Source organism: Salmo salar, chromosome 24 (genome assembly GCF_965601325.2).
Source record: "Salmo salar chromosome 24, fSalSal1, whole genome shotgun sequence".
NCBI lineage: Eukaryota > Metazoa > Chordata > Actinopteri > Salmoniformes > Salmonidae > Salmo > Salmo salar.
In genome coordinates this window covers 34,382,862-34,454,950 of record NC_138314.1, presented here as the reverse complement: position 1 = coordinate 34,454,950, position 72,089 = coordinate 34,382,862, and positions in this window count along the sequence as shown.

The window sequence follows — 72,089 nt, the reverse complement described above, 5'->3', positions numbered from 1 at the left end:
CCAACGTTTGGACCCCCTCCATAAGACCACAAAGCAATTCCTCGTGCCTACCAATGGAGGCTCCTTAGGAGGAGATGGCATTGCACAGCTGGCCAGGGTCTGCTGAGTCATGGCCAGTTCGTACTATCAGTATGAAGGTAAGACCCAGATGCAGACATCAAATTAACAATGGTTTAATAATCCAATAGGGGCAGGCAAAAGACAAGTCAAGGCAGGCAGAGGTCAGTAAACCAGAGGTGGGGCAAAAGTACAGGTCGGCAGGCAGGCTCAGGCTCAGGGGAAGGCAGAGTGGTCAGGCAGGCGGGCTCAGTGTCAGGATAGGCAAGGGTCAAAACCAGGAGGGCAAGAAAAGAGAGACTGTTAAAAGCAGGAGATGAGAACAAAAACGCTTGTTAATAACTTGACGAACTGGCAACAGACAAACAGAGAACACAGACATAAATACCCAGGGGATAATGGGGAAGATGGGCTACACCTGGAGGGAGGTGGAGACAATCACAAAGAGAGGTGAAACAGATCAGGGTGTGACAATGCATGCTTTTAAAGGCTGCATGCATATTTATAAAGTCTGTATGCATGCTAATAACAGGTCTATGTGCATGCTATAAGTACTATCTAAGCTAAGATGTATTAGATCTCTTTCATTTCAGTGGATTATATGATTAGGTTACCTTTTTTAAATAATAAATTCAATAAAATACACTTTCCCCTGTACTGCTCATCAACCTGAAGGCAAGGGATAAAAAGCATTTGTTTCTGTGTTGCTACCTCCCAGTGATCGGCACTGCACTGATTAGATGGGAACGTGTCTTGTGTGTCCCTTGCGTGGGCGATAACGGAGATTGACGGGGTTAGTTGGCCATTCGGGGGCCTGATCTATAGCACCGAGTCCCAGGGGATGAAGCCATCCCGGCTCCACTTGGCCGCCCAGGGCGGACGGACACAGTAATTGAGAGGAGATGTATTTATAAAGTGCCCTGCTCAGCAGCAACCACTGATTCCAGTAAATCTGAGGGGAGCTAAAAGGGAGAGTGTCACAACCCCAAGGACGCAGCGAAGAGCTGCCCCTATAGCCTCCAGAAGGTAATTGGGGTGTCACTTTCTCCCACAATGCATTTCCTAGCTACCCCTGAATGCTTCTGGGAAATACTAACATTCTCGACAGAGCTCTGGTATAGAGAATAAATAGTTTTAAATACAAACCTGACTATATATGTATTTTCATCCTACCGCACAATGTATAGTAGTATTCAGGTGATAGAAATTATGTGATTTACTGTCACAGGACTTAGTCCCATGGAAATGGGTAGGCAAACAGAACAAAAAGATACACATCTTTACATTAAATTCACATGCTTTATTGAGCATTGTTTCCCCCTTACAGAAAAAACACATACCTTCACATGTGGAAAATCACATGGTTTCACATAAAATTTCACTTGAAAACATGTTTTTGAAACACTTCACGTTTTCACATGTGTAGTTTTATGTTCAAATAAGATGACGTGATCGCATGGAAACATGTTTTTGGAACACTTCAAACGTATTCACATGTGAAATGAATGAGTTTTTCCCCCGTAAGGGCCTCTAGGGGCTAACATACTGGCTAACGGCCATCAGATATACAGTACCAGTCATAAGTTTGGACACACCTACTCATTCAAGGGTTTTTCTTTATGTTTACTCTTTTCTACATTGTAGAATAATAATGAATAAATCAAGACCATGAAATAACACATATGGAATCATGTAGTAACCAAACAAGTGTTAAACAAATCAAAATATATGTTATATTTGAGATTCTTTAAGTAGCCACCCTTTGCCTTGATGACAGCTTTGCACACTCTTGGCATTCTCTCAACCAGCTGTATGAGCTAGTCACCTGGAATGCATTTCAATTAACAGGTGTGCCTTGATAAAAGTTAATTTGTGGAATTTATTTACGTCTTAATGTGTTTGAGCCAATCAGTTGTGTTGTGACAAGGCAGGGGGGTATACAGAATATAGCCCTATATGGTAAAAGACCAAGTCCATATTATGAAACATTTCAAGAACTTTGAAAGTTCCTTCAAGTGCAGTCGCAAAAAGCATCAAGCACTATGATGAAACGGGCTCTCATGAGGACCGCCACAGGAAAGGAAGACCCAGAGATACCTCAGCTGCAGAGGATAAGTTCATTAGAGTTACCAGCCTCAGAAATTGTAGCCCAAATAAATGCTTCACAGAGTTCAAGTAACAGACACATCTCAACATCAACTGTTCAGAGGAGACTGTGTGAATCAGGCCTTCATGGTCGAATTGCTGAAAAGAAACCAATACTAAAGGACACCAATAAGAAGAAGAGACTTTCTTGGTCCAATGAACACGAGCAATGGTGGAAATTAAACAGGTGGAAATCGGTCATTTGGTCTGATGAGACCAAATTTTAGATTTTTGGTTCCAACCGCCATGTCTTTGTAAGACACTGAGTAGGTGAACGGATGATCTCCGCATGTGTGACTCCCACTGTGAAGCATGGAGGAGGAGGTGTGATGGTGTGGGGGTGCTTTGCTGGTGACACTGTTAGTGGTTTATTTAGAATTCCAGGCACACTTAACCAGCATGGCAACCACAGCATTCTTCAGCGATTCGCCATCCCATCGGGTTTGGGCTTAGTGGAAAAATATAGTTTTTTTCAACAGGACCCAGCACACATCCAGGCTGTGTAAGGGCTACTTGACCAAGAAGAATAGTGATGGAAAGGGGGATACTTAGTCAGCTGTACAACTGAATGCCTTCAACTGAAATGTGTCTTCCGCAATTAACCCAAACTCTGAATCAGAGAGACGCGGGGGGTGTCTTCGGCGCCCGGGGAACAGTGGGTTAACTGCCTTGCTCAGGGGCAGAACGACAGATTTTTATCTTGTCAGCTCTGGGATTCGATACAGCAACCTTTCAGTTACTGGCCCAACGCTCTAACACCTAGGCTACCTGCAATAAAGTGCTGCAGCACCTGTCCTCCACAATCACCCGACCTCAACCTAATTGAGATGGTTTGGGATGAGTTGGACCGCAGAGTGAAGGAAAAGCAGCCAACAAGTGCTCAGCATATGTGGGAACTCCTTCAAGACTGTTAGAAAAGCATTCCAGGTTAAGCTGGTTGAGAGAATGCCAAGGGTGTGCAAAGCTGTCATCAAGGCAAAGGTTGGCTACTTTGAAGAATTTCAAATATAAAATACATTTTGATTTGTTTAACACTTTTTTGTTCCTGCATGATTCCAAATGTGTTATTTCAAAAGTTTTGATGTCTTCACTATTATTCTAGAATGTTGAAAATATTTAAAATAAAGAAAACCCCTTGAATGAGTAGATGTGTCCAAACTTTTGACTGGTACTGTACATATGTATGCTTAATAACTAACTAAGTATTAGTAATTTATCACGTATCCCTGCAGCCCTACTGCATGTTCTTACTGTCAGCTGGGCCTGTTGCTCGACTTAAACAGTAGCCACAAATCACTGGAGGGTTATTGATTGGAGCTTATGACAAAATCCATATGAAATACTTTGAGGTATTAAAATGCGAACAGGAGCAGGAGGAGTGAAATGATTCACTGTGGGCAGGAAAAGTAAAAGCCACTATTAGATATTGGTTGTGGTATACACTACCTGTCTGGACTGTTTAAGTGTACACAAGCCTGGTGAATTCTCAATGTCAAGACACTGTAGCAACATTTATTTCTGTTCACCAGAGATGAGGATAACTCCCTGACAGTTTGTCGTTAAAGATTGGGTGAGCACGGCTGACGAATCACACACAGAATGAAAAGAGAGGTATGGCAAAACAGTATTCCTTCTAATTGCTCAAACGAGGCTGGAAGCAATTGACATGGCACTAGCAACACACAGAATCCAACTGGGAACACAAATGTGTTCTAGATGTTTCACACATGTCTTTCCAGTTAACTAACTAGATGGAATGAAAAGGGTAATGATGAATAGTCTTATGTGCTTAGAAATATTGCCTAGTTCTGTGGCCCCAAAAGCACTTTTAAGTTGCATGCATGATGATGATCAAACAGATATTGATGTGTAAATGAGGCAAGATAAGAACTCCTGTGCAGTTGCAATGGGAAAGCACAGTGTATGATATTGATATACATTACATTTGAGTCATTTGCAGGTGCTCTTATCCAGAGCGACTTATAGGAGCAGATATGGTTAAATGCCTTGCTCAAGGCCACATCGGACAATACATTTTTTTTTTACCTGTTGAGGACAGACGGAATGCCTAGCCAATATCCAATGCAACAGCGTGGCGCGAAATACAAATACCTCAAAAATCCAATAATTTCAATTTCTCAAACATACGACTATTTTGCATCATTTTCAAGATACACTTCTCCTTAATCCAGCCACATTGTCCGATTTCAAAAAGGCTTTACAGCGAAAGCAAAACATTAGATTATGTTAGGAGAGTACATAGACCAAAATAACCACACAGCCATTTTCAAAGGAAGCATATATGTCAATAAAACCCAAATCACAGCTAAATGAAGCACTAACCTTTGATGATCTTCATCAGATGACACTCCTACGACATTATGTTACACAATACAGGTATGTTTTGTTCAATCAAGTTCATATTTGTTTCCAAAAACAGCATTTTACATTGCCGCGTGATGTTCAGAAAATGTATTCCCACCGCAAACCTCCGGTGAATTTACAAAAATACTCATCATAAACGTTGATGAAATACATAACAATTATTTTAAGAATTATAGATACAGAACTCCTTTATGCAATCGCTGTGTCAGATTTTAAAATAGCTTTACGGAGAAAGCACATTTTTCAATATTCTGAGTACATAGCTCGGCTATCACGGCGAGCTACTCAGACACCCGCCAAGTACGGGGCAACCTAAACTCAGAATTAGTATTAGAAATATGCTCTTACCTTTGCTGATCTTTGTCAGAATGCACTCCCAGGACTGCTACTTCCACAAGAAATGTTGTTTTTGTTCGAAATAATCCAAAGTTATGTCCAAATACCTCTGTTTTGTTCGTGAGTTCAGGTCACTATCCAAAGGATAATGCGCGAGTGCAATTCGAGACACAAAAAGTCAAAATGTTCCATTACTGTACTTAGAAGCATGTCAAACGCTGTTTAAAATAAATTTTTATGGTGTTTTTAACGTAAAATTGCGATAATATTCCAACATGACAATAGGAGAAAAATAAAAAACAGCGTGCTCGCAGGAACGCGCATATCCAATCCCTTTGTTGCCAGGCAGACCACTCAGTAACTGAGCTCCTATTATCTGCCCAGTGACAGGAAAATGCTCAAACCACTTTCTGAAGGCTTTAGACAGCCAATGGAAGCCTTAGAATGTGCAACGTAACAGCACAGATACTGTAGTTTCGAAAGGGACTAGAAAGAAGAACTACAATTCTCAGATCCTCCAATTCCTGGTTGACTTTTTCTCAGGTTTTTGCCTGCCATATGAGTTCTGTTATACTCACAGACACCATTCAAACAGTTTTAGAAATTTCAGAGTGGTTTCTATCCAAATCTACTAATAATATGCATATTCTCGTTTCTGGGCAAGAGTAGTAACCAGTTTAAATCGGGTACGTTTTTTCATCCGGCCGTGAAAATACTGCCTCCTATCCATATCAGGTTTAAATCAGTTAGTCGGCTCAGGGAATCAAATCAGCAACCTTCGGTTAACTGGCCCAATGCTCTTAACCACTAGGCTACCTGCCGCCCATTTATAGACCATGCAACACAAATCATCGGGGGAGCTTTCAGGATCCTCCCTCGCCTTGGATCACACAACTGTTCCTGTAGGATTCTCGTCAACTAAAAAAGGTTATTTCTTCTTTATGTCTCCACATTAAGCTTAGTGTCACTCTGTCCTGCTAGTAAAAGCTTTCTGTTGCATACTTCCCTTCCTGTATTAACGTTTGCTTTGAAAATGCAGCGTGTTTCAAAGACGTGGTATATTTAAAGCCAGCATTTGATTCATTAGTTCAATTGAGACGCTAAATTACCCTTCAGTATATTGAAGCAGCGTGGCTTGAGACACTTGAGATGTCTTTTGTTCAGTAATTCAAAAGCCGTTGTGTTCCCCATGTTATTACAAAATAGTTGGACCAAAGCAGCTAAATACCACAAGGGTAATGAGACTGACCGCCCTTGGCTTTTGATAAGAGCCCAACTAAGGGAAAGATATATAATTGTGAAAATTATGTTAACTTCTTGTATAAGAACAGCATTGAATTCCGCCTTGGTTTCTGGATATTTTCCAATCTACCATTGCCACCAAGTCCGTGATGAATTCTTCACCTGTTTATTTGAAAACTATCAGCTTACACCTCTCATTTCTGTTTGACAATTTTCTGCACTTGAAGATACTCATTTCTGGCCTGATTTAACTGTGCAATTAGTCTGGTGCTATATTGACACACTTTCAGTTGTCTAGTCCTTCAGCAAAATACAGCATGTAGCTACAGTGATGATGAGAAGTCCCACTGGACACAGGCATCAGTTCAACATCTATTTTTGATTTACATTTGGTTGAGTTTGATTGAATTTCACCATGTCCTGGGATTTAGGTTAAAAGTTGGTTGAAAAAAATTATAATTCCTTTATGTTAATGACTTTTTGCAAATCCAATGAATTTTCCGTGTTGATTCAGTGTCATCACACAGATTTTTGGGGGTTGAAATGACATGGAAACAATGTTGATTTAACCAGTTTTTGCACAATGAGGCGGTTCTATTCCAGGAAGGGGGAAGATGTGCCTGTCAGCTTGACATACAGTGTTGATTGTTAGCTGACAATTGTTAGCTGACATGACTAATTGAGTGACTGTCAGTGACTGACATAACAACAGAAAAAATGCTAATACACAACCAAATTTCTAAATTGCACCTGGTGTATTCTATTATTTAGCGGCCGGGAGCCCTAAGCAACCACTTATGTCTGAAACCTACCCTGTACCATAAGAACCTGCCCTGTACCATATCATACTAAATAGTGTCTAGAATTTACATACATAATAATACAAAATGCTCTGAGACCATGTTGCTCACTAAGACGAAATCTTGGAATATTTTGGTTTGAGTGACCCACAGTGCCTCCTGTATCTCCTGTGCTGTGGTGATCTGTGCCTAACACTACCCTGTCACCTCTCAGTCCCTGGATTTGAGAGGAAAACAAACAAATAATGTTATTTCCCAGAGGGCTCTAGAACATTCTCACAACACAGTATGCACCTGCATAAAACAAATACAGTTAAAGAGACAGTGGTGATTGTTTGAACATAGGCCTACATTCAGAGGAAGACTATAGGAATCCATGAGTCATAGACCACTGAGAAAAGTGTCACTGGGCTTCACAGAAGATCATGTAGGCCTACAATACATGTACATAAATGATGATGACGTCGTTGAATCTATGGTTGTCTATCCAGGGAACGGCCTTCATGAATCACCTGGTTGATGAAAATTACATATAATAACCACTGAGGCAGCAATGGAGAAAAGTGAGCAGTCCAAAGTTCCACTTCCTTGCCATATACACTGTCTGTGGTTGTTTAAAAACTATCAAATGACTTTAAGGAACATGTCTCATTTGTAGACGTCTGTCATGTTTCCAGTTCAGGAGACACCCTATCCACCGTTCGCCCTCCACCCTCCCACAGGTCGTTAAATTCTCCATATCAGTCACTGTGAGAGGGCCTTATCCACTTTGAAAAGAAGGCTGACGACATCCGCTCCTCATTCACTCAGCCTATTGAGTCCACTGGTCCCACTCACACAGAACTACCTTACGTTGTGATCTCTTTCTCCCCTTTTCTCCAGCCGCCCATAACCTGCCCACTCGATCCTATCACCTCTTCCCTTCACCAGACCATCTCTGGAGACCTTCTCCCATTCTTCACTTCCTGAGTCGCTCCCCTCCACAAGAAACCAACAGTCGACTCAAAAACTACAGACTGGTATCCCTTCTTTCTTTTCTTTACAAAACAACTCTCTCGCTATGTCTCTCAGAACAATCTTCTTCACCCTAACCAGTCAGGCTTCAAGACGGGACACTCAACTGAGACTGTACTTCTCTGTGTCACGGAGGCTCGCCGCACTGCCAAAGCTGACTTTCTCTCCTCTGTTCTCATCCTCCTAGATCCATCCGCTGCCTTCGACACCATTAACCATCAGATCCTTCTCTCCCCCTCTCGTGGCTGAGCGTCTCACGCTCTGCACAGTCTTGGATTGCATCCTACCTGGCAGACTGCTCCTTCCAGGTGGCTTGGAGTGGATCTGTGTCTGCCCACGTACTTTCTCTACTGGTGCCTCCAGGGCCCAGTCCTAGACCCTCTTCTCTCTATACACCAAATCACTCGTCACAGTCATATCGTCACATGGTCTCTACTATCATTGCTATGCAGATGACACTCAACTACTTTTTTCCTTCCCCTCTTCTGACACCCAGGTGATATACCAAAGCTTTAAAGGTAGACTCAGCGATGTGAAGTAGATGCAGACAGTGAACAGCATAGTTGGTCAATTTCCACAACAACTAAGAGCGTTTCTGCTGTTTTGGTGCCCTGGCTACCAAGCTGTAAACAGCGTGAAGCGAACCCGTGTGCATGCGCAGATACTGTGTGTGCCTTTGTGAGAGCGAAGTGTTACATCTTGCTTATCTTAATATCTCCGGTGCTGCTCGGGGAAACACATTTCGCTGAGTCTACATGTATAGTCAGTTTCCCAAAAAAGAGGAACTTAAAAAGAATCAATTAGATCTGTACTTATAGACATCAACAAGAAAATGTCATAGCTTTTCTTAATTTATTGTGGTCATTACTACTAAACATGTGAACATGTGCTTTTCTGTGAGGCAAAGTTTTGGGTGAATGAAATTAGATTAAACCCATGACGCAAGAATAGTATCAATGATAGCCAGTGGTCAGATGCAGCAGGTGCAAAGCTACCAGACTGTTTTGCTAGCACAGACTGGAATATATTCCGGGATTCCTCCAATGGCATTGAGGAGTACAACACATCTGTCATTGGCTTCATCAATAAGTGCATTGATGACGTCGTCCCCACAGTGACCATACGTATATACCCCAACCAGAAGCCATGGATTACAGGCAGCATCCGCACTGAGCTAGAGCTGCCCAGTGACAGCCGAGAGCTGCCCAGTGACACGAGCCTACTGGACGAGCTAAATTACTTCTATGCTCGCTTCGAGGCAAATAACATTGAAAAATGCATGAGAGCACCAGCTGTTCCGGAAGACTGTGTGATCACGCTCTCCGCAGCCGATGTGAGTAAGTGTCACATCCTGACCATATACGTAGGTATTTTTGTATTATATTTGGTCAGGACGTGGCAGAGTTATGTTTGGTTATGGTATAGTGGGGTTGTGAGTGTTGGTTTAGGTTCTAGGTTAGGTTTTCTATGTGTAGGTTGGGTGCTGGACTCTCAATTGAAGGCAGGTGTGTTGCCTTTGATTGGGAGTCCTATATTAGTAGGGTGTGTTTGTCTGTGTGTTTGTGGGTAATTGTATTTTGCACTGTGTTTCGTTTCACCTGTGAAACTGTCACCGTTCTCCTTTGCGTGTTTATTTTGTTTTGTCGTTTCCATCTGTAATAAATATGATGTGGAACAGTCAACCCGCTGTGTATTGGTCATCGAGTGATTTCGACATATCTTCCGATGAGGGAGAATACGAAGAACGTGACAGAATTACCCACCAAACCAAGACCAAGCAGCGGGGGAAGGAGCTGCACACTGAGTATATGGATTATGGTGAGAGATGGACTTGGGAGGAGATTCTGGACAGGGCCGGACCCTGGCATCAGGCTGGGGAATACCGTCTCCCTCCCGCGGAGATTGAGGCAGCCAAGGCAGAGAGGAGGCGTTTTGAGGCCATGAACGCTCTGGTGGAGGAGCATGAGAGGCACCCCCAATAATTTTTTTGGGGGGGGCACACGAGTAGATTGGCTAGGGCAAGGAAAAGCCAGAAGCCAACTACCCGTGCTTACATGGAGAGAAGTATGGAGTTGAGGGCGCCGAAGTTTGCAGAAGGGCGCACGATCTCGCCCATACGCTTGCACAGTCCCGTGCGAGCTATTCCAGTCCCGTGCGAGCTATTCCAGCCCCGCGCAGATGCCGTGCTAGAGTGGGCATCCAGCCTGGTAGGAGGATGCCTGCGCAGCGCGTCTGGCCGCCGGTACGCCTCCTTGGACCAGGCTACCCTACGCCCGCTCTACGCACGGTAACTGTCGAGCCCCTGCACAGCCCAGTTCGCCCTGTACCAGCACCCCGCTCGTACAGGGCTACTAGTTCCATCCAGCCAGGACGGGTTGTGCAGGCGGTGCGATCAAGACCACCTGTGCGTCTCCATGGCCCAGTCTTGCCAGTTCCCGCCTCTCGTGCTGACCCGGAAGTGCGTGCCTCCAGTCTGGCACGACCTGTACCAGCTCCACGCACCAAGCTTCCAGCGTGTCAGTCCAGCCTCGAGAGTACGGAGACTGGGCCCCGTCCAGAGGATCCCACACCAGTGTGCAGCCCAGAGGATCCGACGCCTGAGTGGCCCGCCTCAGGGGGTTAATTGTGTGTTGTTTTTTTTCTGTTGGTTTGGTGCATTCAGTGTATGCACCTTTAGGGGGGGTAATGTCACGTCCTGACCATATACTTAGGTATTTTTGTATTATATTTGGTCAGGACGTGGCAGAGTTATGTTTGGTTATGGTATAGTGGGGTTGTGAGTGTTGGTTTAGGTTCTAGGTTAGGTTTTCTATGTGTAGGTTGGGTGCTGGACTCTCAATTGAAGGCAGGTGTGTTGAGTTGCCTTTGATTGGGAGTCCTATATTAGTAGGGTGTGTTTGTCTGAGTGTTTGTGGGTAATTGTATTTTGCACTGTGTTTCGTTTCACCTGTGAAACTGTCACCGTTCTCCTTTGTGTGTTTATTTTGTTTTGTCGTTTCCATCTATAATAAATATGATGTGGAACAGTCAACTCGCTGCGTATTGGTCATCGAGTGATTTCGACATATCTTCCGATGAGGGAGAATACGAGGAACGTGACAGTAAGACCTTTAGACAGGTCAACATTCCACAAGGCCGCAGGGCCGCAGACGGATTACCAGGACGTGTACTGCGAGCGTGCGCTGACCAACTAGCAAGTGTCTTCACTGACATTTTCAACCTCTCCCTGTCTGAGTCTGTAATACCAACATGTTTTAAGCAGACCACCATAGAGCCTGTGCCCAAGAACACTAAGGTAACCTGCCTAATTGACTACCGGCCCATAGCACTTTGAAAGGCTGGTCCTGGCTCACATCAACACCATCATCCCAGAAACCCTAGACCCACTCCAATTTGCATACCGCTCCACATCATCCACAGATGATGCAGTCTCTACTGCACTCCACACTGCACTTTCCCACCTAGACAAAAGGAACACCTATGTGAGAATGCTATTCATTGACTACAGCTCAGCGTTCAACACCACAGTGCCCTCAAAGCTCATCAATAAGCTAAGGACCCTGAGACTAAACACCTCCCTCTGCAACTGGATCCGGGACTTCCTGAAGGACCGCCCCCAGGTGGTAAGGGTAGGTAACAACACATCTGTCACGCTGATCCTCAGCACAGGGGCACCTCAGGGGTGCGGGCTCAGCCCCCTCACGTACTCCCTGTTCACTCATGACTGCACGGCCAGGCATGACTCCAACACCATCATTACATTTGCCGATGACACAACAGTGGTAGGCCTGATCACCGACAACAAGACAGCCTATAGGGAGAAGGTCAGAGACCGGGCCGTGTGGTGCCAGGACAACAACCTCTCCCTCAATGTGATCAAGACAAAAGAGATGATTGTGGACTAAAGGAAAAAGAGGACCGAGCACACCTCCATTCTCATTGACGGTGCTGCAGTGGAGCAGGTTGAGAGCCTCAAGTTCCTTGGTGTCCACATCACCAACAAACTAACATGGTCCAAGCACACCATGACAGTCGTGAAGCGGGCACGACAAAACCTATTCCCCCTCAGGAGACTGAAAAGATTTGGCATGGGTCCTCAGATCCTCAACAGGTTCTACAGCTGCACCATCGAGAGCATCCTGACTGGTTACATCCCTGCCTGGTATGGCAACTGCTCAGCCTCCAACCGCAAGGCACTACAGAGGGTAGTGCGAATGGCCCAGGGCAAAACTTCCTGCCATCCAGGACCTGTATACCAGGTGGTGTCAGAGGAAAGCCCTAAACAATTTTCAAAGACTCCAGCCACCATGGTCATAGACTGTTGTCTCTGCCACCACATGGCAAGCGGTACCGGAGTGCCAAGTCTAGGTCCAAGAGGCTTTTAAACAGCTTCTACCCCCAAGCCATAAGACTCCTGAACATCTAGTCTATTCACATTGCCCCCCCTTTCCACACCACTGCCACTCTCTTTTGTCATCTATGCATAGTCCCTTTAATAACTCTACCTATATGTACATACTACCTCAACTAACCGGCACCCCTGCACATTGACTCTGTACCGGCACCCCCCTGTATATATTGTTATTTTTTACTGCTGCTGTTTAATTTCTTGTTACTTTCATCTCTTATACTTATCTGCATTTTTTTAAACTGCACTGTCGGTTAGGGGATCGTAAGTAAACATTTCAATGTAAGGTATACCTGTTGTATTCGGCGCATGTGACTAATAAAATTTGATTTGAATGATGACTTATATGTAGATTCTCTCTTACTTTGAGCTAAACATGGAAAAATAACATATCCTTTTAAATTAGGCAGGAGTACACCTGTAAGATACCACTTGGCAAATTGACCAGGACCCAGGTGAGACCTGAATTTACTGAAGCCTGTGCCTTGTGTATATGTAATGTGTGTTAGCAAACTCAGACCTCAGACAAACTCAGACTGAATCAGCAAGCAAAGTGGATGTGTAATGTAGGCTATTGATTTATTTAAGGATGGTTGTCAATTAGTCACCTGTAGTGTCTATATGATTTGTTTTCTAAACAGTAAAAACAGTAAAAAAAAAACAGTAGAAACAGTCAACTTGCATTTATAATTCCAATTATTTATTTCCCTTCTCTGTGATATGATCCACCACACCATTAGACTAAACCAGGTATTATTGTCTGATGTATGCCCTCACCAGAAGCAAAGCATGCTGACTGGGTACAGTTACGATGTGTAACTCCTAATGGTTAACATTCGAATCAGGTAGGGTACGTTCATCTCAAATCTTTTTTTAGCTGTAACTGCTACTTACAGGAGGACAGCTCCCGCATTTGAACAAAGAGATATCAATTGGTACAGTATACCGGTGTGGCAAGCAGCTCTCTGTGGATTCCTTTCAGAGCCCAACAGAGAATCATATACAAGGTGTTCCTCACTTCGAATCTTTAATGAGCCTTTCCTCTACTCTGGCAGAGACAAAGTGGGCACAAAGAGACCTTTTCCTCTGATGAATTCATGCAGTGTGGAGTGAAGTGTATTGCAGTCGTTTGTTAGTGTCTGACTGCTTTAATAAAGGATCCTTACACTCTCCCCCAGAGATGACTGTGTAGGGCAGCAACCTTGAAGGGCTGCAATCTTTACAAGTCCAGGGAAAATTAAAGGTTGCATTTTATCTAATGGCAGTGTCAGCACAGGGCTTTATTCCTACCTTTTCTTGTCCTCTCCTCCCTCAATGAAAAGCAAATGGAGGAGCAATGTGTCCTGCCACATTTGCATTTATATAGCACCTATCCAGGAGCCTCCCCTGGGTGTCCCTTGAGGTTGTGTGTGTGTGTGTGAGTGTGAGTGAGTGAGTGAGTGAGTGAGTGTGTGTTCAGAGGAACTAAGGGCAGCACTTCATTAGTGTTTGAGAGCCCACCAGACAGCAGTGGATAATCCCTGCTCCTTGCGGACAAGCAACCTGTGTCCTGGGCCTGAGAGTTTAGGGGCTGATAGTTTAGGGTCTGAGAGCTGAGGGTCCTGAGTCTGAGAGCTGAGGGTCCTGAGTCTGAGAGGCTGTGTCCTGAGTCTGAGAGCCCGTGTAACTGGGTCTGAGAGCCTGTGTCTTGGACCTGAGCGCTGAGGATCGTGTTGGCGTGATGCAGGTCCCAGCAGTGCAGGGTCAAACACAGGTCAGGGTGTTCTTGAAGTCGTGCCATCTTCAACATCATGTTGGATTTAACTCTTAAACATGTTGTGCACCACTGCCCTTTTCAAATCCTGGTATTTGTCTTACGCATAACAGATAATCTTTCTGGGTATGCTATGAGGAGATTTGGTCGAGACTTCTCTATTTTTCTTTGATTCAAATTGAGGTAGAGCTCTATGATGCTACACACCGTCATATCGACTGAGCGCACAGTACTGTTCTTCTGGCAATAGCATCTTCATGCAGAGTACTGGAGAGAGAATGTAGCCTGCAGTCCGGCTGTCCATAGTATCAGCTGTCACTGAGTCAGACTCCTTCTATGTACGTAGCTGAGCACCATGTGAGGGTCTGACTAAGGCCTGGATGGTTTTTGCTCTATTTGCGGCAGGTTGTCACACATGACAAAGCAAGCTGTTGGTCGATAGTATCACATGATCTGTATGGTTGTGTTGAAGTGTTGAGGCAACCTCCCGTGTGTGCGTTGCTTAGGTGCATGTGTGGTCAACCCTCCCTCAGATCAGACAAATCACTGCTTAACCAGACTCATCCAGCCTACCATAGGTCAATGAGTCAGAGAGCAGAAGGAGAAGAGACTGCATGTTTGGTAACTCATGGCAACACGTTAATCTGATCTAGTTGTTATAATAATTAAATACACATTTTTGTACACCCTCATAGACATGTAGAGAGAACCTGCTTCTCCCATCTCACTCCACTGGGATGTGGCACAATGAGCTTTTGGGTTATCAAGGTAGTAAAGTCACAGTACATAATGGTCAGTGCCTAGCTATTCAGAGCTGAGTCCCTCTCTGTTCTTTCTCTCTCTCCCCTATATTTATCTCTTTCCTCCCATTCTCTCTCTCTCATTCTTTCCTCCCTCAAGGGGTCTCTGTCAGGCAGAGATGGATACGTGAACAGCATGCATTATGTCTGGCTGCAGGTGCTGAATTGAGGTATTAGTTTCTTAACCAGGGCTGAAATGCTTAAAATCCACATAGCTCTTCCCTGCACCTCTCCTTATGCACCCATCTCCCATACCCTATGTCTAGGGTGAATCACTCCCTCACCCGATGTGTTCTTTGCTCTCTATTTCTGTCTCTCTATCATTATCGCTGTCTCTCTTTCTCGACCTCTCTTTCTCTCACTTTCTCTCTTTCTTTCTCTCTCTATATATCTCTGTTTGCCATTGAGAGCTATGAGTGGAGCCATCCATCTTATCGCTCTCCTAATCAGGATGCCCCTTATCTTAACTCACCCTTTACTTTCTGCTGAAACACATGCTTTATCGACTTCTCATCCTCTTCCACTCGTTGCAAGATATTTATTTGTATTTTAAATTTGACACTCTCATTTTTAAAAGTGAAAGCATTCTTAAACAACTTGACTTGAATATTCAATTTCACATATGAATATGCATATACTAAACTGATTTTACATACAAAATGTACATAAATACGTATTAGTCTTTATAAATAATGTCCTTCAAGAGTGTAATAAAAGGGCACTCATCAGTGCAGTTGCAAACTCTTTAAACAGCCAAAGCCTTATCAGTTTCAAACCCAGTTTTAAATGGGATCAGAAGGCTTAGGGTGTGGGGGGGGGGGGCTATTTCACAAAAACAGTTGGTTGTGTTCTAACTACAAATGTTGAAACTCTCTATGTATGGAGGGATAATACTTTTCTTTTATCGCAGTGAGGACGTATTTGCACCAAAATGCTAAGTGGAAAAATGATAAAGAGTAATTATCTTAGATACCTAAAATGAATGGTTTGAGATAGACCTTCCCATTATATAAGCATACCCTTGTGGCTCAATGTTTCCTGATAAAACAGTCAAACTAAAGTTTCCCTTCAACACATCTTTTTGTGATAAGTGAAAGTTATGCTGGTACAGTACTCTCTTCTCTTGGCATGAAAACAGAGAGAAGATAATGCAAGTAAGAGGTTACAGAGCAATAACATTTTCACACCAACATTGTCAGTACTCAAGTTGAATACTGACTGGTGAATATCTGAAATAATCAAAAAACTTCTAACATCATCAGTCTATTCAAATTGAATACTGACGGTTGAAAATCTAAAATAATCCTGAAAATGCTTTACTTTGATCAGGTGACTTTTTTTCACTCGTCCCCTTTGTTACATTGATATTTTAGCAATTTAGCAGACACTCTTATCCAGAGCGACTTACAGTTAGTGCATTAATCTTAAAATAGATAGAGGAAAATACTTCTCAGTCGTAGTGAGTAAATGTTTTCCTAAAAAAATAAGTTATCAGCAAAATTAGTGCTAGTAGGAAAAAGCAAGTGCAGTTATAATATTTGGTTTATAACTTAAAAATATATATTTGGGGGGGGGGGGGGGGGGCATAAGACTACAATACATTGTTTCAATACATTGTTTCAGTCTCTTTTTAACATAATGTTGTTCCTCTCTGTATGTATAATTTACTATAGCTCAATCGACATACACACTGCAGCTAAGAGTCAGATGGCCTTATCTTGGCACATGATGGATGTGTCCTGCAGACACACAGCTATGCTATCGAAAGCTGCAAGTATCTGCTTCAGACAAGCTGTGAACACAGCATTTTCTCAGCGAGAAAAGATTACTGGAACTGAAATCAAAAGCTTGCCTTGGTTTTCAATTATACATTTCATGATATTATGAAGAATCACTGCATCTTTCGATACTGTTTATGAAGACAAATTGCAATGTATTATCTAACACTATAAAAAATGATGATACAGTAGTCTTTACAATATACAATACCAGTCAAAAGTTTGCACACACCTACTCATTCAAGGGTTTTTCTTTATTTTAATATTTTCTACATTATCTAATAATAGTGAAGACATCAAAACTAAGAAATAACACATATGGAATCATGTAGTAACCAAAAAAAGTGTTAAACAAATCAAAATCTATTTTATATTTGAGATTCTTCTAAGTAGCCACCCTTTGTCTTGATGACAGCTTTGCACACTCTTGGCATTCTCACAACCAGCTTCATGAAGTAGTCACCTGGAATGCATTTCAATGAACAGGTGTGTCTTGTTCAAAGTTAATTTGTGGAATTTCTTTCCGTCTTAATGCGTTTGAGCCGATCAGTTGTGTTGTGACAAGGTAGGGGAGGGTATACAGAATATAGCCCTATTTGGTAAAATACGAAGGCCATATTATGGCAAGAACAGCTCAAATAAGCAAAGGGAATTGACAGTCCAGCATTACTTTAAGACATGAAAGTCAGTCAATGCAGAACATTTCCAGAACTGAAAACGTTTCTTCAAGTGCAGTTGCAAAAACCAGGAAAGGAATGGAAGACCCAGAGATACCTCTGTAGCAGACGATAAGTTCATTAGAGTTAACTGCAACTAAGATTGCAGCCCAAATAAGTGCTTCACAGAGTTCAAGTAACAGACACATCTCAACATCAACAGTTCAGAGGAGCCTGCATAAATCAGGCCTTCATGGTCAAATTGCTGAAAAGAAACAACTACTAAAGGACACCAATAAGAAGAAGAGACTTGCTTGGGCCAAGAAACACGGGCAATGGACACTAGACCGGTCGAAATGTATCCTTTGGTCTGATGAGTCCAAATTTGAGATTTTTTGTTCCAACTGCCATGTCTTTGTAAGATGCGAAGTAGGTGAATGGATGATCTCCGCAAGTATGGTTCCCACCGTGAAGCATGGAGGAGGAGGTGTGATGGTGTGGAGGTGCTTTGCTGGTGACAGTGTCTGTGATTTATTTAGAATTCCAGGCACACTTACCCAGCATTGATACCACAAAATTCTGCAGCAATACCATCTGGTTTGCACTTAGTGGGACTATCATTTGTTTTTCATCAAGAAAATGACCCAAAACACGCCTCCAGACTGTGTAAGGGCTATTTGACCAAGGAGAGTGATGTAGTGCTGCCTCAGATAACCTTGCCTCCATAATCACCCGACCTCAACCCAATTAAGATAGTAAGGGATGGGTTGGACCGCAGAGTGAAGCAAAAGCAGCCAACAAGTGCTAAGCATATGTGGGAACTCCTTCAAGACTGTTGGAAAAGCATTCCTCATGAAGATGGTTGAGATAATGCCAAGAGTGTGCAAAGCTGTCATCAAGGCAAAGGTTGGAAACTTTGAAGAATCTCAAATATAAAATATATTTTGATTTGTTTAAAAAAAATTGGTCACTACATGATTCCATATGTGTTATTTCATAGTTTATGTCTTCACTATTAATCTACAATGTGGAAAATAGAAAACATAAAGAAAAACCCTTGAATGAGTAGGTGTGTCCAAACTTTTGACTGGTACTGTATTTCATGGAATTCTAGCTGGTAAACATTTGATATACTGTGTCGTGAAAAAGTATTTGGCCCCTTTCTGTTTTCTTTATATTTGATAGTGAATGTTATCAGATCTTCAACCAAAACCTACTATTAGATCAGTGGCGATTTTAGCATGTGAATCTTGGTGGGGCAAAAAATTATAATTGTGGGATGCATGCCAGTGAAGCTACTACACAACACATAACTAAACAATACATTAATTGCACTTTAACGGTGACAAACAGTGCCCACAAACTGTTAGGACCTACATAAAGCTGTCCCAACAGCAGTCCCAACATCTTACCACTGCTACACCTGGCTATCAGCGGAGCCTTATCTGGCAGCGAAACAGTTCATTCAGCCTCATTTACTGCCTTTTATAAAAACATAGCTGATATGGTTGACTTGCTTAAACAAATGTGGTTTCTCCTGACAATTGAGATGTATAAACTATGGCATAAGGGGACAACAATCAGATAAGAGGCAATCCTTCATTTTGATTAAGACATTAATGAGAAAGCTAGGACGTCCGTAGTCAATATAACTTTTTGTTAAACAACACCTGGTTTTCGCCAGGCACAATGGGACCCATGTTGTCCAAAGGTTGACTCAAGTTTGCCAAGAAGCAACTGGAAGCACCTTTATGATCATCAAGATTCTTGGAAGTATGTTTTTAATATTAGGTTTTGGTTGAAGATCTGATAACATTCAGTGTTATTTCATTGTTTTGATGTCTTCACTATTATTCTACAATGTGGAACATTTTTAAATAAAGAAAAACCCTTGAATGAGTAGGTGTGTCCCAACTTTTGACTGGTACTGTATGTCATGGAATACCAGCTGGTAAACATTTGATATACTGTGTCGTGAAAAAGTATTTGCCCCCTTTATGTTTTTCCCTATTTTTGATAGTGAATGTTATCAGATCTTCATCCAAAACCTAATATTGGCATATGGGGACGACATACCATAAGGGGACGACAAGTGGATAAGAGACAATCCTTAATTTCAATTAAGACTTTAATGAGCGAGCTAGGATGTCCGTAGTTAGTATAACTATTTGTTCTGCACTTTTGAAATGTACAGCTACAGAATTCAGAACATGGGCTGTTCTGAATTCTGTGTGTTCTCCCTGTACACCAAGTCAGAACTGTAGGATAAATAAAGGGGGCATATAAGCAGACAATGAAAGCTCTTACAATATTTGATGATTACGTATCTCAAAAACAGTTTAAAGGCTGTGCACCACCAAGTCAGAACAGTAGGCAAATTTAAGAGGTGTAAATAGACCAAATTATTACGGTGAGGCACATGGGCTAGTAACAGCATACTACACAACATACACTTAGTATTACTTTCTTAGCTACAGTATACATATCTCCCTGGCATATTACATAATTTATTCAGCAGCATAGAATTTATTTTTGGACTCCCCTTGTTGTGCTGTGGTCACTTGAACAGGAAGGTGGCACAGCGGTCCTTCGTGGGAAAATTTGTCATCAAACTTTGTCATCAAAGTCTGGCATTCTCTGGATTTATGGTGCTTTCAAGCAAACTTGGATCTCTGAGAAGAAAAAAAAGTTGAATCATGATGACGTCATTGATCTACAGGTCGTAGCTCTAGAAAGAGGCCCGAGTTCCGGATTTACAATTCCAAGTAGCATGCAAGTTCATAACTTATTTTCCCAGTTGTAGCTCATTTTTCCCAAGTTCCCAGTTGTTTTTAAATCACTAAAGTCAGATTTTGCAGTTCCGAGTTAACAATTGTTTTGAGCACGCTTCATTAACAGCTTGGCCAATGTTGAATGTTTATCATTTTAAAATAGAAAAAGAGACCCTTAATCTTGGACTTGGGACCACATAGCCACTCCACTGAATAGCTGTAACGGCTGTCTGAAGAAGTAGACCAAGGCGCAGCGTGTTGAGCGTCATATTTAATTTTAATCGAGACACTTTGAACAAAACAAGAAAATGACAGCCAAGCAGTTCTGTCAGGTATAACAAAACACTAAACAGAAATTAACTACCCACAAACCCCAAAGGAAAACAGGCTGCCTAAGTATGACTCCCAATCAGCGACAACGATGTACAGCTGTCCCAGATCACTGCACCTGTACATAGCCCATCTATAATTTAGCCCAAACTACTACCTCTTCCCCCTACTGTATTTATTTATTTTATTTATTATTTTGCTCCTTTGCACCATATTATTTATATTTTAACTTTGAACTTTCTTCAAATTATAATTCTACCATTCCAGTGTTTTACTTGCTATACTTTATTCACTTTGCCACCATGGCCTTTTTTTGCCTTTACCTCCCTTATCTCACATCATTTGCTCACATTGTATATAGTCTTATTTTTGTCTACTGTATCATTGATTGTATGTTGTTTTACTCCATGTGAACTCTGTGTTTTTGTATGTTGTCGAACTGCTTTGCTTTATCTTGGCCAGGTCGCAATTGTAAATGAGAACTTGTTCTCAACTTGCCTACCTGGTTAAATAAAGGTGAAATAAAAATGGAGAGCCATACCAGGCCAAAACAAAGAAATACAAAGCATAGAAAAAAGGACATAGAATGCTCACCCAAATCACACCCTGACCAACCTAAATAGAGACATAGAAAAGGCTCTCTCAGGTCAGGGCGTGACAGTACCCCCCCCAAAGGTGCGGACTCCGGCCGCAAAACCTGAACCTATAGGGGAGGGTCTGGGTGGGCATTTCTCCGCGGTGGCGGCTCTGGAGCAGGACGCAGACCCCGCTCCACCACTGGCTCACCCCACTTTGGTGGCGCCTCTAGAGCGGGGTTCCTTGCCCCGGGCCACGGACTGGAGGGCGACTCTGGCTGCGCCGGAGGACAGGCGGGTGACTCTGGCTGCGCCGGAGGACAGGCGGGCGACTCTGGCTGCGCCGGAGGACAGGCGGGCGACTCTGGCTGCGCCGGATTCCCCAGGCTGGGGAGACCCAATGGAGGCCTGGTCCGTGGAGGAAGCACAGGATAGACAAGGCTGGGGAGACTTGCAGGAGGCCTGGCTCTGGGTGCAGGCACAGGCCTCACCAGGCTGGGGAGACATGCAGGAGGCCTGGCTCTGCGAGCAGGCACAGGACTGACCAGGCTGGGGAGACATGCAGGAGGCCTGGCTCTGGGAGCAGGCACAGGACTGACCAGGCTGGGGAGACTTGCAGGAGGCCTGGCTCTGGGCGCAGGCAAAGGACTCACCAGGCTGGGGAGACTTGCAGGAGGCCTGGCTCTGGGCGCAGGCACAAGATTCACCAGGCTGGGGAGACATGCAGGAGGCCTGGCTCTGGGCGCCGGCACAGGATTCACCAGGCTGGGGAGACATGCAGGAGGCCTGGCTCTGGGAGCAGGCACAAGACGTGCAAGGCTGGGGAGGTGCACAGGAGGCCTGGTGCGTGGGGCTGGCACAGTCTTCACCAGACGGCTAGCACGCACCTCAGGACGAGTATGGAGAGCTGACTCAGGTGACATCAATTTGACGACATGCTCCGTAGGGCGAATGTCGTGCCTCATGCAACAACATAGCAGCTCTCTCATAGCTCTCTCCTCCAATTTCCCCATTAATTCCTTCACTGTCTCTGCTTCGCTCCTTTCGCTCACCTCCAACTTCACCCTGAATGGCTCTGGTTCCATCCTAGGCACCGCCGACCTTCCCGTGTGCCCCCCCCCCCCCCCCCCATCTTGGGGCTGCCTCTCCTCTTGCCGTGCCAGCTGATCCTCCCAGAAACGCCGTTCTGCCTTCGCTGCCTCTATCCCCTCCGGCGGGCGGCGGTATTCTCCAGGGTCCCTTTCCTTCCAGTATCTCTTCCCAAGTCCAGGAGTCCTGAACCCTTTGCTCCTCCTTACCACGCTGCTTGGTCTGTTGTAGGTGGGTAGTTCTGTAACGGCTGTCTGAAGAAGTAGACCAAGGTGCAGCGTGTTGAGTGTTCATATTTAATTTTAATCGAGACACTTTGAACAGAACAAGAAAATGACAGCCAAACAGTTCTGTCAGGTATAACAAAACCCAAATCACACGCTGACCAACCTAAACAATAGCAGACTTAAGATTGCTTTGCAAATTTTCAATGCTTGCAGTTAGACACTAATTCCTTCCAAACCACTCATTGTTGAAATTGCGATTTCCAACTTGTTGTTTAATGTTTATGTCCAATGGCCCATGAGCACCGATACTTTTGATCTATAATTTTTCTTAATTATTTATCTTCATATGACAAGGAAAAAACATTTGCCAGTAGATTGTTGACTTGATTCATGATGATGACTGCTAGCTAAGATTTTGAAAGTATGATGTTTACACGATCAGTCCAATCAAAGCTACAGAACATATAACGTGATTTGACGTAATTTTATCTTTGGCCAATGACCTTGAGCCTTCTTGAATGGGCATTTCTAATGTAAGTCTATGGCAGCACCCAAGGGGCTGGAATTGTATAGCTCTAACCTTAGACTTGGCGGTGACATAGTGACAGAGTGACAGAGTGACTCTGCCAATCACGGCGCAAAGTTTTGTATTTTCTGCTGGCTTGCTCAACCACCACAGAAAGCACTGAGCTAGGCTGAAACACCTGCATTTTGGAGCTGCCTTACTCAAGAAAACAAAAAAGAGACAGTGTATGTATGCTTTATTAACTCAATGGTGTATATATATTTTTTTTTTACATTTATTGCAGACTGATGTGACACATATTAATGCCAAAATAACATGCAAAACAGACAATCCCAAAAATGTATATATAAAAATGTATTTATTTTGCTAAAAATGTGGGGCTCTGTCTTCCCTGAATGACGGGTCGTACATTGTATTAGATAAAGGGAACCTGAGATTACAAATAACAATACAAATTGATACTTATTTTATTTATTTAATAAACAAAGTTATGCAAGACCTTGTTTTCACCAGGCATAATTGGACCCATGTCATCCAAAAAGTTGACTCAAGTTTCCAAAAGGCAAGACTCTTGGAAGAATGTTTTAGGGACAGATAATTCAAAAGTATAACTTTTTGGAAGACATGGGTCCCATTATGCCTGGGAAAAACCTTGCATTCCACAGTAAGAACCGCATACCAATGGTCAAGCATGGTGGTCGTAGTGTAATGGTTTGGGGATGCTTTGCTGTCTCAGGACCTGGACAACTTGCCTTAATAGAAGCAACCATGAATAATTCTGCACAGTATCAGAGAATTCTACAGGAGAATGTCATGCCATCCGTCTGTGAGCTGAAGCTGAAGCGCAGCTGGGTCACGCAGCAAGAGAATGATCCCCTTACAATTTTTTGTTCATGAAATAAATATGTAATTGTTGTGTTATTTGTTAACTCGGTTTCCCTTTATCTAATATTAGGTTTTGCTTGAAGATCTGACAACATTCAGTGTAAAAAAACATGCAAAGTAGAGAAAATTAGAAAGGGGGCAAATACTTTTTCACGGCACTGTAGTTATAGCAATCCTTGTCTCCCAGCTGGTTTATTGCTGGTCTGGTCTGGACAAAGAGCCAGAGCCTGCTCACACTCACTGTACCCACAGTAGACACAACAAGCCAAATAATGGAGAAGATGGGAAGTACTCACTTGAGGGAATAGAGAGAAAGGCAGAAAAGGTTTAGGGCATAGCATCTTTTAGAAGAGTGTGTTGACTATAGTCAAAGTTGACAATAATAAGCAATAGGAAAATACAAAACATCTCTTTAAAGTGATGAAATAAACTATTTGCGACATTCATCAGTTCCTATCTGAGTATACAGTACAATGCCAGCGTGTTTGGGGACTGATACCAGTCTGGGGTTGTTCACTAATTGGCTCATTATGTTTCGTACTTTGCTGTGCGCCATGTTGTGTTTTTACCCTCTGACACTTGCCTTCATATTCCCAGTTTTGCGTTCCTATCTACAAAAAAACCTACCCTAGGGTCCTTGTTCTTTTGTGAGCAATTTTAGCTTGAATAACGCTGACATAAATACGATAAATGTTTCATTTTGCCATTTCATACTAAAATATAAAAGACCTAACACTGTTGAACACTTTACAAAGACGTGTATTTCATCTTGAGGCTGTATGTCTACCCTTTTTTAATTCTTCTTATTTTGAGCATCAGCGGCAGTATTTCCAAGTTGGCTTTCATTTTGTATTTTGCCTTTGGACTTTTCAATCAAGGCACGCCAGCCACACTTTCCTAAGGAAGCATTCCATAATTAATTGGTGCTTGGCTTTCGGCCATGGGTGATGTCACAAAAAGCAATCAAGAGGGAGCAGATTATGGAGTAGAGGTTTACTACGATTAGCTGCCCCTTTCAGGTCTCTGTCTGCAGCATTGTCTCAATGAATTCCACTTGGTTAGGAGAGAATTTCATTCTTAAACTCTGACAGAGGTCAGGGGTTGCTCTATGGATTGGATGCTGTTATCTGTATTGTCATTGATGGAGGAGTATGCTTTAGAAATACCTAATGACTGAATACATTCTGGAAGTCAGCTCCAAGGGTTGGTTCGTATAATCTACCTCCTCTCCGCAATAACATTAATATATGCATTTAGTTAACTGTTATAAAGAGTCATGATCTATTATGAATGTCTATAGGTCTACCTTAAATGTATATATCATACTATATAAAGTCCATTATACGGAACCATGGGCTGTTAGGAATGTTCTATAATGCACTTCGGGGGATAGAATGCAAGGCACTATCTGCATTCGGCAGGTAACCTAGTGGTTAGAGCGTTGGGCCAGTAACTGAAAGGTTGTTAGATTGAACCCCTGAGCTGCCAAGGAAAACATCTGTTGTTCTGCCCCTCTTAACTGGCTTGCCTAGTTAAATAAAAAATTAATTCATAATATATTTCAAACAGGTGGCTAAAGTGTAACTCTTTTTTATCTGGAAGTTTGACTTAATATATGTACGTGATTTTTCTGTAAGTAATCTAAATGTATTCATTTTATCTACTTCCCCAGATTCAGATGAAATCATGAATACCATTTTTATGTCTCTGCATCCAGTATGAAGGAATTTAGAAATAGTTTAGCTTGCCAATGCTAAGTAGCATTAGCACAATGACTGGCAGTCTATTGTAAACAATTGCTCTAACACTAGTTAGCAACTTCCTTCAAACTGCACGCAGAGAACTAAAAATGGTATCCACGAGCTAATCTGACTTTGGGGAAGTAGATAAAGGGCTTGATTTCCAAAATCCTGAACAATCCCTTTATATAAGAAATTGTTAATCTTATCTAAATTAGGGATTTAAACCTTCCAACATCCCATGAATGATGCTGTTGAGTTGACAATGTGAGGAGTTAATTTGGTGATGTGATGAGCAATGTTCCCTCTAACATTTTTTGGCACTGAGCAAATTTCAGGTCTGCCGAGTGCAAACTTGAACCTTGTGAAATTTCTGTGCAACTTCCGGGGCACTGAACAATGAATTTAGTGTTTTAACAGTGGCCAGGTAGGCTACTGTGGCTATTTTATCATAATGTAGGCCTACCAGAGTGGCCTACCATTTAAAACAATGGATAAATGCATCACATAACATTTTAACAGCCTACAGTAGCAGCCAATGTGTGGTATTCAATGTAGGACTACATTCCATGAGACTTTTAAAAAAACATGCAGGGCCTGTTTTTCCATTTTGTGGTGTAGTTTGATGCAACAAACCACTTTATAAAATAAAATAAATTATTATCCCCATGCCATTATTACAGAGAATCAGACAAATGATGCTACCCTCTGCCTATTGGCTACTTAGCTTATTCAAGCCTGTCTCAAATTACAACACTGCCCCTTTAACCCTCCTGCTGGGTTCCGGTCGAATTGGACGGATTTACAAGTTTTCTCTCTGAAAAATGTAGTTCATTTAATCTGATTGTCATAACTTTGACTTTGTCCACACAGGGCATCTGAACACACAAAATACATTTTTATGATTTTTATTCAATTTTCGGTGTTTTATTTAACTTTTGTATATCTGTGGTGTCCTCGATCAAAAATGACCGGTCATTAGAAATTAATGGGTGAGACTACAATTAGTGTATAAAATTGAGTTCAGGCACATGCCCATTCATCAGATGGACACACTTCCTCTCCCAGACCCATACATGCATGTGTGTTTGAACACACACACACACACACACACACACACACACACACACACACACACACACACACACACACACACACACACACACACACACACCCTCACTCCCCTTCTTGGCTTCCATGGCAAATAAAGCTTTTTTAAGACCTTGCTCACAATTCATTCTGTGGCAGCACAATGACCAAATGATATACTGTATGTGAGGCTCTTGATCATATCTTTGATCATGATACTGGTGAGAAGGAGAGAGGCCAGGAAACTGACAGTGAAGAGGATGCATTAGAGGAGAAAGTAGTCTGTGATAAATAGCACAATATGTTTCATCTGAGTATTTGTTATAGTCAAAATAATCCATACACTATGCTTTTTTTACTCAAAAACAAGTTGTATGAGCTCAGGTCAATGAGGCCTACAGACCATAAATAGCAAATAGAAGTTCAAAACTTGCAATGTTCACAAGAACTTAAGTTGATAAAAAGTTCTAACATAACATTAGGTGATAATATATGTATTATTATGTATTTATAATCTGCTATAACGGGGAGGTCCTTTTGGACCGGAAACACAGAATTAATTAGCATGAAACAAATACAACAGGAGGCCCTCCAACACCACTTCCAGCAGTAGCTGGTCTCCCATCCAGGGACTGACCAGGACCAACCCTGCTTAGCTTCAGAAGCAAGCCAGCAGTGGGATGCAGGGTGATATGCTGCTGGCAATGTGCTTTGCCTACAACAAAATCTCTTGCATAGTTAGTGTTGCATACTAATTATTGCATAGTTCATTTTCATTCAGTATGTTGCATTGAAAGTGTCTAATAGTGTGTTGATTCGATCACAATACCAACAGTAAAGGGAAGTTCAATCTTGGGTTTCTCTGCGCGCGGGCTGATTTTTCTTCTGAGAGGCAGTCCCTGGGCAGCTGCGTGTCCCTGCACGGGAAAATTGATGAGTTAATGTTATGTGATGAGTACCCACCAACATTTAATTAAGTGTCATCCACAATCTACTGAAACAATCTACTGAAATATTTTGTCTTTTTACACAGTATTCGACATGACTGGTGTTGATATTTATATAATTTAAATAAAGTAAACATAGTGCAGAGCACAATCATGCCATCACCAGCCAGCTATCACCCAGGTACTCAACCCTGCATCGTAGAGGCTTCTGCTCTTTATACATGACATAGACATGGAATCACTGGTCACTTTAATAATGGAACACTAATTACTTTAAAAACTTCTTAGGGCTAGGCTTCTCGCTAGCGGGCCAACTTCCGGTGAAACTGGAGGGCGCGCAAATCAAATAAATAATCATAAAAATGATGGATATTAAACATTTAGGTACATACAAGTGTCTTATATCGTTTGAAGGCTTCAATTCTTGTTAATCTAAGTGCACTGTCTGATTTACAGTAGCCATTACAGTGAAAGCATGCCATGCGATTGTTTGAGGAAGGCGCCCCACATCAAAATAGAAAACAAGGATGATACATCACATGCATGTGTAAGTACAAAGTGATTTCAACTCAAAGTTTTCCCAGTTTTTCCCCCTCTAAAAGAAAACAGCTGACTAGGCCTACATCTGATGTGTGATATGGATTTGCAAGAAGCCTGATTCTCCAGCAAATGTGCATGGTTAGCTTGATTGAAGTGAAGTAGTGGCATGCCTACACACACACACACACACACACACACACACACACACACACACACACACACACACCACACACACACACACACACACACACACACACACACACACACTTTTTGTTGTAGTGCTTTTTGGGTAGTTTTGCCAGAGGCCTAACCTGCAGGCTGTGTTTTGAGAAGTTGTCTTATGAGAAAAGCCAAATAATCACATCTATGAAGGCAGCTGTAGCAATGCCTGTGTGTGAACTGCGTAGTTTGGATAACTAGATCTGATTTAAAAAATTGTTCATACTTTATTTGGTTCGTCTGGATTTTACATCTGTTAATAAGCGACTGCTTGCTAAGGTTACAATAGGGTTAGGGTCCGGTTTAGAATAAGGGTTAGGGTAAGGGTTAAGGTTAGGGTAAAGTTGAAGGTTAGGGTTAGTTGTAACTAACCTGATTCAGCTGGAAAGCCCTGCTGTAGAGCATCTACGGATTGACTCTCCAAATAAAGTATAACCAAAAATTGGTGAAGGAGAGCGATGAGATAGAAGAGTGGATTAGATATGAGAGCCCTCGGTATTTTAGTTGGTCACACACCGTGGACATAAGGCTGATAATGATATAGAGGTAGCTACATGTATTTTACTCATCACCTTTTAACCTACTTTGAGATTCCACACTTAAGCAGCATTGGATGACCTCTTCATCCTTGTCCTCAACTAGAGTAGTAGAAATCACAGTTTATAGCTGAGCAATGAGCATATTCTGACAGCTGTCCAAAAGATCACTGCATCATATGCCAAATACTCTCCGCTCAACTGCCTTAAAGGCCTATGTTCTACTAATATAAATCAGGCTATGAAAGTTCTGATTTGTGTCTATTAATTAATCAATGTGGGAGAAGCAACACAGGTGAGCCAGGTCCAATCAAGCTAATTGTCCAGAATTGGTGTTGTAAAGCTATAGATTTCTCCCTAGAAAAAGAAAAGTAGGATTTCCTGCCAAACTGGCTGCTGAGTGAGTGAACCCCCGGAGAACATTTGCTAAAATCAGCCTTTTGCCCTATGCTGTATGATTCAGCATGAATGTGAGTTGGCAGTCAGCGCTGGTGACTCATGTCTGGATCGCCCTTGCCACTCAGATGAATTGTTGTGGGTAAACAGAGGTCCAAAGGCCCCCCAGTGCCATGTCAGCCATAGTCCTGGTTCTGGCCTTTAACCAAACGCTACAATGTATCGAGAAACAACCTTATCGCCCTGTTCCCTTAAACTTCTTGTTTTTGTTTTACATTTATACTTAATATAGCAGAATCTTACAGATACTGTAAGTAGAATTAGCTCAGAAAAGCATAAAACCATTCATCTGGCAATATATTTGTTACCCTTTTCCCAAAACTGCAATATTAATACCTCTGTCATCTCCTGGAGGTATCATCATTGCATCAGAGCAACAACAAACATGCTCCAGGGCACACTACTATGGTTATGATTGCTGCCTATGTCATTATTCACAATGTGGCATATATTTCTAGGTAAATTACCAAAAGAGTTATTTTTGAAGAATAAACATTGGGTATCCCACTATCTCCATGTATCTGTGTGGACTCTGGATGGGGGTACTAGGCATCTAAGTGATTAGGTGAGTTCATGAATTGTGTAGACAAGCTATGGATCCCAGGGGCACACCTGCTCTGGCCATTATGCAGGCTTCCCAGCCAGACGACCTTGGGTTCTCCTTATAGCCGGAGGCTGATCCCTGAGGGGAGGATGAAGGAGAAGAAAACACTGTACACTTGGTGTGTGGCTTCTGAATAGAGCTAGACTAGGACTACTCCATTATATTAGGTGATATCGTGCCAATAAGTATCACTTTAATAGTATGGAAGGTATGGTTTGGTGGAAGTAAAAAAGGAAATTGATATCAGGAAATACATATTGTAATTACTATCTAATGTGCATCAAGAAATCAACACACAACACCATGTCTGAGTACAATCATGCAAATGTATGCGCTGCACTCAAGTAAATATGAAACATGCACTGTGTGGGGATGTAGTTAACTATGACATGTACTGTATGCTCATTTCTGTTTCACAAGTAATTACAATGTGCTGAAAAGGGTATCTAAAGGGAGTCCAATGGCAAGGTCTCAATATTGTCATGTTTTATTGCATTTGACTAACAAATGGATCATTTGGCCACAAAATCAGGGTTATTTCTGTAAAAGAACATGCTACAGTATACTGCTTTCAGAAATTAAATTAAACTAAACCTACTCAAGTAGATCCTGCTGTAAGAGAACAAATCAGTTGTCATATTTTACCTAAGCACATGATAAAATATGTTTGGAAAAACTTAATTTTAAGAGGTCCTTATTACAATGTATTCACATATATAATTACACTGTAACAAGTATTGTAATGAATTGTAGTAATACATAGTTACACTGTAACAGCAACATGTAACTGATGGTAATTGCAGTCTGTAATTACAGTTGTAACAACGAATGCTTGTTACCGTGCTTGTTACAAATGTTAAAGTTTCCAATAACATCCCAACGCAACGCATTTCAGCCTGCTATGACCAGTTGGTGAGTGTTATCTAATTGAAAACCGACCACCTGATTGGCACAACTCTGTAATAAATGGTTCTGGAGTCTGATGTACAGGCCCAATGGCAAAAATGGGTTCACAAACAGGTCACATCAAAACATAACAGTGCATTTGGCAATAGGTGAATTACTGTAACCATTAATAAAAAAAATGGACACATTAATAAACAGTAAAATAATTGTTGCAATAAATGGTGTGGGAACTAAATTATGAAACGCTACCAATTATTGTAGGATTAGATGGAATAAAGATGTACCACATATATGCATTTAAACGTGTGAAAGCAAGAGCAAGCATTTCAACAAAAGAACAAAGCACAGTTTGGAGAGCGCAAGTGGAGAGACGCGCCTATGGTGCGTCTTGACCACAGTAATAATACATTTTTACAATAAATTCAAAATGCAAGCTTCATGAGTAAATTATACATTTCAAGCAATTTTGACATACCAAAGAACCAGTAGGCCTATGCTAGTAATTGTTGCTTGATGCTGATTGCTGAGCCCTACACTACAAATCAGGTTTGAGGATATTAATTAATGAGGATTCACAGTTTGACAGTTGCCAGTGAATCTGAATCAATCAATGGCCTTCATCTGGTCATTATTTCAACCTGGAGGGAAGTGGGGTACCCTACGAATCAGGTTTGAGGAGTTACCGAGGTAACTTTTGGTCAACTCTTAGTTCAGCTCTGGATATCCGGTACCATGAAAGTGGCTCACTTATTAGCCAGTCACATTTCTATGGCAACAAATCCTTCAGAGCTAACCTGCTCCGGGGCAGGCTAACTCCATTTATCCTGAATGAAGAGTCTGAGCCACGAGTTGAGGACCAATTCATTCAGATTCCCTCCCTCTAGCAAATACTGCGTCATCACCCCCTTTAGGAAGATGACTGATTCAATGTTAGTTTAATCAAATGCTGTGTGTTATAAAGTTAATAATGTTAAAATACATATCACAATACACATTTAGTAATGACGAAATGTATTTGAAACTTTATGCACATTAACACTTTTGTATGACTTTCATTTTGATTTCGACAAAAATGAAAATTTGTCACTGACTCGCCCATGTTTGAAGAGTTTGGCGTTCAACTAGCCACGTGCGACATGCATGCACAGTTACAAGCCTACTACAGTTAGCGGTAGGCAGAAGAGCCAAATCCATCATCGTAATAGCTGGCTAGCTTTCAAAAACCTTGAGTAGATCTAGCTTCCTTTGTAGTATACCCCTCTAGTGAGCTTGCAAAGTAAACAGTTAATATTCTTGATCACCAAAATGTATTGGTAGCATCATATCAATTTATTATGGCAATCCTTTCTCCCTACAATTTGACGTTTGCACTGTACCCGATCCTATAGCTGTAAAGCAAATCAGCAAACTGTTCGCTAGCTCACCTGACCTGTGTTGATTGACAGTTTGCTGGTCCAATCAGAGGGGCTGAGTGTGCATTTCACTGTTGCAATTGTTTTTTGTAAGGGCGAAGCTGTGGCTACTGTCTCTGGCTTGGGGGAAGGGTAATCCACAGACTCTGTGCCACAAAATTTGTGACAACATGTTACAAAACCTGGCCATATAATTTCAAGTCATCAGTCTCAACTCAAAGTCGAGTCCCGAGTCTTGAGGCTTCAAGTCCAAATCAAGTCTCAAGTCATCAAATTTGTGACTCGGGTCCAAGTCATGTGACTCGAGTGCACAACTCTGTCATTACGTACGAAGTACCGGACGTTCCACTGATTTCTTAACTTCTTTGGGATAGGGGGCAGTATTTTCACGGCCGGATAAAAAACGTACCAGATATAATCTGGTTACTACTCCTGCCCAGAAACTAGAATATGCATATAATTAGTAGATTTGGATAGAAAACACTCTAAAGCTTTCTAAAACTGTTTGAATGGTGTCTGTGAGTATAACAGAACTCATATGGCAGGCCAAAACCTGAGAAGATTCCATGCAGGAAGTGCCCTGTCTGACAATTTGTTGTCCTTCTGTTACATCTCTATCGAAATTACAGCATCTGTGCTGTAACGTGACACTTTCTAAGGCTTCCATTGGCTCTCTAAAGCCGCCAGAAAGTGGAATGGGGTATCTGCTGTCTCTGGGCAAAGTATAGGAGCAGAGTTTGTAAGTGGTCAGCCTGGGGACAGTGAGACTGGAGATGCGCAGTCACGAGAACTCGCCATGTTTTTCTTTCTCTCTTTGAATGAATACAACGTTGCCCGGTTGGAATATTATTGCTATTTTATGAGAAAAATAGCATAATAATTGATTTTAAACAGCGTTTGAGATGCTTCTAAGTACGGTAATGGAATATTTAGATTTTTTTTGTCACGGAATGCGCTCGGCGTTACCCTTCGGATAGTGATCTGAACGCACGAACAAAACGGAGGTATTTGGATATAACTATGGATTATTTTGAACCAAAACAACATTTGTTGTTGAAGTAGAAGTCCTGGGAGTGCATTCTGACGAAGAACAGCAAAGATAATCCAATTTTTCTAATAGTAATTCTGAGTTTAGGTGACCCCGAAGTTGGCGGATGTCAAAATAGCTAGCCGTGATGGCCGAGCTATGTACTCAGAATATTGCAAAATGTGCTTTCGCCGAAAAGCTATTTTAAAATTGGACATAGCGATTGCATAAAGGACTTCTGTATCTATAATTCTTCAAATAATTGTTATGTATTTTGTCAACGTTTATCATGAGTAATTTAGTAAATTCACCGGAAGTTTTCGGTGGGTATGCTAGTTCTGAACATCACATGCTAATGTAAAAAGCTGGTTTTTGATATAAATATGAACTTGATTGAACAAAATATGCATGTATTGTATAACATAATGTCCTAGGAGTGTCATCTGATGAAGATCATCAAAGGTTAGTGCTGCATTTAGCTGTGGTTTGGGTTTATGTGACAATTATGCTTGCTTGGAAAATGGCTGTGTGATTATTTGTGTCTATGTACTCTCCTAACATAATCTAATGTTTTGCTTTAGCTGTAAAGCCTTTTTGAAATCGGACAGTGTGGTTAGATTAACGAGAGTCTTATCTTTAAAATGGTGTAAAATAGTTGATTGTTTGAGAAAATAGAATTTTGGTATTTTAGTTGGTTTTGTATTTCGCGCCGTGCGATGCCATTGGCTGTTGGCTAGGGGTTCCGCAGTCAACTTCCTCAGTGACAAAAATACTGTTTCTCTGTTTCTTCCCCATCACTGTCATCAGAAAACTCTGCAATGTCTCGTTCAATGTCAATGTTTTTAACATTTCTTTGTCGTCTGATTCATTTTGAGAGTTAGGGAGTCAGAATGGCATGATGATCATCCTCCAGAAAGTAGTCTCTCACAACTTATTCCCACAGACTTGTCGATAGCGGCAGCTAAATTCAGGGGAGTAATAGTGTTGAGAGCTGTAGCAACACTTCTGTAGTTGTGCATGGCTATATAAATAAAATAAAACCTACGGTAGGAAACATTATCTACATACTGACCAAGGATGCTCTACTGACAAAGGATGCATTCCTGTTATAGACAGAAGCCTGTGACATGGCAGGTCAGTTAGAACTCATCCCTCGGCATGTCCAGCCCCAGAATATGAAAATAGCTGAACACTTGAGTGGCCGCCGTGCATGGTTAGCAGTGCCGATTTTAGCATGTAAATCTTGGTGGGGGAAAAAAATTAAAGTGGGATGCATGCCAGCAAAGCCACTACACAAGACCGCACTAAACAATATATAAATTGCACTTTAACGGTGACAAACATTGCCCACAAACTGTTAGGGCCTACATAAAGCTGTCCCAATAGCAGTCCTAACAGTTTACCCCTACTATACCTGGCTCTCAGTTGAGCCTTGTCTGGCAGTGAAACAGTTCATTCAGCCTCATTTACTGCCTTTAAAAAAAAGCTGATATGGCTGACTTGCTTAAACAAATGTGGTTTCTACTAACAATTGAGATGTACAAACTACGGCATAAGGGGATGACAAGTGTACAAGAGGCAATCCTTAATTTAGATTAAGACATTAATGAGCGAGCTAGGATGGACGTAGTCAATAAAACTATTTTTTAGCACTTTTGAAACGTGCAGCGACAGAATTCAGAACATGGACCGTTTTTACAGTGTTCTCCCTGTACACCAAGTCAGAACCATAGGATAAATATATGGGGTATATAAACAGACAATGAAAGTGCTTACAATATTCGATGATTACCTTTCTCTAAAACAGGATATAGGCTGCATGTGCACCACCAAATCAGAACAGTAGCTGAAATTAAGAGGATTAAATAGACCAAGTTATTAGGGTGAGGCACATGGGCTACTAACATCTTCCACACAACATACACTTTCTTCTCTACAGTATTGTCACGTCCTGACCAGTAAAGGGGTTACCTATAAGCAGGATTGCCATTACAAAAAATACATTTTTGCAAGCAATTATTATTTTAGCAAACAATTATTGGGATTCCTCCTATATTGTCCTTAACATCCTTACCACCTTGCAACAGATGTGGGATTCATACACACACACACACACACACACCACACACACACACACACCACACACACACACACACACACACACACACACACACACACACACACACACACACACACACACACACACACACACACACCTCACCCCCTTTCCCCCACAAACAACCATAAACCCAACAGTTGTTCCATCCCTGAGCCCAACTCAAGAAAGGACTTGATTTACGAATGCATAGACAGTTGCAGCTGTTTGAGAAGGCATGGCAAATTAAGCAAAAGCGGGCAAAAATGGTGCGATTTGATTAACCATTGTCAAGTCCCAGGTAATTGAGAGCCTCCACTGTTACATTGACACCCCAATGCACACATACACAAACACACACAAACACACTTTCACACTCACCACATATGCTGTGGCTACTGTCTATTATCTATTCTGTTGTCTAGTCACTTTACCCTTATCTATATATACGTACATAGCTACCTCAATTTCCTCATAACCCTACACATCGACTCGGTAAAGTAAAATGTTTATTTGACCTTTATTTAACTAAGCAAGTCAGTTAAAGAAGAAATTCTTATTTACAATGACGGCCTACACCGGCCAAACCCGGACAACACTGGACCAATTGTGCACCGCCCTATGGGACTCCCAATCACAGCCGGTTGTGATACAGCCTGGAATCTAACCAGGGTGTCTGTAGTAATGCCTCAAGCACTGAAATGCAGTGCCTTAAACCGCTGCACCACTCGGGAGCTGTTAATCCCTGTACAGTGTATAAATATGTTATTTTTAATTGTTATTGTTATTCTGTATTCACTGTGTATTTATTCCTTGTGTCACTATTTCATTATTTGTTTTTATCTTAATCTTTAACTCTGCATTGTTGGAAAAGGACCCGTAAGTAAGCATTTCAGTGTAAATTTACACTTGTTGTTTACAAAGCATGTGACAAATAAACATGTATTTGATCTGATTACAATTAACTACAATACTTGCTACACATGTAATTACACTGTAATAAGAACCTCTTAAAATGTAGTGTTACCGTATGTTCTCATGCTTTAATGTAAATCAAAGCCTCATCAAAATAATTATGGGTAAACCCCTGTTGCTTAACTCTACTCTAATGTCTTAATACCCTCCCACCTCCATACCCAAGCATATAACAAATCACATTACTGCCGCTTAACAAATCCCATCAACTAAAGCAAATGTGATATCTCTAGTTTGTCTTTTATAATACAGATTAATAGCTTTTCACTGTAGATTATCATGGGGAAGGGAGGGGGTTGGGGATAGCCTATATGCTGAAAAGCCAAAAGGAAACATAAATGCATAATAGGTTTATAATTGAATCATACCCATTTAAAGAGGGAGGAAAGTGATAGTTCAAAAAATGGAAGAGGCGTCTGAAATGGTGCATATGTGCATGGGTTTATTAATTTATCTCTCTCCAGATTGGGTGCGTTATGAATGACAGTGTGCTTACTCAGGTGGAAGGATATTCACGCCACATAGAGAGAATGAATAATGTATGATACAAAGTTCTCCAAAACTGTAATCACAATTCAGGAAATCGAGTGCAGAGTGACAATTTTGAGCCCTATATTTTTTTTATGCTGTATTTTAAACTAACTTGGTGTGTTTCAGTCATCTTACACAATGTGAAGTCTATACCTCTCTTGAATTAGACTTTTCTTTCTCTGTTCTGGCCATCTGCATGCTCGCCACCTACATCATGTACTGTACATTTTATGAGTGAAATATGCCTTTTTTAACCTGCTGTAACAAAGGGCTGAAACATGGTATCATGATTTCCTCCCAAACCATCTCCATCTCCATCCTCCTTTGAGGTAAATCATTAATGAGGACAAGATCAACCATATCCAGATTACTTCAAAGCTTATCAAATTGACATGGTACTGATGTAGGTTACAGGTTTGTTTTATGCTCCAGTCTCCAGATACCTTCATGACAGTCTCTCATTCAAATCCTTCTCGCTTATCTTCCATCACCAGATTGGTGTTCTTGCAAACATGAAACAAAAATTATGTAATTACCAATGTCACCAGATGTGTCCAACATGTTGGTAATTAACAGTTAATCTATGACAATCTATTGTGATTTTGGTAATTCATACTTGAATAACTTTTTTTTTTTATTATTCAGTATAAAATATTCCAATATGTGTCCAGATTGTCCATGAGTTTCTAGTAGAGAGACCATGGTTAAAGATAAATTAGCCTTATTAATGAAAAAAGCATCTAATCAACAATGGCATTATTTTCAATTAACTCTGCAACTTTTCCAACATCGACTTTTTCACAACTTCAACCAGTTTGGCACCAAACCATTTACAACAAAGACATATTAACATAATTAAAAAGTTACAAGTATGTAGAAAATATACTGAACAAAAAAATAATGCTACAATTTCAAGGATTTTACTGAGTTACAGTTCATATAAGAAAATCAGTCCATTTAAATAAATTAATTAGGCCCTAATCTATGGATTTCACATGACTGGGAATACAGATATGCATATGTTGGTCACGAAACCAGTCAGTATCTTGTGTGACCAACATTTGCCTCATGCAGCATGACATCTCCTTTGAATAGAGTTGATCCGGCTGTTGATTGTGGCCTGTGGAATGTTGTCCCACTCCTCTTTAATAACTGCAAAGTGGAAAGTGGAAAGCTGGATATAGGTGCGAACTGGAACATGCTGTCGTACACGTCGATCCATACAATCTCGAACATCCTCAATGGGTAACATTACTTTTGGGTATGCAGGCCATGAAAGAATTGGGACATTTTCAACTTCCAGGAAATGTTTACAGATCCTTGCAACATGGGGCTGTCCATTATCATGCTGAAACATTAAGTGAACGGCGGTGGATGAATGGCACAACAATGGGCCTCAGGATCTCGTCATAGTATCTCTGTGCAGTCAAATTGCCATTGATAAAATGCAGTTGTGTTCGTTGTCTGTAGCTTATGCTTGCCAAAACCCTAACTCCATCACCATAATGGGGCACTCTGTTCACAACATTGACATAAGAAAACCGCTCACCCACACCACGCCATACACGTGGTCTGCTGTGGTGAGGCCGTCTGGACGTACTGCCAAATTCTCTAAAATTACATTGGAGGTGGTTTATGGTAGAGAAATTAACATTACATTATCTGGCAACAGCTCTGGTGGACATTCCTTCAGTCAGCATGCCAATTACACACTCCCACAAAACTTGAGAAATCTAAGGCATTGTGTTGTGTGACAAAACTGCACATTTTAGAGTGGCCTTTTATTGTCCCCAGCAAAAGGTGCACCTGTGTAATGATCATGCTGTTTAATCAGCTTCTTGATATGTCATACCTGTCACGACTCCTACCGAGGGTGACTCCTCTCCCTGTTTGGGTGGCGCTCGGCGGTCGTCGTCACAGGCCTACTAGCTGCCACCGATCCCTTTTTCCTTTTTCAGTTGGTTAAGCCTTTATTAGTTGCACCTGTGTTAATTAAGTGATTAGTTGTGTTATTTAAGCCCGTCCCCCACCTGTTCTGTGTGCGGGCTTGTTACGTTCAGTTTCACTGTGTTTGAGTAGTGGATCGTGTTTTGGACTTTGGGTTTTTGTTACGCCCTGTTGTTTTGGGCATATTCTCTTTTGTTATTAAAGAAGCATTGTACCAAACGTTTTCTGCCTCCTGCGCCTGACTCCACACCCATGACGTCCAAGTCTTACAATACCTGTCAGGTGGATGGATTATCTTGGCAAATGAGAAACGCTCACTAACAATATGTAAATACATTTGTGTACAAAATTTGAGAGAAATCGCTTTTTTTATTATTATTTTTTTTTTTTATTTCAGCTCATGAAACATGAGACGAACACTTTACATGTTGCATTTATATTTTTGTTCAGTGCATTTGGAAAGCATTCAGACCCTTTCACTTTCTCCACATTTTGTTACGTTACAGCCTTACAAATACAAATACCTCAAAAATGCTATAAATTCAATTTATCAAACATATGACTATTTTACACCATTTGAAAGATAAGACTCTCGTTAACCTGTTATGGCTAGGGGGCAGTATTTTCACGGCCGGATAAAAAACGTACCCGATTTAATCTGATTATTACTCCTGCCCAGAAACTAGAATATGCATATAATTATTAGCTTTGGATAGAAAACACTCAAGTTTCTAAAACTGTTTGAATGGTGTCTGTGAGTATAACAGAACTCATTTGGCAGGCCAAAACCTGAGAAGATTCCATGCAGGAAGTGCCCTGTCTGACAATTTCTTGGCCTTCTTGATTATCTCTATCCATTACAGGGGATCTCTGCTGTTACGTGACACTTCCTACGGCTCCCATGGGCTCTCAGAAGGCGGCAAAAAGCTGAATCGTGGCATTGCAGGCTCTGGCTGAAAAAAAGTAGCGTGTTTGGATAGTGGCTGCTCACAGTACTGTGAGACTCAGGCGCGTGCACGAGGGGACTCCATGTTTTATCTTTGAACGAAAACCACCGCTCCCGGTCAGAATATTATCGCTTTTTTTACGAGAAAAATGGCATAAAAATGGATTTTAAACAGCGGTTGACATGCTTCGAAGTACGGTAATGGAATATTTAGAATTTTTTTGTCACGAAATGCGTCATGCGCGTGACCCTTATTTACACTTCGGATAGTGTCTTGAACGCACTAACAAAACGCCGCTATTTGGATATAACTATGGATTATTTTGAACCAAACCAACATTTGTTATTGAAGTAGCAATCCTGGGAGTGCATTCTGACGAAGAACACCAAAGGTAATCAAACTTTTCTAATAGTAAATCTGACTTTGGTAAGGCTAAACTTGCTGGGTGTCTAAATAGCTAGCCCGTGATGCCGGGCTATGTACTCAGAATATTGCAAAAAGTGCTTTCACCGAAAAGCTATTTTAAAATCGGACACCTCGATTGCACAAAGGAGTTCTGTATCTATAATTCTTAAAATAATTGTTATGTTTTTTGTGAACGTTTATCGTGAGTAATTTAGTAAATTCACCGGAAGTATTCGGTGGGAATGCTAGTTCTGAACGTCACATGCTAATGTGAAAAGCTGTTTTTTTATATAAATATGAACTTGATTGAACAAAACATGCATGTATTGTATAACATAATGTCCTAGGGTTGTCATCTGATGAAGATCATCAAAGGTTAGTGCTGCATTTAGCTGTGGTTTTGTTTTTTGTGACATTATATGCTAGCTTGAAAAATGGGTGTCTGATTATTTCTGGCTGGGTACTCTGCTGACATAATCTAATGTTTTTCTTTCTGTAAAGCCTTTTTGAAATCGGACAGTGTGGTTAGATAAAGGAGAGTCTTGTCTTTAAAATGCTGTAAAATAGTCATATGTTTGAAAAATGGAAGTTTTTGTATTTTTGAGGAATTTGTAATTCGCGCCACGCCTATCATTGGATATTGGAGCAGGTGTTCCGCTAGCGGAACGTCTAGATGTAAGAGGTTAACCTGTCTGCGAACCTGGGACGCTTGCGTCCCACCCGAGACAACAGCCAGTAGAATTGCGTGGCGCGAAATACAAATACCTCAAATGCTATAACTTCAATTTCTCAAACATATGACTATTTTACACCATTTTATAGATACACCTCTCCTGAATCGAAACACGTTGTCTGATTTCAAAAAGTCTTTACAGCGAAAGCAAAACATTAGATTATGTCAGGAGAGTACCCTGCCAAAAATAATCACACAGCCATTTTCAAAGCAGCATATATGTCACAAATACCAAAACCACAGCTAAATGCAGCACTAACCTTTGATGATCTTCATCAGATGACACTCCTAGGACATGTTATATAATACATGCATGTTTTGTTCAATCAAGTTCATATTTATATCAAAAACCAGATTTTTACGTTAGCATGTGATGTTCAGAACTAGCATACCCACCGAAAACTTCCAGTGAATTTACTAAATTACTCATGATAAACATTGACAAAATACATAACAATTATTTTAAGAATTATAGATACAGAACTCCTTTATGCAAACGCTATGTCAGATTTTAAAATAGTTTTTCGGCGAAAGCACATTTTGCAATATTCTGAGTACATAGCTCGGCCATCACAGGCTAGCTAATTTGACACCCACCAAGTTTGTGGCAACCTAAACTCAGAATTACTATTATAAAAATTGGATTACCTTTGCTGTTCTTCGCCAGAATGCACTCCCAGGACTTCTACTTCAACAACAAATGTTGTTTTGGTTCCAAATAATCCATAGTTATATCCAAATACCTCCGTTTTGTTCGTGCGTTCAGGTCACTATCCGAAGGGTAACGCGCGAGCGCATTTCGTGACAAAAAAATCCAAAATATTCCATTACCGTACTTAGAAGCATGTCAAACGCTGTTTAAAATCAATTTTTATGCTATTTTTCTTGTAAAATAGCGATTATATTCCAACCGGAATACGTTGCATTCATTCAAAGACTGAAAGAAAAAAATTGAGAAGTCTCGTGAACGCGCATCTCAGTCTCACTGTCCCCAGGCTGGCCACTTACAAACTCTGCTGCTGTACTTTGCCCAGAGACAGGAGACGCGTCATTCCGCTTTCTGGCGGCTTTAGAGAGCCAATGGAAGCCTTAGAAAGTGTCACGTAACAGCACAGATGCTGTAATTTCGATAGAGAGGCAACAGAAGGACCACAAATTGTCAGACAGGGCACTTCCTGCTTGGAATCTTCTCAGAGTTTTGCCTGCCATATGAGTTCTTTTATACTCACCCACACCATTCAAACAGTTTTAGAAACTTTAGAGTGTTTTCTATCCAAATCTACTAATAATATGCATATTCCAGTTTCTGGGCAAGAGTAGTAACCAGTTTAAATCGGGTACATTTTTATCCGGCCGTGAAAATACTGCCCCCTATCCCAAACAGGTTAACCTCATGTCACTTCCTGACCAGTATAAGGGGTTATTTGTTATTGTAGTTTGGTCAGGGCGTGGCAGGGGTGTTTGTTTTGTGTTATCGGGGTTTTTGGGTATGGTTCTATGTTTTTGTATTTCTATGTTTTTTCTATGTTGTGTATTTCTTTGTGTTGGCCTGGTATGGCTCTCAATCAGGAACAGCTGTACATCGTTGTTGCTGATTGGGAGCCATACTTAGGTAGCCCTTTTTTCCACCTGTCTTTTGTGGGAAGTTGTTTTTGCACTGCTATGGTTATCCTGCAGAACTGTTTAGCTGTCGTTCGTTTTTTCATTTTCTTGTTTTGTGTCGTGTTCTGAATAACGGAAATATGAGCATTCACGTACCCGCTGCATTTTGGTCCAATCCTTACGACGGCCGTGACACCTCATTGCTTGGTTTTTCTCTGACATGCACCGTCAATGTGGGACATTATATAAACAAGTGTGTGCCTTTCCAAATCATGTTCAATCAATTGAATTTACCACAGGTGGACTCCATTCAAGTTGTCTAGAAGGCCAGCATCCCGGAGTCGCCTCTTCACTGTTGGCATTGAGACTAGTGTTTTGTGGTACTATTTAATGAAGCTGCCACTTGAGGACTTGTGAGGCATCTGTTTCTCAAACTAGACACTCTAATGTACTCTTGCTCAGTTGTGCACCGGGGCCTCCCACTCCTATTTCTATTCTGGTTATAGCCAGTTTGCGCTGTTCTGTGAAGGGAATAATACAAAGCGTTGTACGAAATCTTCAGTTTCATGACAATTTCTCGCATGGAATAGCTTTCATTTCTCAGAACAAGAATAGACTGACAAGTTTCAGAAGAAAGTGCTTTGTTTCTGGCCATTTTGAGCCTGTAATCGAACCCACAAATGCTGATGCTCCAGATACTCAACTACTAAAAAGAAGGCCAGTTTTATAGATTAATCAGGACAACAGTTTTCAGCTGTGCTAACATAATTGAAAAAGGGTTTTCTAATGATCAATTAGCCTTTTAAAATGATAAACTTGGATTACCTAGCACAATGTGCCATTGTAACACAGGAGTAATTGGCCTCTACGCCTATGTAGATATTCCATTTAAAAAACTCTGCCGTTTCCAGCTAAAATAGTCATTTACAACATTAATAATATCTACACTGTATTTCTGATCAATTTGATGTTATTTTAATGGACAAAATGTGCTTTTCTATCAAAATCAAGGACATTTCTAAGTGACCCCAAACTTTTGAACGGTAGTGTGTATTTATATACATTTCATATATACAAGTCGGAGGTTTACATACATTTAGGTTGGAGTCATTTAAACTCAATTTTCAACCACAAATGTATTGTTAACAAACTATAGTTTTGGCAAGTTGGTTAGGACATCTACTTTGTGCATGACACAAGTCATTTTTACAATAATTGTTTACAGACAGATTGTTTCACTTATAATTCACTGTATCACAATTCCAGTGGGTCAGAAGTTTACATACACTAAGTTGACTGTGCCTTTAAACAGCTTGGAAAATTCTAGAAAATGATGTCATGGCTTAGAAGCTTCTGTTAGGCTAATTGACACAATTTGAGACAATTGGAGGTGTACCTGTGGATGTACTTCAAGACCTACCTTCAAATGCAGTGCCTCTTTGCTTGATATCATGGGAAAATCAAAAGAAATCAGCCAAGATCTCAGAAAAAGAATTGTAGACCTCCAAGTCTGGTTCATCCTTAGGAGCAATTTCCAAACACCTGAAGGTACCACATTAATTTGTACAAACAATAGTACGCAAGTATAAACATCATAGGACCACACAGCCGTCATACCGTTCAGGAAGGAGACTCGTTCTGTCTCCTAGAGACGGACGTACTTTGGTGTGAAAAGTTCAAATCAATCCCAGAACAACAGCAAAGGACTTTGTGAAGATGCTGGAGGAAACCGGTACAAAAGTATCTATATCCACAGTAAAATGAGTCCTATATCGACATAACCTGAAGCCACTGCTCCAAAACCGCCATAAAAAAGCCAGACTACGGTTTGCAACTACACATGGGGACAAAGATCATAGTTTTTGGAGAAATGTCCTCTTGGCTGATGAAAAAATATATAACTGTTTGGCTATAATGACCATCGTTATGTTTGGAGTATGTGTTTGACCCGTGTGTTTTGTTTATTGTACCGTTTGTGTACTTTGGGCGTTATCGCTGTTTTCCTTGGGCATAAATACAGTGCGCCTGTTATCACCCATCTCTGCTCTCCTGCACCTGCCTTACCTTCAACCAGTTGCGCACATCGTGACACATGTAAAGTGTTAGTCCCATGTTTCATGAGCTGAAATTAAAGATCCCATTAATGGCGGAGGGGTTATGGTATGGGCAGGCATAAGGTACTGACAATGAACAAAATTGCATTTTATCAATGGCAGTTTGAATGCACAGAAATACCGTGACGAGATCCTGAGGCCCATGTTTTGTAACGATACTTTGACCAACAGATACATGTCTGTATTCACAATCATGTGAAATCCATAGATTAAGGCTTAATGAATTGGGACCGAGAAGTTGTTAGAGATTGTGTTTGCTTGCTTTATGTTGTTACTGTACATTTTAAAAATGGTTCATTATAATGGCTATGCATTGCAATTGGGTTCGCTAAAACAGACCTTAGTTGTAGTGTCCCTGAAACATCCATGAGTATACAATATAGACTAGGCCTGATATCGCAAAAAAGTTCAAGGTCGCTCTGTCAGTACTTCACATTCTGCTGTACACAGATCAATAAACCCCATACAGTTTGCAGTACACCTCATTTCCCTCAACTGTAAGGGATTGGATTTTACTTCCAAACCATCTCACAGTGGGTGAGTAAGAGACATATGTTAAACGCCTTCCATTGACACCTTCGACATGAGCCACACAGTCTCAGTGGGTCCTCATTGGACATTTTGTGTAATACCTTGTCTTACTATATGATTTTTTTGGGGGGTGAGACATAAGTCTTTCTTCTCTGAAACAAGCAGATTTAGATATTAATTTGATGCAAACCAACTCTCAACACTCCAGTGCGCCGAGACTGCAGTGGCCCCCAAGGTTAAAGCGGACATTGGGAAGTAATTAAGATAAAGCTAATAGAATTCATTTATAGTTCAATAAGCCACAGTTTAATTGAAATGGCTAAGCCTGACTTTGTCTCCTAGTAATGGTGAAAATAAAACATAAAAACAGTAATTGATTTTCAGTTTCATGCGGCTCTGGAAAGGGATCAGTGTTATGCTCAGGAGAAATGGCCACCTGAGCCACCAGAGCATGAACACACATGGTCATACCATTTGAAATAGTCTCCTTTTATTTTCTTATGGACTAAAGGTGTGCGTGTGTGTTTAATTATAGTTGTGGGGACCGGAAGTCCCCAAAGGAATTGTAAACAAACAACATTTTACCAACTGGGGACAATTTGTTAGTCCCCACAAGGTCAAATGCTATTTCTAGGGGGTTTAGGAATAAGGTTAGAATTAGTGTTAGGGTTAGGAGCTAGGCTTAGTATTAGGGTTAGGATCTAGGGTTAGAGTTAAGGTTAGGTTTTTGGGTTAAGGTTAGGTTTAAGGTTATGGTTAGGGTGAGGATATGGGTTAGGGTTAGGTTTAGGAAAAATAGGATTTTGAATTGGGCTGAATTGTGTGTCCCTGAAAGGTTAGTTACACAAGACTGTATGTGTGTGTGTGTGTGTTTACTTCACAAACAATTTTGAATCCATTTGTTTGCTTTGGAACCCAGAGGGATTAATCTCCCTCTCCAGGTTCACAGAATTAACACGTCACAGCTAACACACTGGCATGACTAGCACGCAGGTTAGCATTTTCATCATGACTCTTGTTCGAGAGGCAGCTCTGCAGAGTGGACACTAGCTGGCACAGGCAAAAAGTTATAAAATCTGATTTTAAACCTAACCCTAACCTTAATCACACTGCTAACCCTAATGCCTAACCCTAACCAACAAAGCCTCCTTCACTCATGTCGCCAAACATACCCTCTTAAAACTGACTATCCTACCGATCCTTGACTTCGGCAATGTAATTTACAAAATAGCCCCCAACACTCTACTCAGCAAACTGGATGTAGTCTATCACAGTGCCATCCGTTTTATCCCCAAAGCCCCATATACTACCCACCCCTGCGACCGGTAGGCTCTCGTTGGCTGGCCCTCACTACATATCCGTCGCTAAACCCACTGGCTTCCGGTCATCTATAAGTCTTCGCTAGGTAAAGCTCACTGGTCACCGTAGCATATTTTCACCTCTAGGGCCTTTTTATTGCCTACCTCCTCACTCGTCTACATTTGTAGATGCTGTACATAGATTTTTCAATTTTTATTTTCTTTTGTGCTATTGACTGTACGTTTGTTTATGTGTAACTGTTGTTTTTGTCGCACTGCTTTGCTTAATCTTGGCCAGGTCGCAGTTGTAAATGAGAAATTGTTCTCAACTGGCCTACCTGGTTAAATAAAGGTGAAATAAAAATAAAATAAATATTAAGACGAGAAAGCTAATTTGTTTTCATGAATTCTTACCAAATAGCCTATTTTGACTTTGCAGCTGGCCCATCTAGCGGAAATTGCTCAGTTCTGCCTCCAGGACGAGACTCGTCAGAAAAAACGTCAACCTGCGACTAATACACATAATTATGACTAGATTGGGCTGAGAGGACTAGATTATACTGCAGATAATGATCTTGTTTTAGTACATTCATGTACATACAGTAAGGGAAAAAAGTATTTGATCCCTTGCCGATTTTGTACGTTTGCCCACTGACAAAGAAATTATCAGTCTATAATTTTAATGGTAGGTTTATTTGAACAATGAGAGACAGAATAACAACAAAAAAATCCAGAAAAACGCATGTCAATAATTGTATAAATTGATTTGCATTTTAATGAGGGAAGTAAGTATTTGACCCCCCCTCAATCAAAGATTTCTGGCTCCCAGGTGTCTTTTATACAGGTAACGAGCTGAAATTAGGAGCACACTCTTAAAGGGAGTGCTCCTAATCTCAGTTTGTTACCTGTATAAAATACACCTGTCCACAGAAGCAATCAATCAATCAGATTCCAAACTCTCCACCATGGCCAAGACCTAAGAGCTCTCTAAGGATGTCAAGGACAAGATTGTAGACCTACACAGGACTGGAATGGGCTACAAGACCATCGCCAAGCAGCTTGGTGAGAAGTGACAACAGTTGGTGCGATTATTCACAAATGGAAGAAACGCAAAAGAACTGTCAATCTCCCTCGGCCTGGGGCTCCATGCAAGATCTCACTTCGTGGAGTCTCAATGATCATGAGAACGGTGAGGAATCAGCCCAGAACTACACGGGAGGATCTTGTCAATGATCTCAAGGCAGCTGGGACCATAGTCACCAAGAAAACAATTGGTAACACACTATGCCGTGAAGGACTGAAATCCTGCAGTGCCCGCAAGGTCCCCCTGCTCAAGAAAGCACATATACATGCCCGTCTGAAGTTTGCCAATGAACATCTGAATGATTCAGAGGACAACTGGGTGAAAGTGTTGTGGTCAGATGAGACCAAAATGGAGCTCATTGGCAACTCGCCGTGTTTGGAGGAGGAGGAATGCTGCCTATGACTCCAAGAACACCATCCCCACCGTCAAACATGGAGGTGGAAACATTATGCTTTGGGGGTGTTTTTCTGCTAAGGGGACAGGACAACTTCACCGCATCAAAGGGATGATGGACGGGGCCATGTACCGTCAAATCTTGGGTGAGAACCTCCTTCCTTCAGCCAGGGCATTGAAAATGAGTCGTGGATGGGTGTTCCAGCATGACAATGACCCAAAACGCACAGCCAAGGCAACAAAAGAGTGGCTCAAGAAGAAGCACATTAAGGTCCTGGAGTTGCCTAGCCAGTCTCCAGACCTTAATCCCATAGAACATCTGTGGAGGGAGCTGATGGTTCGAGGTGCCAAACGTCAGCCTCGAAACCTTAATGACTTGGAGAAGATCTGCAAAGAGGAGTGGGACAAAATCCCTCCTGAGATGTGTGCAAACCTGGTGGCCAACTACAAGAAACGTCTGACCTCTGTGATTGCCAACAAGGGTTTTGCCACCAAGTACTAAGTCATGTTTTGCAGAGGGGTCCAATACTTATTTTCCTCATTAAAATGCAAATCAATTTATAACATTTTTGACATGCGTTTTTTTCTGGATTTTTTTGTTGTTATTCTGTCTCTCACTGTTCAATTAAACCTGCCATTAAAATTATAGACTGATCATTTCTTTGTCAGTGGGCAAACATACAAAATCAGCAGGGGATCAAATACTTTTTTCCCTCACTGTACCTGTGTACATGTTTACTTTCTGTAAGACCCAGGTCAATAGCTATGACTGAGAATGAAGAAAGTGCTGTGAGAGTGTCCTCCACAAAATGTTCCCTGCCTGAGAAACAAAGCATACAGTATTGTGGGAGTCTTCTGGCATGGCATGAACAGAATGAATGAGACAGAGGGCGAACACTAAGATGCCTCCCCAGGCTTCTGCCCTTGCTGTTGTAGAGAGGGAGAAGAGCACATTAAGGCCAAGCGTGTCACACAGACCAGGAAATTGAGGTGATGTGTCACACTAATTAATTTGCTAACTGATACCTAGCCAAAATTCCAGGTCCATTGAAATGCATTTACGTGCCATAACAATGTTGTAGGTGTAATATTTATTTCAGCAACAACAATTTGTATCAACATTTTCTTTATTTCTCTGGTTTCAATGTTTATCTCCAAAGAGAAACTTTATATCACACCTTCCTTAAAGATCCCTCAAAATAGTATTTATTAATATATTTGAGAATGGGAGATTCTCTCTCTCTCACTCCAGAAAGTGTTCTGAATGTGTAACAGAGGGAGAAAGTCAATGGTTTTTCTCTGAATGTTACACATACAATTCAGAGCCTGTACTGTATATATGTGCGGTCAAGTGTAGATAACAGTTTGAACAAACTTTAATGCAAAGCTGTCAAGAGTTGATGTTGTTAAGACATAGTTATATTATTTTTTGTCTGTTAGAGGTCACTATGTACTGAGTCTCTTGATCATGCAACATAGTGAAAGAGCATCCCATTGACTTAATGTTCCATCCATTAGGCACTCCTCCATTTTCTGTCTGTGCAAATGTTCACCTGTACATACATTCTATGAACAATTGATCAAGTAAATTTACATTTCACACACTAAAAGACAGGAACTTGGATAACAAGGGAAGGTTCTAGAATAGTCAGCAGCACATATTTTCAGAACTGTAAGCCTTCATGGGGATATTTCATCATCAGGCTTTATTCTCTGTCTGCTACTGAAGGTTGACTGTCTGCCGCCAGCTCAAAATACATCCATGTGCAAGGCCTGACAGATGTTCCAGTAGATAGCAGGAGGGAATATTTCTAATTCCCTGTCAATTCTATAAGTATGATTGAAGACAGTGTCATAACAGAGTTCATGGGGCATTGGTGGAAAACGAGCAAACCCCTCTGCACATTTATCTTGCACAGGATACAGTGAACTTTGAATTTTCAGAGATTCCCAAACCAACTCACTAAGGACACAGCAAGGTGTGGAAGTCTCACACACTGTATACTGCGACTTAAGCACTCTAGAAGCTCTGCTGTTGCCAATGGGAACGATGTATCATGTCACCTGCAGATTGTCATCTCATGAATTATAGCAAAAATCTGACGTTAACTCAGAACACTAATACAAAACGTTGAGCATCCTGTGTGGGTGGTTTCCTTAACCACAACACAATTTTCTCCTTTATGACCTATATTTCCCTTTATCTTCTCTACTTGGGTTAAAGATAGTGTTTTTCAGTATAAATCAGCTCTTGATGTTCCACATTTTGTGGTAAAATACACAAGCACTCTGAGAAATGACCGCCCTGGGGATAGGAGACAAGCGGCCAGCCTGCCATGGAGGCCGCTACCCAGGTTTGAACGCTACACTTTTGTAAGGGCTATCAGTCTTGATAACATCTACACTTATTTTGACCTTGGTGCAGCTACATAGATAAGTCCAGGAAAGGCTACTAAGAAGTCAGGGAAAATATATAACCATCCCTCTGCCCCCCCTATTCATAAATTTATCACAATGAGAGCGGAGAGACATCAATTATTTAGCCTGCCAAGGCCACAAAGAGAGAGGGAATAGGTAGAGAGAGAGGGAGATTCAAATTCATACACTACTCTGGATCCTATATATTGTTGGGGTGGGTGTGTATCACCCTGGCCCTGTTCACTCCTACCTGTCAGATTACTGAAGGCACTTACAAATGGGACGCGGTAAATGGCAATTGAACCGCAAAACAAATCTGACTACTGTGTGTATAGAGACAAGCAGTCCCAGTTGTTGTCAGCTCGAACGTTGTCATTAAAACATTATTTGATTGGTTGACAAGATGAACTCTGCTCATTGGTCAACCAATAAGATTAGCAAACTTATTCATGACATGTAAAGAACAAATGCGGAGCCTTCATATTAATGCATAATGGACCAAATAATGAAAGACAAGCATTGTAGATATGAATTCAGCAAAGTTGGTGTGGAAGAGGAGAACAAATGATTGCTATCTATAAATAAGGAGAAACCACCTGGAACCGACAACCTGGATTGCAAAATACTGAGGTTGGTAGCGGAATTCATTGCAACTCCTATTTGCCACATTTTCAATCTAAGAAGACGGAATGTTCCCTCAGGCCTGGAGGGAGGCAAAGGTTATTCCGCTGCCCAAAAATAGCAAAGTACCCTTTAAGGATAAACATAAATACTTTACTGCTAAACAGCAGCCGCAGGATCACAGTACACTGGGGGGAAAAAACAGCAAACACTAAGTCTCAAACTCAGGAAACGAATGCACACAGTAAACAATTCAAGCTTCTGTAAAGGAAACCAGAAGACACACCTCTTTTAACCGGGAAATTATAATGAGTAATAGGACACACCTGATTGTCATTAATGTCTCTAGGACGGTCTCTGCCACCCTCTGGTGACAGGTGGAACCATGACAGGGACTGGGAGACTAATTAGGTTCGAAGCAATGCGGAGCAAAGTGCAGAGATATCCTTGATGAAAACCTGCTCCAGAGCGCTCAGATCCTCAGACTGGGGTGAAGGTTCACCTTCCAAGAGGACAACGATCCTAAGCACACAGCCAAGACAATGCAGGAGTGGCTTCGTGAGGGGAACGGCACCTCTGTACCTTTAGGCTCTGATCAGTCCCTACACCCAAAGAAGGGCACTGCGTTCATCCACCTCTGGCCTGCTCGCCTCCCTACCTCTGCGGAAGCACAGTTCCCGATCAGCCCAGTCAAAACTGTTCGCTGCTCTGGCACCCCAATGGTGGAACAAGCTCCCTCACGACGCCAGGACAGCGGAGTCAATCACCACCTTCCGGAGACACCTGAAACCCCACCTCTTTAAGGAATACCTGGGATAGGATAAAGTAATCCTTCTAACCCCCCCAAAAAGAAAAAGATATAGATGTACTATTGTAAAGTGGTTGTTCCACTGGATATCATAAGGTGAATGCACCAATTTGTAAGTCGCTCTGGATAAGAGCATCTGCTAAATGACGTAAATGCTTCGGAACAAGTCTCTGAATGTCCTTGAGTGACCCAGCCAGAGCCTGGACTTGAACATGAACAAACATCTCTGGAGAGACCTGAAAATAGCTGTGCAGCGACGCTCCCCATCCAACCTGACAGAGCTTGAGAGGATCTGAAGAGAAGAATGGGAGAAACTCCCCAAATACAGGTGTGTCAAGCTCGTAGCATCCTCCCCAAGAAGACTTGAGGCTGTAATCGCTGCCAAAGGTGCTTCAACAAAGTACTGGGTAAGTACTGGGTCTGAATACTTATGTAAATGAGATATTTCAGTTTAAAAATGTTGTTTCATTTGCAAACATTTCTAAAAACCTGTTTTTGCTTTTTCATTATGGGGGGTATTGTGTGTAGATTGGTGAGGGAAACAAATACTTTTAGAATAAGGCTGTAACTTAACAAAATGTGGGAAAAATGAAGGGGTCTGAATACATTCCGAATGCCCTTTAAATGTACTGCTATGTATATATATGCCTATTAGGTATTTTATTTGTTGTGTTGTTTCCTGTTTAGGCCCCTGGAAGAGTAGCCATTGCCTCTGCAGCAGGGGATCCTAATAAATACTAACAATAAACATGCACGGCAGCCACTCAACAGCTAATTTCATATTTTGGCGCCCCTAGCCAGCAGTGCCGCTCACAGTAGTAAGCAACGCGAACTGCTCCGCTATAAAACCTCTTGCGTTTTGCCACCCGCCTACCCTACTCCCATTGAAGTCTACAACTAGCTTGGGTCTTCCATGAGTAACTCAGGGCTCCACAAGCTTGGGTCTGCCATGAGTAACTAACTATACCCTTCCTATTTCTCAACAGAGGGGAATTTAAAGACGTATTGCCACTTACACTTAGTACCTTGATTAATGCTTGTTTAATTCCCCTCTCCTCCTGCCTTATGGTGGTTGATTGGGTTGTACTTACGAGTGTCAAATTCGTTTTTTTAAATCCTGGTTCACTCAACGTATCATTTTCTCACAGTAATTCATCAACAATAAATGATCTTCAGTCATTGGCTGGGAAATAATATTGGCAATTAGTTGTTCATGGCTGTTAATTAAACACATGATTACATGTGAAGCATTCAATGTGAATGGGGGACACATCTTAATCACTGTATTCATCCTATTATATAAATCAGCGTCTCAAAGATGACTGCTGCATTATGGGAATGTAGTTTTTCTGTTGTTGACAATCTTCAAAGTATTTTCTCTAATGTCTCAAGAAAACCACTAAACATGTGTTGGTCCTCAGAGAATTGCTAGCTACTGCAAGTATCACCAAATCATTATGTGGCCCAAGAAAGGGGAGTAGGTTGGTAGTCATTTTCACAATATATAAAATGTAGTCGCTTTTTAATATGTTACAGTACAATACTTGCTCATCATCTTGGGTAGTTTAAGCCACACAACATCATCTGATATGGTGGTAAAGTTCTGTGCATTTCTGAAGAGTCTTTAACCTTGCTCAGACACCAGAGGACTCAAACTGAAGTATCATCTGGAGTTCAACCTCCTTAAAACCTGTTTAGGATAGGGGGCAGTATATTCACGGCCGGATAAAAAAACGTACCCGATTTAAACTGGTTACTACTCTTGCCCAGATATGAGAATATGCATATTATTAGTAGAATTGGATTGAAAACACTCTGAAGTTTCTAAAACTGTTTGAATGGTGTATGTGAGTATAACAGAACTCATATGGCAGGCAAAAACCTGAGAAAATTCCAAGCAGGAAGTGGACTGTCTGAGAATTGTAGTTCTTCTTTTGATTCTCTATCAAAACTACAGTATCTTTGGGGTTTAATTGCACTTTCTAAGGCTTCCATTGGCTGTCTAAAGCCTTCAGAAAGCGGATTGAGCCTTCTCCTGTCTCTGGGCAGAGTATAGTAGCTCAGTTTCTCAGTGGTCTGCCTGGGGACAAAGAGATTGGATATGCGTGTTCCCGCGAGCGCGCTGTTTTTTCTTTTCCTCTTTGAATAAATACACTATTGTCCGGTTGGAATATTATCGCTATTTTACGAGAAAATTACAAGAAAAATGTATTTTAAACAGCGTTTGACATGCTTCTAAGTACGGTAATGGAACATTTTGACTTTTTTTGTCTCGAAATGCGCTCGCGCGTTACCCTTTGGATAGTGACCTGAACGCACGAACAAAACGGAGGTATTTGGACATAACTATGGATTATTTGGAACAAAAACAACATTTCTTGTGGAAGTAGCAGTCCTGGGAGTGCATTCTGACGAAGATCAGCAAAGGTAATACAATATTTCTAATACTAATTCTGAGTTTAGTTTGCACCAAACTTGGCGGGTGTCAAAATAGCTCGCCGTGATGGCTGAGCTATGTACTCAGAATATGAAAAAATGTGCTTTCGCCGAAAAGCTATTTTAAAATCTGACACAGCGATTGCATAAAGGAGTTCTGTATCTATAATTCTTAAAATAATTGTTATGTATTTTGTCAACGTTTATGATGAGTATATTTGTAAATTCACCAGAAGTTTTTGGTGGGAATACATGTTCTGAACATCACACGCCAATGTAAAAAGCTGTTTTTGGATATAAATATGAACTTGATTGAACAAAACATACATGTATTGTATAACATAATGTCCTAGGAGTGTCATCTGATGAAGATCATCAAAGGTTAGTGCTGCATTTAGCTGTGTTTTGGGTTTTATTGACATGTATGCTTGCTTGGAAAATGGCTGTGTGATTATTTTGGTCTATGTACTCTCCTAACATAATCTAATGTTTTGCTTTTGCTGTAAAGCCTTTTTGAAAATCGGACAATGTGGTTAGATTAACGAGAGTCTTACCATTAACTTCTCTAGGGTCGGCGGGATGAAATCGTTCCACCTACTCAACAGCCAGTTGAATCCCGTGGCGCGTTATTCAAATACCTTAGAAATGCTATTACTTCAATTTCTCAAACATATGACTATTTTACACCATTTTAAAGACAAGACTCTCGTTAATCTAACCACACTGTCCGATTTCAAAAAGGCTTTACAACGAAAGCAAAACATTAGATTATGTCAGCAGAGTACCCAGCCAGAAATAATCAGACACCCATTTTTCAAGCTAGCATATAATGTCACATAAACCCAAACCACAGCTAAATGCAGCACTAACCTTTGATGATCTTCATCAGATGACAACCCTAGGACATTATGTTATACAATACATGCATGTTTTGTTCAATCAAGTTCATATTTATATCAAAAACCAGCTTTTTACATTAGCATGTGACGTTCAGAACTAGCATACCCCGCCAACTTCCGGTAAATTTACTAAATTACTCACGATAAACGTTCACAAAAAACATAACAATTATTTTAAGAATTATAGATACAGAACTCCTATATGCACTCGCTATGTCCGATTTTAAAATAGCTTTTCGGTGAAAGCACATTTTGCAATATTCTCAGTAGATAGCCTGGCATCACAGGGCTAGCTATTTAGACACCCACTAAGTTTAGCCCTCACCAAAGTCAGATTTACTATAAGAAAAATGTTATTACCTTTGCTGTTCTTCATCAGAATGCACTCCCAGGACTTCTACTTCAATAACAAATGTTGGTTTGGTTCAAAATAATCCATAGTTATGTTCAAATATCCTCTGTTTTGTTCGTGCGTTCAAGACACTATCCGAATGGTAAAGAAGGGTGACGCGCACGACGCATTTCGTGACAAAAAAAATTCTAAATATTCCATTACCGTACTTCGAAGCATGTCAACCGCTGTTTAAAATCAATTTTTATGCCATTTTCACGTAAAAAAGCGATAATATTCCGACCGGGAAAGCGTGTTTAGGTTCAAAGAGAGAGAAAATAAAAACATGGGGTCGACTCGTGCACGCGCCTCCGTCCCATTGTCCTCTGATAGAGCACTTACCAAAAGCGCTAATGTTTTTCAGCCAGTGGCTGGAATTACATCATTCAGCTTTTTCCCGCCTTCTGAGAGCCTATGGGAGCCGTAGGAAGTGTCACGTTACAGCAAAGATCCTCAGTTTTCATTAAAGAGAGCCAAGAAGAACAAGAACTTGTCAGACAGGTCACTTCCTGTAAGGAATCTTCTCAGGTTTTTGCCTGCCATATCAGTTCTGTTAAACTCACAGATACCATTCAAACAGTTTTAGAAACTTTAGGGTGTTTTCTATCCAAAGCCAATAATTATATGCATATTCTAGTTTCTGGGCAGTAGTAATAACCAGATTAAATCGGGTACGTGTTTTATCCGGCCGTGCAAATACTGCCCCCTACCCCCAACAGGTTAAAATGGTGTAAAATAGTTGATTGTTTGAGAAAATTGAATTGTGGTATTTTAGTAGTTTTTGTATTTCGCGCCATGTGATTCCATTGGCTGTTGGCTAGGGGTCCCGCTAGCGGAACGCCTGTCCACAACAGGTTTAAAGAAGGTCTTCCCCAACAAGCACAGCCAGAAGAGGACTGGCCTTCTTCCCTACCCGGTACAGCCAGAAGAGGACTGGCCACCCCTCATAGCCTGGTTCCTCTCTTCTTCCTAGGTTGCGGCCTTTCTAGGGAGTTTTTCCTAGCCACCGTGCTTCTACACCTGCATTGCTTGCTGTTTGGGGTTTTAGGCTGGGTTTCTGTACAGCACTTTGTGGCATCAGCTGATGTAAGAAGGGCTTCATAAATACATTGGATTGATTGATTGATTGATTGATTGATTGATTGATTGATTGATTGATTGATTGATTGATTGATTGATTAAAGAGTCAAACCTGCTGATCCTCCAAACTGGTGTCAGTGTGAGCCTGTTGGCATTGCTTAAGTACAGTTGGTAGGTATACTCATCCTTGTTGCTTTTGATTAAGGTCCCCAAGGTTAGGAAAATGTCATTTGCACCCCACAAGGTGGCTCGTAGGGTGCAGTGGCAACAATTAATTATCCTTGTGCTTATGACAGTGACAAAATACCCGCTGCTCCGACTAATAACTCCATCCTCTTTTGGAATGGAAATATGGTCCCTCCTCATCTGCTAAGAAGACAAATTACTCCATGTTGCCAATAGGCTTTCTTTTTTCTCTCCCTTCTCCATGGAGAGAAGTCTTTGACAAATGGGGTTATGTAACTGAATCAATAAGTCCGTAGGAAGCCTTGGTTTCTCAGATCAGTGAGGGTATGCTGCTATCCTCTGTGTGGCTTTATACGGAGAATGAGGTAATGTACGGTGGCTGATTTGTGACATCTGTGGCTGGTAATCATTGCAAATGTTTGCTCCTCACCTCAAGCCTTGATTGATGTTTATTAACTTTCCTTCTGACATCATCAGTTTCAACCAAGGAAAGTGAAAGCCTCTGAAAAACTAACAGTGAAGATACAGTGAGGAGAGCGTATTGTGGGGTGAATTGTGTAACAATTGGTTAACTCCTTGGAGAACAACTGGATATTCAAATATTTTGGAAAACTTGATTGACATTATCTTTTCTTCCTATATATTTTCTACTATCATATCCACATCCCTATAGAGCCCCCCCCCCCCCCCCCCTCTTTACTTATAAATGACTTATAGGCCAAGTCATTTTATTGCCATTTACCAGTGTCATGCACATTAATGTATTTATTCCCAGTGGATAGATCCTGACATTTTTATTGCCAGTTTTGCATGTGTCAGATACAGCAGCCTATTACTAAACCAAGCAGAATTTTCAATATTCACCAAGTGTATTGTCAATGGACTTTAATCCTAAATCCATCTGTATCAAAAGACAGATGAAATACTCCCCGTCACACTCCATCACTCTCCCACCATTAAGGAATGTGCAATGAATCCAAATTGCACCAAAGGCAAAGGTTCCCCAGTACATTATACTTTATGCATATTAATCAAACAAAAAACAAGCATCCCTTAGAAAATAAAATAGTATAATAGTGTTTTTGATATGAGGCACCATAAGTAGTATCAGTGATGGCTTCTGATTGGAATTTCAAAATAGTAAAGGCTGGCAATGAGATTTGATCGCTGTCACGACTTCCGCCGAAGTTGGTCCCTCTCCTTGTTCGGGCGACGTTCGGCGGTCGACGTCACCGGCCTTCTAGCCATCGCTGATCCATTTTTCATTTTCCATTGGTTTTGTCTTGTCTTACTTCACACCTGCTTTCAATCCCATCAATTACATGTTGTGTCTTTAACCCTCTGTTTCCCCTCATGTCTTTGTCGGTGATTGTTTGTTGTATGTTTTGTGCAAGTCATGTTCTGGTGTTTTGTACCCTTTTTGTATATATTAGTTTTCAGAGTTTTTTAGCATTCATTAAACTGCTCCGTTTATACCAATTTCACTCTCCTGCGCCTGACTTCCCTGCCACCAGCACGCACCCATTACAATTGCATTTGCCCAGATACTGCTACTGTCTGTGTTTATTTACTCGTCAAACATCAAGCAACCCTGACTTAACGCTGACAATGACTTAACACTGACAATGACTTACGCTGACAATGACTAAATGCTGACAATTACTTAATACTGGCATTGACTTAATGCAGACAATGACTTAAAGCTGACAATGACTTAACGCTGACAATGACAACGCTGACAATGACTTAATGCGACAATGACATAACACTGACAATGATTTATCGCTGACAATGACTAAATGCTGACAAATACTTAATACTGGCATTGACTTAATGCGAGCAATAACTTAACGTTAACAATAACTTAGCGATGGCAATGACTTAACGGTGACAATGACTTAATGGTGACAATTACTTAATACTGCCATTGACTTAACGCTGACAATGACTTAACGCGAGTAATAACTTAACATTGACAATGACTTAATGACTTTACGCTGACTTTACACTGGCAATGACTTAACATTGACAATGACTTAATGCTGACAATGACTTAATGCTGACAATTACTTAATACTGCCATTGACTTAACGCTGACAATGACTTAACGCGAGTAATAACTTAACACTGACAATGACTTAACGCTGGCAATGACTTAACGCAGTTAATGACTTAACGCTGGCAATGTCTTAACTCGGACAATGACTTTAAGCTGACAATGACTTAAAGCTGACAATGACTTAATGACTTTACGCTGACTTTACACTGGTAATGACTTAACGCTGACAATGACTTAATGCTGGCAATGACTTAACGCTGGCAATGACTTAGCAAATGCCAATGTCTTAACTCGGACAATGACTTTAAGCTCACTATAACTACGCTGGTAATGACTTAATTCTGACAATGACTTAACTTAACTTGACAATGACTTAACGCTGACAATGACTTAACGCTGACAATGCAGCTTATGAAGACAATCCAAAAGTGGTGAAGGAAAATAAATAAATAACCTTTCTGTAGGCTACTGTAGGAACTACATAACATGTGGAGGGATTCTTATGAGGGATCTCTTACCCCTCCTCTGAATTATTTCTTTCCCCCAACAGACTAAATATTCTCTCTCTTCTAACCTCTCCTCCCAGGCAGCTCTGAAATTGAAACACTGGCCTCTCTATTTTCAAGTCTCTAATTTTCTTTCGACCCTGCATTTTGTAGTCCAAATTATCCTCCTCCCTTTCCGTCTTCCCTCTCTACAGTATCTGATCCTCTATTTTCTGCCAATCCAAGTGTCTGAATGTCTCTGCTCTTGACAAGACTATTAGCGACCTAAAACAATTTAGTTAAAAATAACTTTATTAACCCAATATTATTTCACTAACCCAGCATTGGGTCACCAAGCACCGCTGGGTTATGTGACCCAACTCTCCTTTCCTCTCCTCACCCTCATCCCCCTCATCCCCCCCCCCCCCCCCCATCTCCCTAACATCTCCTCTTTCTCCACTTTGAGTCTCCCCAGATTCTGTGCTCTGTGGCTGGGCCATGATGGTACCTGACCCTTAATGTTAGGCATCTTCTACACAATCTGCAGGTCTCCTTCACTACTGCAGGTCTCCTTCCCCACTGCAAGTCTCCTTCCCTACTGCAGGACTCATTCCCTACTGCAGTGTTAATCTCTCTCCTCTCCTGCTCTCTCCGTCCCTGAGCCTGTTATTCACGCATCCCCCCGGAGGCCCGGCTAACAGATTGCCAATAAGCTGGGTGGCAGGCAGCTTTCACACGTGTCCCCCCCAGCCCCAGTAATGGCCCTTACCTGTCACTGATGCCTCTACCCCTCGCACATGTTTCCTCCTCTCCTCTACTCCCCTCCCTGTCACCCTGTCCACCTTCCACTCCCCTTCCCTCTCCAGGGCATTCCATCTCATGTACCCCCCCTCTTCCCCCGCTTGCTCTTATTTCACCTCTTCTCCACTTCACCCGTTGTCATTATCTACGCCTTCCTCTCCTCTCGGGTCCTCTTCTCCCTCTCCCCACAACCCTTCCTCTCCTCTCGGGTCCTCTTCTCCCTCTCCCCACAACCCTTCCTCTCCTCTCGGGTCCTCTTCTCCCTCTCCCCACAACCCTTCCTCTCCTCTCGGGTCCTCTTCTCCCTCTCCCCACAACCCTTCCTCTCCTCTCGGATCCTCTTCTCCCTCTCTCCACAACCCTTGCTCTCCTCTCGGGTCCTCTTCTCCCTCTCTCCACAACCCTTCTTTTCTCGGGTTCCTATTCTCTCTCTCCCCTCAACATTTCCTCTCCTCGCAGGTCCTCTTCTCCCTCTTTCTTTCCTTCATCTCTGAGGAGGTCAGGAAGAAAAGGAATGTAAAGGAGAGATTCTATGGTTGAGTGCAGTTAAGGTATGTTGGTCTCTGCCCCAAATGGCTCTTGGTGTTACTGTAGTGTGCTGGATAATTAATTTTAAAATATATTTTAAAAACATTGTGAATATAAATGACATAAACACACTCTGTTGAGTACATAACACACCTCAATTCAACCTGTTTACTAGCAATCCTACCTGGGACTTCAGCATATACCGTTTAGTCGCATATCCAGTTATATTTGTAAGAAAGGATCAGAAATAACACATTAACATTTGAATAATTTAGCAGACGCTCTTATCCAGAGCAATTTATATTTAGTGCATTCACCTTAATAGCTAGGTGGGACAACCACATATCACAGGCATAGTTAGTACACTTTTCCTCAATAAAGTAGTTATCAGCAGTCAGAGCTAGCAAGTGTGGGGGGGGGGGGGGGGGTTGAGGTAAGGAGGGGTATCATTTAAGATATTCTTTGAAGAGGTAGGGTTTCAGGTGCTTTCGGAAGATGCGCAGAGACTCTGCTGTCCTAGCTTCAGGGGGAAGCTGCTTCCGCCATTGGGGCGCCAGGAGAAGAGCTTGGACTGGATTGAGCAGGAGCTGCCCGCACGTAGGGGTGGTAGGGCCAAGAGACAAGAGGTGGCAGAACGGCGTGCTCGGGTTGGGGTGTAGGGTTTAAGCATAGCCTGAAGGTAGAGAGGGGCAGTTCCTCTTGTTGCAAACACCATGGTATTGTAGTTTATGCAAGCTTCGAAGCCAGTGGAGTGTGCAGAGGAACGGGGTGACATGGGAGACCTTGAAGGTTGAAAACAGGCGGGCTGCAGCGTTCTGGACAAGTTTCAGGGGTTTGAGGGCACAAGTCGGGAGCACAGCCAATAGTGAGTTGCAATAGTCCAGACGGGAGATGACAAGTGCCTGGATTAGGACCTGCGCCACTTCCTGTGTGAAGTAGGGTTGTACTCTACGAATGTAGTCGAGCATGAACCTGCTGGAGTGAGTCATTGCTTTGATGTTTGAACTACAGGGTGTTATCCAGGGTCACGTGACACCCCGGGAGGGCAACACGGTGGACTTGTCAACCGTGATGGGAAGGTAATTTATTACAAATAAAAACCTGAATTATCACATTTACTTGTACATATTTCAGACCCTTTACTCAGTACTTTGTTGAAACACCTTTGGCAGTGATTACAGCCTAAAGTCTTCTTTGGTAGGATGGTACAAGCTTGGCTCACCTGTATTTGGGTCGTTGTCCTGTTGGAAGGTGAAACTTCTCCCCATTCTGAGGTCCTGAGCACTCTGGAGCAGGTTTTCATCAAGGATCTCTCTGTACTTTGCTCCGTTCACCTTTCCCTCGATCCTGACTAGTCTCCAAGTCCCTGCCGCTGAAAAACATCTCTACACAATGATGCTGCCACCACCATTCTTCACCGTAGGGATGGTGCCAGGTTTCCTCCACAATTCACGCTTGGCATTCAGGCCAAGTAGTTCAAACTTGGTTTCATCAGACCAGAGAATCTTGTTACTCATGGTATGAGAGTCCTTTAGGTGCCTTTTGGCAAACTCCAAGCGAGCTGTCATGTGCCTTTTACAGAACACTGGTTTTCGTCTGGCCACTCTATCATGAAGGCCTGATTGGTGGAGTGCTGCAGACATGGTTGTCCTTCTGAACGGTTCTCCCATCTCCACAGAGGAACTTTGGAGCTCTGTCAGAGTGACCATCAGGTTCTTGGTTACCTCCTTGACCAAGACCCTTCTCCCCCAATTTCTCAGTTAACCCCTGCAGCCAGCTCTAGGAATAGTCTTGGTGGTTTCAAACTTCTTGCATTTAAGAATGATGGAGGCCACTGTGTTATTGGGGACCTTCAATGATGCAGAAATGTTTTGGTACCCTTCCCCAGATCTGTGACTAGACATAATCCTGTCTCAGAGCTCTACAGACAATTCCTTTGACCTCATGGCTTGGTTTTTGCTCTGACATGCACTGTCAACTGTGAGACCTTATATAGACTGGTGTGTGCCTCCAATCAAGTTGCAGAAACATCTCAAGGATGATCCGTGGAAACAGGATGCACCTGAGCTCAATTTCGAGTCTCATAGCAAAGGTCTGAATACTCACGTAAATAAGCTATTTCTGACTTTTATTTGTAATACATTTGCTAAACTTTCTAAAAACCTGTTTTCACTTTGTCATTATGGTGTATTGTGTGTAGATTGATAAGGATTTTTTAAATCCATTTTAGAATAAGGCTGTAATGTAACAAAATTCTGAAAAAGTTAAGGGGTCTGAATACTTTCCGAATGCACTGTATCTGCTTCCTCCCATGCTGTAAATTACAGTTTGTTTCAGATGACCCTTTTCTCTGAAAGCCTCGTGGTATCAGCCATGAAATCTAGGTGTGTGTGTGTGTGTGTGTGTGTGTGTGTGTGTGTGTGTGTGTGTGTGTGTGTGTGTGTGTGTGTGTGTGTGTGTGTGTGTGTGTGTGTGTGACGGCAGAATCGATTTTATCCAGAAACTCATAAAACTCAACTTCATCTGATGCAAGGGCATTTGGGAGTTATTTTATTTCCTATACACCTCCGATTACAAGCATTTAAATCAAATGAAATCTGCCCTTTCAAGTGATGTCAAGGTGAAAAACAATAACAATAACTATTGGTGGCTCCTGTGTAGTGAATAAAATCTATTGTTCTGCGGAAATAAATTAATTTCTCAGCCTTGTAATGTCACCGTCTCCACAACACATAAAAATCTAACTGGTAGGATTTCTCTCCATTGCATCAATGTTACCTCCCAGGTTCTGACAGTTTCAACAGTAGAACAGAGTATTCATTATGTTTCAGCCAGCAGTAAATCCATTGTTTCTTATAGTGTGGGGGTGTGTGTGTGATTTTTGCAACTGTGTATGTGTCTCTCTCTCTCACTGTGTGTTTGTGTGCGCGCGTGTGTGTGTGCTGTGTGTTAGTGGGATCCATCAGTAGGTAGAGAGTACAGTACAAGAATGCAGGTGATTGTCTAGTATATGGCTGATTGAATATTCATGCAGCAATAAAAACCGCTAATGTAATACTATTAAATCTATTCAAGGAGTCGGATGAGATGAAGAAAATCATGAAATCATAAGAGAACATATTTTATGGGGAAGAACTGACTAAAATACATCTTGTTTCTCTCTCCTACCCCTGTCATCCTGACACTCCATCCATTTCACAAACACCCCTCCCTCTTTCCATCTCACTTCTTCTCTTTGTTTCTTCAAATCAAATTTCAAATCAAATGTATTTATATAGCCCTTCGTACATCAGCTGATATCTCAAAGTGCTGTACAGAAACCCAGCCTAAAACCCCAAACAGCAAGCAATGCATGTGAAAGAAGCACGGTGGCTAGGAAAAACTCCCTAGGAAAAACTCCCTAGAAAGGCCAAAAACCTAGGAAGAAACCTAGAGAGGAACCAGGCTATGAGGGGTGGCCAGTCCTCTTCTGGCTGTGCAGGGTGGATATTATAACAGAACATGGTCAAGATGTTAAAATGTTCACAAATGACCAGCATGGTCAAATAATAATAATCATAGTAGTTGTCGAGGGTGCAACAAGCACGTCCGGTGAACAGGTCAGGGTTCCATAGCCGCAGGCAGAACAGTTGAAACTGGAGCAGCAGCACGGCCAGGTGGACTGGGGACAGCAAGGAGTCATCATACCAGGTAGTCCTGAGGCATGGTCCTAGGGCTCAGGTCCTCCGAGAGAAAGACAGAAAGAGAGAATTAGAGAGAGCATATTTAAATTCACACAGGACACCGGATAAGACAAGAGAAATACTCCAGATGTAACAGACTGACCCTAGCCCGCCGACACATAAACTACTGCAGCATAAATACTGGAGGCTGAGACAGGAGGGATCAGAAGACACTGTGGCCCCATCTGATGATACCCCCGGACAGGGCCAAACAGGCAGGATATAACCCCACCCACTTTGCCAAAGCACAGCCCCCACATCACTAGAGGGATGTCTCCAACCACCAACTTACAGTCCTAAGACAAGGCCGAGTATAGCCCACAACGATCTCCGCCATGGCACAACCCAAGGGGGGGCGCCAACCCAGACAGGAAGACCACATCAGTGACTCAACCCACTCAAGTGACGCACCCCTCCCATGGACGGCATGGAAGAACACCAGTAAGCCAGTGACTCAGCCCCTGTAAAAGGGTTAGAGGCAGAGAATCCCAGTGGAAAGAGGGGAACCGGCAAGGCAGAGACAGCAAGGTCGGTTCGTTGCTCCAGCCTTTCCGTTCACCTTCACACTCCTGGGCCAGACTATACTTAATCATAGGACCTACTGAAGAGATAAGTCTTCAGTAAAGACTTAAAGGTTGAGACTGAGTCTGCGTCTCTCACATTGGTAGGCAGACCATTCCATAAAAATGGAGCTCTATAGGAGAAAGCCCTACCTCCAGCCGTTTGCTTAGAAATTCTAGGGACAATTAGGAGGCCTGCGTCTTGTGACCGTAGCGTACGTGTAGGCATGTACGGCAGGACCAAATCGGGAAAGATGGGTAGGAGCAAGCCCATGTAATGCTTTGTAGGTTAGCAGTAAAACCTTGAAATCAGCCCTTGCCTTAACAGGAAGCCAGTGTAGGGAGGCTAGAACTGGAGTAATATGATCAAAGTTTTTGGTTCTAGTCAGGATTCTAGCAGCCGTATTTAGCACTAACTGAAGTTTGTTTAGTGCTTTATCCGGGTAGCCGGAAAGTAGAGCATTGCAGTAGTCCAGCCTAGAAGTAACAAAAGCATGGATTAATTTTTCTGCGTCATTTTTGGACAGAAAGTTTCTGATTTTTGCAATGTTACGTAGATGGAAAAAAGCTGTCCTTGAAACAGTCTTGATATGTTCTTCAAAAGAGAGATCAGGGTCCAGATTAACGCCGAGGTCCTTCACAGTTTTATTTGAGACGACTGTACAACCATCCAGATTAATTGTCAGATTCAACAGAAGATCTCTTTGTTTCTTGGGACCTAGAACAAGCATCTCTGTTTTGTCCGAGTTTAAAAGTAGAACGTTTGCAGCCATCCACTTCTTTATGTCTGAAACACAGGCTTCTAGCGAGGGCAGTTTTGGGGCTTCACCATGTTTCATTGAAATGTACAGCTGTGTGTCGTCCGCATAGCAGTGAAATTTAACATTATGTTTTCGAATGACATCCCCAAGAGGTAAAATATATAGTGAAAACAATATTGGTCCTAAAACGGAACCTTGAGGAACACCAACATTTACAATTGATTTGTCAGAGGACAAACCATTCACAGAGACAAACTGATATCTTTCCGACAGATAAGATCTAAACCAGGCCAGAACTTGTCCATGTAGACCAATTTGGGTTTCCAATCTCTCCAAAAGAATGTGGTGATCGATGGTATCAAAAGCGGCACTAAGATCTAGGAGCACGAGGACAGATGCAGAGCCTCGGTCTGACGTCATTAAAAGGTAATTTACCACCTTCACAAGTGCAGTCTCAGTGCTATGATGGGGTCTAAAACCAGACTGAAGTGTTTCGTATACATTGTTTGTCTTCAGGAAGGCAGTGAGTTGCTGTGCAACAGCTTTTTCTAAAATTTTTGAGAGGAATGGAAGATTCGTTAACCTCTATGGGACCGGCGGGACGAATTCGTCCCACCTACGTAACAGCCACTGCCAGCCTGTGGCGCGATTTTCAAAACCTTAAAAATCCTATTACTTCAATTTCTCAAACATATGACTATTTTACAGCCATTTAAAGATAAGACTCTCGTTAATCTAACCACACTGTCCGATTTCAAAAAGGCTTTACAACGAAAGCAAAACATTAGATTATGTCAGCAGAGTACCAAGCCAGAAATAATCAGACACCCATTTTTCAAGCCAGCATATAATGTCACCAAAACCCAGAAGACAGCTAAATGCAGCACTCACCTTTGATGATCTTCATCAGATGACAACCCTAGGACATTATGTTATACAATACATGCATGTTTTGTTCAATCAAGTTCATATTTATATCAAAAACCAGCTTTTTACATTAGCATGTGACGTTCAGAACTAGCATACCCCCCGCAAACTTCCGGGGAATTCGCTAACATTTTACTAAATTACTCACGATAAACGTTCACAAAAAGCATAACAATTATTTTAAGAATTATAGATACAGACCTCCTCTATGCACTCGATATGTCCGATTTTAAAATAGCTTTTTGGTGAAAGCACATTTTGCAATATTCTAAGTACATAGCCCAGGCATCACGGGCTCGCTATTTAGACACCCGGCAAGTTTAGCACTCACCATAATCATATTTACTATTATAAAAATGTCATTACCTTTTGTTGTCTTCGTCAGAATACACACCCAGGACAGCTACTTCAATAACAAATGTTGGTTTGGTCCAAAATAATCCATCGTTATATCCGAATAGCGGCGTTTTGTTCTTGCGTTCCAGACACTATCCGAAATAGTAAAGAAGTGTCGCGCGCTTGGCGCAATTCCTGACAATAAAATTCAAAGTATTCCATTGCCGTACGTCGAAGCATGTCAACCGCTGTTTAAAATCAATTTTTACGTCATTTTTCTCGTAGAAAAGCGATAATATTCCGACAGGGAATCTCCTTTTCGGCAAACAGAGGAAAAAATCCCAAAGGCGGGGGCGGTCGGGGTCACGCGCATAAGCTAGTGTCTCTTGATGGGCCACTTGAGAAAGGCGATAATGTGTTTCAGCCTGGGGCTGGAATGACGACATTCTGTTTTTTCCCGGGCTCTGAGAGCCTATGGAAGACGTGGGAAGTGTCACGTTAGAGCAGAGATCCTTAGTAAATGATAGAGATGGAAAACAAGTTCAACAAATGGTCAGACAGGCCACTTCCTGTAAAGGAATCTCTCAGGTTTTGACCTGCCATTTGAGTTCTGTTATACTCACAGACACCATTCAAACAGTTTTAGAAAATTTAGGGTGTTTTCTATCCATATGTAATAAGTATATGCATATTCTAGTTACTGAGTAGGAGTGGTAACCAGATTAAATCGGGTATGTTTTTTATCCAGCCGTGTCAATGCTGCCCCCTAGCCCTAACAGGTTAAAGGCCGATAGTTTTTTTATAATTTCTGGGTCAAGATTCGGCTTTTTTAAGAGAGGCTTTATTACTGCCACTTTTAGTGAGCTTGGTACACATCCGGTGGATAGAGAGCCGTTTATTATGTTCAACATAGGAGGGCCAAGCACAGGAAGCAGCTCTTTCAGTAGTTTAGTTGGAATAGGGTCCAGTATGCAGCTTGAGGGTTTGGAGGCCATGATTATTTTCATCATTGCGTCAAGAGATATAGTACTAAAACACTTTAGTATCTCCCTTGATCCTAGGTCCTGGCAGAGTTGTGCAGACTCAGGACAATGGAGCTTTGGAGGAATACCCAGATTTAAAGAGGAGTCTGTAATTTGCTTTCTAATGATCATGATCTTTTCCTCAAAGAAGTTCATAAATGTATTACTGCTGAAGTGAAAGCCATCCTCCATTTGCGAAGGCTGCTTTTTAGTTAGCTTTGCGACAGTATCAAAAAGAAATTTCGGATTGTTCTTATTTTCCTCAATTAAGTTGGAAAAATAGGATGATCGAGCAGCAGTAAGGGCTCTTCGATACTGCACGGTACTGTCTTTCCAAGCTAGTCGGAAGACTTCCAGTTTGGTGTGGCGCCATTTCCGTTCCAATTTTCTGGAAGCTTGCTTCAGAGCTCGTGTATTTTCTGTATACCAGGGAGCTAGTTTCTTATGACAGATGTTTTTAGTTTTTAGGGGTGCAACTGCATCTAGGGTATTGCGCAAGGTTAAATTGAGTTCCTCGGTTAGGTGGTTAACTGATTTTTGTCCTCTGACGTCCTTGGGTAGGCAGAGGCAGTCTGGAAGGGCATCAAGGAATCTTTGGGTTGTCTGAGAATTTATAGCACGACTTTTAATGCTCCTTGGTTGGGGTCTGAGCAGATTATTTGTTGCAATTGCAAACGTAATAAAATGGTGGTCCGATAGTCCAGGATTATGAGGAAAAACATTTAGATCCACAACATTTATTCCATGGGACAAAACTAGGTCCAGAGTATGACTGTGGCAGTGAGTAGGTCCAGAGACATGTTGGACAAAACCCACTGAGTCGATGATGGCTCCGAAAGCCTTTTGGAGTGGGTCTGTGGACTTTTCCATGTGAATGTTAAAGTCACCAAAAATTAGAATATTATCTGCTATGACTACAAGATCCGATAGGAATTCAGGGAACTCAGTGAGGAACACTGCATATGGCCCAGGAGGCCTATAAACAGTAGCTATAAAAAGTGAGTGAGTAGGCTGCATAGATTTCATGACTAGAAGCTCAAAAGACGAAAACGTCATTGTTGGTTTTTTTTTTGTAAATTGAAATTTGCTATCGTAAATGTTAGCAACACCTCCGCCTTTGCCGGATGCACGGGGGGTATGGTCACTAATGTAACCTGGGGGTGAGGCCTCATTTAACACAGTAAATTCATCAGGCTTAAGCCATGTTTCAGTCAGGCCAATCACATCAAGATTATTATCAGTGATTAGTTCATTGACTATAACTGCCTTGGAAGTGAGGGATCTAACATTAAGTAACCCAATTTTGAGATGTGAGGTATCACAATCTCTTTCAATAATGGCAGGAATGGAGGAGGTCTTTATACTAGTGAGATTGCTAAAGCGAACACCGCCATTTTTAATTTTGCCCAACCTAGATCGAGGCACAGACACGGTCTCAATGGGGGAAGCTGAGCTGACTACACTGACTGTGCTAGTGGCAGACTCCACTAAGCTGGCAGGCTGGCTAACAGCCTGCTGCCTGGCCTGCACCATATTTCATTGTGGAGCTAGAGGAGTTAGAGCCCTGTCTATGTTCGTAGATAAGATGAGAGCACCCCTCCAGCTAGGATGGAGTCCGTCACTCCTCAACAGGCCAGGCTTGGTCCTGTTTGTGGGTGAGTCCCAGAAAGAGGGCCAATTATCTACAAATTCTATCTTTTGGGAGGGGCAGAAAACAGTTTTCAACCAGCGATTGAGTTGTGAGACTCTGCTGTAGACTGGGAGGGGGCCAGAGACAATTAATCGATGCCGACACATCTTTCTAGCTGATTTACACTCTGAAGCTATGTTGCGCTTGGTGACCTCTGACTGTTTCATCCTAACATCGTTGGTGCCGACGTGGATAACAATATCTCTATACTCTCTACACTCGCCAGTTTTAGCTTTAGCCAGCACCGTCTTTAGATTAGCCTTAACGTCGGTAGCCCTGCCCCCTGGTGAACAGTGTATGATCGCTGGATGATTAGTTTTAAGTCTAATACTGCGGGTAATGGAGTCGCCAATGACTAGGGTTTTCAATTTGTCAGAGCTAATGGTGGGAGCCGTCGGCGTCTCAGACCCCACAACGGGAGGAGTAGAGACCAGAGAAGTCTCGGCCTCCGACTCCGACTCGTTTAATGGGGAGAACCGGTTGAAAGTTTCTGTCGGCTGAATAAGCGACAGCGGTTGAGCATTCCTACAGCGTTTCCCTCCAGAAGCCATGAGAAAGTTGTCCGGCTGCAGGGACCGTGCGAGGGGGTTTATACTAACGTTACTATCTGTACTTACTGGTGGCACAGACGCTGTTTCATCCTTTCCTACACTGAAATTACCCTTGCCTAACGATTGCGTCTGAAGCTGGGCTTGTAGCACAGCTATCCTTGCCGTAAGGCGATCGTTCTCCTGTATATTATAAGTACAACGACTGCAATTAGAAGGCATCATGTTAATGTTACTTAGCTTCGGCTGTTTGAAGTCCTGACGAACCATGTCCAGATAAAACCTCCGGGGTGAAAAAGTTGAATGAAAAAAGTTGAGTGAGGGAAAAAGTACAAATATACGGTAATGAAAAAGTAAAAACCGTCAGGTAGCAAAGTAAGATCGGCAACAAAACGCACAGCAGCGTAAACAAGTCTGCAAGTTGTGACCGGAAACAGGAAACCAGATCTGATTCCAGAAGTGATCACTGGATTTTTCATTTTTCATCACACTCCCACTCTCGTGTTCCTCCCTCTTTGCTCTCAGCCCACCCTCTTCTTCTCTCAGCCTTGTCTTCCCTCATCCCTCCTCTATTCCAGTAGCAGTGCGTGGTTCAAATCATTGGGGAAGCCAAGCTAGGGGGAAAAAAGCCATATTACAACATGTGTGTTGTGATAATTACGTTCTTTGCTCTATAACCTGTTAGTTTATAAGCCTTGCCACTGTGGTGTATATATGCCTAAGGCCGAGACAATAATAAGAAACAGTGGCAGAATAAATTCAACCACACCTGTGTTTCATCACAAAACCGGAGAGCAACATCTGTCTGGTGAAGTCCACAAAGCATATCACATGTAACAAACAGTTACATGACCTACAGCATGGTCAAGCAAGTTCATATTTCAGACATTTTCAGACTACTAAACAACTATTGATTTAGAACCATGGAGAGTTAGGCTGCCGCAAGTCACAAAGAAAACAGGAGCTGCCTCCAATATTTCAGCACCATTTCAACTTCAATATCATCAACTCCCATATGCTTAGTCTAATACAGTGACAACTGAAAGATGCCAAAAACAATTTAGTCCAATCAACGTAAGCTAAATATGATGTGGCTGTCCATGGTACTGATTTGTGTGTGTGTGTGTGTGTGTGTGTGTGTGTGTGTGTGTGTGTGTGGTGTGTGTGTGTGTGTGTGTGTGTGTGTGTGTGTGTGTGTGTGTGTGTGTGTGTGTGTGTGTGTGTGTGTGTGTGTGTGGTAAAAACATGTTGACTCACCCTACTAACTTCCTTTCATGAATCGCAGTCAAAATCATTGGTCAGTATAGATAATTACAAGCCCCCTGATGGGAGAGCATAATATAAAAGGAAATTCTCAAAGCGGCTAATGAGAACCTTGACGACCTTGTACCTAGCCGGTGGGGATTCCGGTGGGGTGCCCCCACCCAGACAGTGGCAGTGCTGGCAACACTAGCTGCAGTAACCCATGAGGAGGGGGTCGCACTCGGACATTCAGAGAAGGGGCATATTATTGTGGCTATGGTGGCACAACATCAAAGGTCTGACTGCACGGAGATGCTTAGAAATATGGTCACTACGGGGGACCATGTGTGGGTGCTTCAGGGTTTCAGGGGAAGGGGGTATATCTGACCTCCATCACCTAGGATGTGACAATGGTTAATCAAATCTCCCCATTTCTGCCCAATTTTTTTCTAAGTTTTGCAGGCCTTCTCATACAGCTATAACATTATATGCATTCATAAATCAAGACCTTTCTTGAGTTGGGCTCTGTGATGGTGCAACTGTTGAGAATGAGTCTATGGTTGTTGTGGGGGAAAGGGGTTGAGTGTGGATGAGTGTGGATGAGTGTGTGTGTGTGTGTGTGTGTGTGTGTGTGTGTGTGTGTGTGTGTGTGTGTGTGTGTG